The sequence below is a fragment of the Populus alba genome, chromosome 16 (assembly GCF_005239225.2).
Source record: "Populus alba chromosome 16, ASM523922v2, whole genome shotgun sequence".
Lineage (NCBI taxonomy): Eukaryota > Viridiplantae > Streptophyta > Magnoliopsida > Malpighiales > Salicaceae > Populus > Populus alba.
In genome coordinates this window covers 15,247,889-15,319,552 of record NC_133299.1, presented here as the reverse complement: position 1 = coordinate 15,319,552, position 71,664 = coordinate 15,247,889, and the positions used below count along the sequence as shown (strand labels likewise).

At 31.7% G+C, this 71,664-nt stretch overlaps 7 protein-coding genes and 1 pseudogene across 7 annotated transcripts; 1 reads left to right on the top strand and 7 right to left on the bottom strand.

Annotated features, from left to right (window-relative positions):
* The first annotated feature begins 4,849 nt into the window (after window positions 1–4,849).
* On the top strand, window positions 4,850–9,983 carry LOC118035623 (uncharacterized). The gene is made up of 4 exons (XM_035041230.2): window positions 4,850–5,093; window positions 5,276–6,928; window positions 7,618–8,690; window positions 9,442–9,983. The coding sequence occupies exons 2-4, from the start codon at window positions 5,426–5,428 to the stop codon at window positions 9,551–9,553; spliced, it is 2,688 nt and encodes an 895-aa protein (XP_034897121.1). The 5' UTR covers window positions 4,850–5,093; window positions 5,276–5,425; the 3' UTR covers window positions 9,554–9,983.
* A 1,191-nt stretch (window positions 9,984–11,174) lies between these two features.
* Window positions 11,175–14,140, bottom strand: LOC118035624 (CBL-interacting protein kinase 2). The gene is made up of 2 exons (XM_035041231.2): window positions 13,978–14,140; window positions 11,175–13,249 (listed from the first exon to the last, which is right to left on the bottom strand). Exon 2 carries the CDS (start codon window positions 12,804–12,806, stop codon window positions 11,394–11,396), a length of 1,413 nt encoding a protein of 470 aa, XP_034897122.1. The 5' UTR covers window positions 12,807–13,249; window positions 13,978–14,140; the 3' UTR covers window positions 11,175–11,393.
* A 9,393-nt stretch (window positions 14,141–23,533) lies between these two features.
* LOC118035625 (uncharacterized) lies at window positions 23,534–28,458 on the bottom strand. Its single transcript, XM_035041232.2, has 6 exons — window positions 28,301–28,458; window positions 27,250–27,376; window positions 26,199–26,395; window positions 25,266–25,463; window positions 24,591–24,650; window positions 23,534–23,968 (listed from the first exon to the last, which is right to left on the bottom strand). Exons 2-6 carry the CDS (start codon window positions 27,368–27,370, stop codon window positions 23,816–23,818), a joined length of 729 nt encoding a protein of 242 aa, XP_034897123.1. The 5' UTR covers window positions 27,371–27,376; window positions 28,301–28,458; the 3' UTR covers window positions 23,534–23,815.
* A 1,870-nt stretch (window positions 28,459–30,328) lies between these two features.
* LOC118035626 (WEB family protein At2g38370-like) lies at window positions 30,329–33,314 on the bottom strand. Its single transcript, XM_035041233.2, has 2 exons — window positions 32,979–33,314; window positions 30,329–32,205 (listed from the first exon to the last, which is right to left on the bottom strand). The coding sequence occupies exons 1-2, from the start codon at window positions 33,156–33,158 to the stop codon at window positions 30,565–30,567; spliced, it is 1,821 nt and encodes a 606-aa protein (XP_034897124.1). The 5' UTR covers window positions 33,159–33,314; the 3' UTR covers window positions 30,329–30,564.
* An 11,534-nt stretch (window positions 33,315–44,848) lies between these two features.
* Window positions 44,849–50,315, bottom strand: LOC118035627 (uncharacterized; annotated as a pseudogene).
* A 1,627-nt stretch (window positions 50,316–51,942) lies between these two features.
* Window positions 51,943–53,408, bottom strand: LOC118035629 (peroxidase 2). The gene is made up of 3 exons (XM_035041237.2): window positions 53,103–53,408; window positions 52,789–52,983; window positions 51,943–52,669 (listed from the first exon to the last, which is right to left on the bottom strand). The coding sequence occupies exons 1-3, from the start codon at window positions 53,319–53,321 to the stop codon at window positions 52,121–52,123; spliced, it is 963 nt and encodes a 320-aa protein (XP_034897128.1). The 5' UTR covers window positions 53,322–53,408; the 3' UTR covers window positions 51,943–52,120.
* Window positions 53,409–59,937: 6,529 nt separating this feature from the next.
* LOC118035630 (peroxidase RIP1) lies at window positions 59,938–61,393 on the bottom strand. The gene is made up of 3 exons (XM_035041238.2): window positions 61,101–61,393; window positions 60,782–60,976; window positions 59,938–60,677 (listed from the first exon to the last, which is right to left on the bottom strand). The coding sequence occupies exons 1-3, from the start codon at window positions 61,317–61,319 to the stop codon at window positions 60,129–60,131; spliced, it is 963 nt and encodes a 320-aa protein (XP_034897129.1). The 5' UTR covers window positions 61,320–61,393; the 3' UTR covers window positions 59,938–60,128.
* Window positions 61,394–64,207: 2,814 nt separating this feature from the next.
* On the bottom strand, window positions 64,208–66,422 carry LOC118035631 (cationic peroxidase 1). Its single transcript, XM_035041239.2, has 4 exons — window positions 66,138–66,422; window positions 65,246–65,422; window positions 64,949–65,117; window positions 64,208–64,844 (listed from the first exon to the last, which is right to left on the bottom strand). The coding sequence occupies exons 1-4, from the start codon at window positions 66,366–66,368 to the stop codon at window positions 64,468–64,470; spliced, it is 954 nt and encodes a 317-aa protein (XP_034897130.1). The 5' UTR covers window positions 66,369–66,422; the 3' UTR covers window positions 64,208–64,467.
* Window positions 66,423–71,664: the final 5,242 nt, after the last annotated feature.

Here is a 71,664-nt window from a genome sequence, read left to right as displayed (position 1 = left end):
GAGAAAAAAAATATATATAAATCATAAGAACTAATTTATTTATAATATAATTGGATTTTTTTTCCAATAAAAAATTAATTATGTAAGAGAAACTATTTTTATGATATTTTGAAAGATAGCATGAATAGTTGAAAACTTTCGGTTTTTTAGCATGTTATTTTTGGGATTTTTTTGGATTTTTATTTTTCCAATTCAGTTGATTTTTATAGAATATAGAGCAAAGTCAAAATAAATTAATAAAATAGACAAATAATTATAAATACTCAACAATATACATAAATGTAGTTGCAAAAAAAATAAAATAGAAGAAGATATGAACTCCAAACAACATATATATATATATATATATATAATCACAAAATTCTGTTACAAGCAAAATTTATCCAAACACTTACATGTTCTCTTTTATACATTATAGACAACATGAACTTCATGTTAAAACAAAGGATATAAATCTTAGGCCATGTTTGTTTTTTGAAAAGTAGTTTTTGAAAAACCATTTTCCAAATTTTTTTGTGTTTGTTTGTCATTAGGAAAGTTGGTCAATGAAAAACACTTTTCGGTCAACGGAAAACACTTTCCAGTCAATTTCAGTCAAAGAAAAATTTGGTTTGGTTTTCAAGAAAGTGTTTTCCCTTTAGTTATGTTTGTTTTCCGGAAAGTGGTTTCTGGAAAATCACTTTCTAAACTTTCTTGTGTTTGTTTGCCATTAGGAAAGTTGGTCAATGAAAAACATTTTCTAGTAAAAGGAAAATTTGGCTTGTTTTCAGGAAAGTGTTTTCCTGAAAAATTTGGGGGAAAACACTTTCCAGAAGTTGTGAAAAATTTAGAAATGTCATTATTTGCTGATTATATCAAATTTGATCCTCAAACTTTTGATTACTATATATATTTTGTTTTGAAAATTTATTTTTCAATTTCATCTTTTAAAATTTTATTTTTATATTAACTTTGGTTCTTATTTTTATAATTGTTATTTGCTTTTTCCTTATCATTTTTTTTATTGAAATTTTTTATCTATCAAATTTGATCCTTATTCTTTTAATTGTTACTTATTTTATTTGAAATAATTTATGAAATGTTGATTATGATTATTTTAATTTCTTCATTTTTAATTTTTTTTTAATTTTTTAGATTTGATCTCTATTATTTTGATTATTATTTATTTTATTTGAGATAATTGATGAAATTATTTTTTTTTCAATTTCATTCTCATTCAACTTTTTAATTTGTAAGATTTGTTCCTCATTATTTTAATAAACTTGAGAAAAATAAAATATTAATAAGTTATTTTCCAGCTCATTTTCCATTACATAACCAAACACTGGAAAATGTTTTCCAACTTATTTTTCATTACATTACCAAACATCGAAAAATACTTTCTCGAAATTCACTTTCCCCGGAATTCATTTTTCAAAAGGAAACTACTTTCCAGCAAACAAACGGGGCCTAAAAGGATTTGAGAGGGGTAGAAAAGGTATGCCACTATTATGAACTAGAAGATTTTTTTATAAATGGACATTTTTATATTCAAATTTGTGAAACTATGTTGTAAGCAGCATTTTTATATTCATTATTAAATTTTTGGTCCGGTTCGGTTCAATTGATTTTATAAATCTTAAACTAAAACCAAACTAAATTGAGTTTTTTTTTGTTTTTTCAATTTGATTTTTCCATCTATTTTTTTTTTTTTTGTGTTCTAGATATAATTAGTTTTTTTTTTCTTACCCCACTCTGACAAGTTGACATGAGGTTTGGATTGGCCCCCGTTAAAGAAAAAATATAAAAAAAATAAAACATTTATATAACCTAATAAAAAACTCGAGTTGATTGACTTATTCGATCAATTCATAGTTGGCTAAAACAAACTTCAATCCTCAATTCTATTGAATTTTTTTTAAAAAGAAAAATATTCAATACAATATCGTTTTTGTTTTGATACTTTTTTTAAAAAAATAAAGACAATCCAGTTTGACTCTTTCAATTTGTAACCTCGACTTTTCTCTGAGTTGTATTTTACAACAATAGTGATCACCACAACACACACACATACACAAAGAACTCCTATCTTCACCATGTCAAAGCTAAAACTCTAATCTTCGCATCCATAACTTATCAAAAAACCTCAACACGCTACCTATTTTTTTTTTATTATTGACGTGAGTGTCCGGGCCAGCTTGCGTGCATCACGACTAATCCCACGGCCCACTGAACATCCTGCAAGCCCAGTGAGCAGGTAAGGCATCGCGGAGATGACAGGCATACCGCACAGGGAGGACCAACAGGTATGTGGCTCAGTGGTATGGGGAGCAGCTTTCCTTTCCTCAACACGCTACCCATTTTATTTGTACACAAAATTGCTAAATTTGTCTATGAATAGTACTTGATTGCTAAGATTCATCATTCACGTGAACAGAAAGTCACATCTTAACTATATTAGGTAATAAAATTTAATTTGTTATTAAATTCGATTTATAAGTGATCAGATGAAGAGGTATCCATGCCATCAAATCCAAATTAAATGTTCTTAAAATTATTTTGTGCTTTTAATCTTTCTCGAGTTTATTGTTGAAAACCTCTCGTATTTCTATTAAGTATAGAATTAATTACAAAACATATATAATATAATTTTTTTTTTTTTAAGAATTGCTAATATCATCTATAAACCTGTTTTTCATTCACAAATGTATTAAAATAATATTTTTTTAAAAAAATTATTTTTAATATAAACACATAAAAATAATCTAAAAACATCAAAAATATATTAATTTGAAATAAAAAAAATAAAAAAGTTTAAAATTTTTTTTAAAATACAAAAACAATAACACTTGATAATAAAATGTTATACGATGTTGTGAGTAAAATTATTTGATTTTTTAGCAATATGTTGTTATGCTGTTTGAATTAAAATTACCATTAAAGATGAAAATTAAGCTAATCTTCTTTAATTAGCTAAATGAATTCTCTATTTGAGTAACACGTAAATATCACAAAAAGAACATAGATAATTTTTTTTTACTTTAAAATATCTAAGATTATGGATGTGTATATTCGTTAAACTACACCATGTGTTTTTTTTTTTTTAATTTTAATTTTTTTTATAAATAAAATAAGCATTTTTAATGTTATTGCTTTCCATATTTTTCGAAGTATAAGCTAATATACTTTTAATATAATTTTATAAAAAAAATATTCCACTCTCAAAAGTTAAGGTTGCCATTTTAAAATCTTTTCCAAATATTTTTTTTTAGTATTTACAATTGCTTTTCTTTGAAATAAAATAATAAAAGTTTGAAAAATAAAAGGATAAAGAAGCTGCTTTTATCGAACTAAAGTGCTGAACATCCATCATCATGATCAAGATTTGGAAAAAAATATATTTTATTAGAGGATAAGACACTTAATTTCAATGAAAAAAATCACAAAATTAATAAATTCGAATCCTGACCTAATAAAGTAAACATTAATACATCTAGATTTATTTTACGTGCCTAATCAACTTTGAATAATTAGTAATGAAAGTCATTAATCAGCTTCACACCACAATCTCTATCATAAAATCTTGGTATAATTAATATCTATAATAAAAATATAATTATCTCCCATGGCCTCCCTCAATTAAATCCTTAATTAACTGGCTTAATTTTTTCTGTTTAGAAGTAATTACAGTTACTTTTCAAAATACTTTTCATTCATAAATATAATAAAATAATATTTTATTATTATTTTTTAAAAATTATTTTTAATATCAACACATTAAAATAATCTAAATATGCTAAAAAAATATTAATTTAAAAAAAATAAAAAAAAATTTAAACTTTTTATAAATACTTTTAAAATATAAAAATAAACACGACCATGCACTATTTAAAGGATCAAAGAGTAATTATAATAATTACACAAAATGAGCTGAATTATTCAATGCCTTTGAATTTGACCTAAGAGTATTGATTTTGATTGGTCTAAGTCTTTCTTGACCATTGATGAAATACATATTTTACGCACGCATGATACCTAGTCAAAATTTAAGTTAGCAAACACTCAATCCTTAATCCATCCTTGATCTTGATTAAAGAGACGGTTCAATGTTATGGAAGAATAAACGAAACTATGTTTTAACACTTGTTAAAGTAAGCTTCACTTCAGCCCTTACATTCAAATTCTTTTTTATCATCAATCCTACATCTTCTCAAAAGTTTTAATATGGTCCTTTTTTGTTAAGCACATAACAAAATGGATAATCCCTTATTTTTCCATTTTTTTCTCCATCCTCTCTACATTTCTCTTCAAAGACTCATAATTTTATATTATTCCACAAAATATTATTAAAATAAGAAGAAAATATTTAACATGTTTACTGGTTATTTTTACTACTATTACACCCAATTTGGTTGGTTGATCTAAGACCTAGTACAGGTCAGGTTTTCAAAAAAAAAAAAAATTTGATTTAATATAACTTGATCCAAATAATAAGTCAACTCACAACCCAATTAAAATCCAAGTCACCTTTTAATTATTATTTTTTAAAACAATATTGTTTTAACTTAAAAAAATAAAATAATATTATTTTAATTGATTATAGCAAACTTGTTAGCTCGCGATTCTTGACAAGGATATGGGTAGGCCTGAGTTTTATTACTATGGTCATTTTAGCTGTATATGGCAATGAAGGATAAAATTAAAGTATAGTGAAAATTGTGAGATTTAAATGATAAATTTTTAAACTATAGACCTTAAGTGGAACAAATGAGAATCTATAGGGACTAAAATATAACTTTACCTAAAAAGATTGCTTATATCATTTGTTTTCCATAAATTCCCTTAAATTAATTTTCTTTTCTCTCTCTCTACAAAATCTCTCTTTATCTCATTTATAATAATAAAAAAAGAACTAAGTTATTTTTTATATCATTTCTTTTTCTTCCCTTTCTCTTCCCTCTCAAGTTTTCTTCCCTGTTAAACAGAAAAACAAACACAGAAACCACAACGACGACCCGACTGCCAAAATCCGAACCCGCCGCCTGGCCAGATTACAAAATCCAATTTTCATTTGCCGCCTCTCATTTCCATCAATCGCCATGCTCTCGCAATCTGTAAGTCTCCGAATCTCTCGCCCATTGCTTCCAGCTCCATACGTCGCCGTTTTATCAAACCCTGATCACCTAATCTAATCGTTTTTTCTTTCTTAAAATCTTTGTTAATCAACCAATTAATCTTGGATGAGGTTTTTTTTTTCATTTTAAATTTATTTGGGATTTTATGAATTGTTTTTTAGGGTTCTTGAAGTATCGGAGAATCAGAGAAAATTAGGGTTAGGGTTTCGAAATTGAGCGTTGGTAGATTTTGAATTGGGGGTTTTGTTTTCTAGGGTTTGTTTGAATTTTTGGTTGGATCAATTTGCAAAGACGGGGAAAATAGGAGGATAATGTGTATACTGTGTGTGATTCAAAAGTGGTCGCGCCGGGTTGCAACGATGCTACCTTGGTTAGTTATTCCTTTGATAGGATTATGGGCACTGTCGCAGCTATTACCTCCGGCATTTCGATTTGAGATAACGTCGCCAAGATTGGCGTGTGTATCTGTGCTATTGGTTACTTTGTTTTGGTACGAGGTGCTGATGCCACAGCTGTCAGCCTGGAGGGTGCGTAGAAATGCATGGTTGAGGGAGAGGAAGAGGTCTGAAGCAATTGAGTTGCAGAAGCTTAGGAAGACAGCGACAAGGAAGTGTAGGAATTGTTTGACACCATATAAGGATCAGAATCCTGGTGGGGGGAAGTTTATGTGTTCGTATTGTGGGCATATTTCAAAAAGGCCTGTTTTGGATTTGCCTGTACTGCCGGGGATTGGGATTTCAAATCCAGGGATTATTAAGGATTTGGTGGGGAAAAGTGGGAAGATATTGAATGGAAAGGCATGGAGTGATAATGGATGGACGTGTAGTCAGGAGTGGTTAGATAATGGTGGTTGGGCCTGTGGGTCTATTGCTGGGCAGTCTAATTATTTGAGGAAGAATGGGAGTGGTATTTTTGGAGGAGATGAGAATTGTTTGGCTGAGAAGTCGTATTCCAGGGTTGTGATTTTTTCTTGCAAGCTGTTGACGTCTTTTTTCTTGAGCATTAGGTGGCTCTGGAGGAAGGTTTTTAGGATTAGTTCCTCTGAGGATGGTTCTTCTGATGCAGGGCATAGGGCAATGTTGGCTAAGAGGCATGAGAATGGGGAAAATTATCATGAGAGTAGAGGAGATAAAGCACGCAGGAAAGCTGAAGAGAAGAGACAGGCTAGGTTAGAGAAGGAGCTCTTAGAGGAGGAAGAGAAAAAGCAAAGGGAGGAGGTTGCGAGATTGGTGGAGGAACGTAGGAGGCTGAGGGATGAGATTATGGAGGCTGAAAGAGATCGAAGTCAAACGTCACCACTGTCCAGGGAGAAAAATAGTAGGAAGGAAGCAGAAAAGAAACGTCAGGAAAGAAGGAAAGAGAAAGACAAGGGGTCTAGTAAGAGCAACTCTGATGCTGAAGAGTTGGAAAAGAGAGCAGGTAAGGAAAGTGATCGAAGGCGGGATGTTGAAAAGAAGAGTGAATCTGAGCGCCGTGAACATCATAAATCTGGGATGGAAAGTGTGAAAGGTCAGAACATTGAATCAGGACATGGTATAAAGAATACACCTGGAAGCAATTTTAATCGGGGCAATGCTGGATCTAGGTATTTTGATCGAATGAAGGGTACGTTTTTGTCTTCTTCTAGAGCTTTTAGTGGAGGTGGTTTCTTTGGAAAGACTGCTTATACTCCTGCTTCTGTTACTAAAGAAAATAAGCCCAACAGTTCTATAGATCCTGTTCATGCTTCTGCTTATAGGAGAGATATACATCCACTTGATCGTTTTTCTGGGAAAGCAAGTCTGAATGGAGATGACAAGAACATTTATCACCCTGTAAGTTGTCTTGTTGCATGTTCTCTCTTAATTTCTTATAGCATGTTGACAGGTTGGAAAAATTAAGCTATGCAGAATTTGTTGTTTTTATTTGTCTGACATTCATTTTATCATAGCAGGCTTGCTCTTGTTGTCTATTCATTAAAAATTTTGATTGTCTATCCCTTAATTTTGCTACTCTGAATGAACATAATGGTTAGCCAGCTTGATTGTCTGTCATTATAAATTTGTGCACAAATTTGAGCTAGGTTTTAAAATGCTTGTTTTAGCTCTGTTAAAAAATTTCTGTTAATGCTTAGTTTCCCATGCTGCATATAAACTTTGTTTGACGAGCATGCTAGGGTGCCTGATGAAACTTTCTCCTATTAATTTCTTTTTTATTTATGTTTACAAGCAGGCAGGATCAGCAAGTTGTGCAGAAATTGTTGTTTCCTATCATCCTATATTGAGTTTATCATTGTTAGTTTAGTTGTTTGTGCTCATGTTTGATCTAGAAATTTTAAATGCCTGTGTTTGCTTTGCAATGAGATTTGTTTCCTATCACCTGTTATTTGCCTCTGCTTCATGGAAACTTTGATTGAGAAGCATGCTAGGGTCTGTAGTTGAGGTTGATGGTTTATTTTGAATGTTTGTGGATCAACTATGCATTTATAAGAAAAACATTGTTAAGATGTTGCTATTCACAACAGGTGCTCTCTGAAACACAACCAAGGACGGCTCCTAAGAAAACATGGCAGCAATTATTTACACTCTCATCACCTGTTCATCCATCCTCAAATTCAAATGTCATCTGTAGACCAATTTCCAAACAAGCAGAATGTCAAGCACAACAGTTTCCTGCACAATCATCACCAATACAATGCTTTGATAATCCAATCAATTTTGGGCTGCCGTCACCTTTTCCTGTCTCTGCATTTCCAAATGTATCCAGTAGCACTTCTTTAGGTTTCTCACCTCCTATTGAACCTAATTTTCCCCATGCTATGGAAGGGCCTTGTGATTTTATACCCGAAGAACCAGAGCTTTTTGAAGATCCATGTTATATTCCCGATCCAATATCATTGCTGGGACCTGTTTCAGAGTCGCTTGATAATTTTCAGTTAGACCTCGGAAACGGTTTTGCACCAGACATGGGACCGGGATTGGAAAGACTTTATGCTATGAAGAACATGTCTGCATCTCCTGAAGTGACCAAGCCATCTCCAATCGAATCCCCGCTGTCACGACTACGAACTGCTGATGAAAAGAATAATGGTTCTAATTGGTTCCCAACTACTACTCTATCCCAAGATTTTAACACTCTACCTATGAATGATATGCATGTGAATGAGAAGGGAACATGGCAAATGTGGAACAGCTCTCCTCTTGGTCAGGATGGTTTAGGTTTAGTAGGTGGCCCTGGAAGCTGGCTTTTACCCCCGGAACAGAACAGATCAACCAAGGAAGATATTATACTGCCTCCATCTCAGAAAACTATGGCATCACTCTTTACAAAAGATGACCAAATCCTACCTGGTAATTATTCTCCTCGGAAGACTTTTCTAGGCAATGGCCAGAGTGGGGTATTCAGTCCAGTCATTGGTTCAATTGAAAATGAACCATGGTTACAGAATACCTTTTTTCCACCACTATCAGGCAGCAATAGCCATTTTTCTCTGAAATCTCCGGAGGAAAGTACTCAGAATGAAATGATCTATCAGAGTCCTACTGCAGCTGCAACCAACAATGCTTTTGGGCCGTCGCCAGGGCATAGTTGTTCCAAGTGAGTGCATCATCATCTGAATTCTTTTATCAGATCTCTAATCTGGAACTGGAATGTGTATATGAGTCTGAAATGACAAACCATTAGTCTGACTTTTGTCATGGTTGAAACATCTGGATATCAATCTAATATCGATTAAAAGTACAATAACTGAGATGAATAGAACATTGTGTTAGATTGATGCTTGGAAATAATTCCTTTATTTTGGACAATAAATGAATGATGTGACTCAATGCTTTGCCAGCTATTATTTGGATGCCCAAGTTTTTCTCAATTTAATAATTATCAATGCGCAAGTGGTGGTTCTTTTACCTTTGCTGGCTTCACCATTCTCTGTTGTGTCTTTAATCACAATTTGCATGTTTATATATGATGTCTGTAGCTGCCACACCTCTCTTTTCTTGAGCTGAACTCTGATCCCTGCCCTTCAGTTTGTTGGTGGTGGCTTAGGACCAAGAAAAACTTTTATAATGCAAGTTTGTTGCTGCAACTTTCAGTCTCTTATATCATATAATTTGTACTCAGCTAACTGATGAACCCCCTGATTTTATTTTTTTTATATATATATATATATATATAATGGATATAATGAATTAATCCTCTAATTTTGATTGTCCTCTTCCTCTTCATTCTCCCCTCTCCCACTCCCTCTGATTTCTCCAGATTCATACTAGTTTGTCCAGTTGCTTGTTTACTTTGTAGAAACAGATAGTGCTAGTCTGATTTTTATTCATTTCTTTTCCACTGGCAGGAATGAATGGGGCGGGGAAGGCTCAGGAGAAGGTTTTGGGAATTCTTCCGTCACAAGACGCAGTTTTGGTGGTTTGTTCCCCACCTCAGATGTACAGTGGTCATTTGATTAAAAAGAAATGAAAGAGTGGGGAAAAAAAGAGTGACAGTACGAGGGACCTGAACAGATCTCTCCTGTTCTGAAGAGGCCAACTGCCCCCTTCGGAGTAGAGTTTAGAATACTGGACATGATTGTATCTTCCATCGGTTCCTTAAAGGGAGATTCATCTTTACATACTTCAGCATTCATAGAAATTTAGGATTACACTTAACATGCATTCACTTGTGCATGAGGTAACAGCTAGGTTCACCACAATTCTAAATTTTTCAGGTTTCGCCTTGGGGAGGAGGGGGGTGCCCCCTTTTTGAAGAAAATTTGTTTGAGAATGGAGCTATTCCTCCGCTTAGCTGTATATCTCTTGATCTTCATCTGAATGAATGCCAATGAGATGGTACTAACTTATGTTGCTTTTGCTTATGAAAAGCTATTTGGCCTTATTTTCATGTTAGGTTCATTTTTCCATATTCATGGGAGACTCCCCCTCCATCCCAAATGAAAAGGTTACCCGATCAAGGATACCAAATTGCCTTCTTGCCTTTGCCTCCACAAGAAATATCATGGAGCTTTAACATTCCTGTCGTTTCATGTTTGCCCCGAGTGTTGGGATAGGAGGCAAGCAAATGGTGCTGGAATTGGTGTTTGTAGTTATAAAATAATGAATATAAAAAGAATTTAAATATGTTTAGTTGGAGAATGATGGAAATAGAGAAAAATAAATTTGTTTCTCGGATAGGGTATTTTTTTAAAAAAGAGCAATGGGACATGTTTTCTCGGTCTTAATTGTTTTTTCGCTTTTATTCCGAGACAGCAATTAAATATTATCTGTGTAGACAATTTTTGTTTTTAGATATAGACCTTCTCTGGTGATAAGAGCCTTTACTCCTCTAATGGATCAAACTCACTCCTAATTTGCTTAATTGAATGGGCATGGCTTGGTTTAATGGATCAAGTTACTCCTCACTTTTGATAGATATACCCATGGAGATCGAAACAAATATTCCCACTAGTGGCCATGCTTGCCAGCTTTCCGTGGTGATGAATTTAAACCCGTGCCTCTCATTTGCATGATGCACACCACCATCACCGAAAAACAGGAGATTTGACAGTATCAGACCTGGCAGATGGTCTCTACATGTGGAATTTGACTGCTTCTGATGTTGACATGTTATTTTCACAAATTTGAACTGATTCTTTTGCAATCGTGCATCAGCTAGCATGCTGGAGGACAGCTGCATTGGTTTTTTTTATTCATTAAATTCTCCTTTGATTTGCCTTTTGGAATGGTAGCCAATGTCCCTTGTATTGTCCCTGTTACTTGTCAGTCATTTTTATGCAACATATATATTGATTACGAGTCAAGAGGATGCAAAAGGCAGTCTCTTCTGTATGACAATAACTCTAATGGGAGCAGGTACTGTTAGGGGTGGTGGCCATGTTGGAGGTGGGAGAAGCCGGTGGGTGGAGTTGCTGGGTGGGCAAATCATCTTATATCTTGAGCTATCTTATGGATATACTCATCTGCAAGTACTTCTCTAGTTTTAAATAAACTTGGCCAAAAAGAAGCTCTCTTGAGTTTTGATGATGCAAAAACAAACAGAACTGAGGAAATAAGTACCCAAGAAGAGTAAAAGGCATGATAAAAAGGCAGAAAAATATGCATTAGAGCTCATTTGTTGGCTCTGATTCTAATTACATGATGAGAACCTGAAACAGCACCTTAACAGATTGTCAATGCGTACAATTCCACGAAACATTGAAAAATAGAAAATTAAAACATAGTGCTAACCCACAAAGATGATCATCCTCGGCAAAGAGACCGGTTGAAAGTATATTCAACAGCAAGATCATTATAGTCAAGATGAATTCTGAGTTGAGACAACCTGCGTTGTGGATGCATGAGAAGGCTGTAGCTCCTGCTGTTCTTGTAGTTGTAGTTGTTCCCTTTGCAGTTCTCCTTGCCAGCTCCAAACAATGTCCTTGAGTGCGGGTCGAATGTCTTGTTTCACTACCTTCTGATACTCCACGGTATCTCCACTGGACTTTTTCATCTCCACCAAATGGAAAAAAGGAGTGATCTCAAAAATTTCTGCATCGATGCCCATGACTCCTTTCCGGCCTTCCTTTGAACCTTCTATTTTCAGTAAACCTCCATCCTTTTTCTTTATTTTCAGCCTCAAACGCTTAGCGATGTCTTCGAGCTTAGAGATGATGGTGGAGGCAGGCTTGTTTGATGTAAACCTCACTTCTTTCTTCTGCTCTTTCTCCTCAAATAAGCCAGACAAGTCAAAGCCCGAAGAAAAGGAGATAATATCGAAAGCATTTAAGTTGCAAGGCTTCGCCACTTCTTGCTTTGGTTCCACAGCAGCGCAGCTATTCTCATTTATGCCAAATACAGCCTCAGGGTCCAAAGGAACTGGTTCTTTCACTTCGGCTTCAAGAGCACAGGGTCTGGATTGCAAATCCTTCCGAACCCAAGAATTTTCCATTATTTTGGCCATTGATATCCTTATGTTTGGGTTTGGATGCAGTATCTTCGACAGAAGCTTGCGAACTTCGGGTGCAAACCAATTGGGGCATTTAAATTCTCCCTTCGCAATCTTCCTATACATCTCCATCAGATTTGGATCACGGAATGGGAGATAGCCGGCCAGTAGAACATATAAGATCACTCCACATGACCAAATATCAGCTTTAGCTCCATCGTAGCCTTTTCTGTTAATCACTTCTGGAGCAACATATGCAGGGGTTCCACAGGTTGTATGTAGTAAACCATCTTGCCGCTTCGATTCAGCAAGTGCACTTAATCCAAAATCAGAAACCTTTAGATTCTCGTTCTCATCCAACAGCAGGTTTTCTGGTTTCAGATCACGATGAGAGACTCCTCTACTGTGACAGTAATCAACCGCACTGATCAGCTGTTGAAAATATTTCCTGGCAACATCCTCTTTGAGCTTTCCCTTGGCAACCTTGTTGAACAACTCACCACCTTTAACGTATTCCATAACAAAGTAAATCTTAGTTTTGGTGGCCATGACCTCATAAAGTTCCACCACATTGGGATGCCTGATCAGTCTCATGACAGAGATTTCTCGCTTAATCTGGTCCATCAATCCAACCTTGAATACCTTCTCCTTGTCGATCATCTTGATTGCCACACTCATGCCGGTTTTGAGATCCCTTGCATGGTGGACCTTGGCAAAAGTTCCTTGCCCCAACAATCTCCCTATCTCATATTTTTGCATCAACACATTCCCCTTGTTCTCCATTTCAAGCTGCAAGCTTCGAACAAAATAAACAAAAATACACCTTCTACGACAATAGATGCTATATGGTAATTATGAGACAGGAGCTTTCACAAACTGGAATAGCTCAACCATCTTCACAGACATCATGCTTTGACATGATATGCTCTCGGGTATTTCTACACACTCTGTGCATTTGAGCACAGAACTGAGATGGTCCTTGAATTAAATGTTCAGTCTCATCAAGGAAATCCAAGGGTAGCCCAAATGAAGCTACAACCATGCCAACCTCAGCGAAAGAGCTTTCGAGTTTCAAGCACATCTTTCTGCATTCCCTGATTTATTGTGATACACAAGGGGATACAGGTCAAGAAGACTTCGGAAGTGAACCCTTTCGCAGGTGATACAAGCAAAGCAGAAATTCAGTTGATGTCCTCAATCCACCACCAAATGTATGGGTGATTCACCTGAAATGAAGAGGAAAAAAAATGTTAATTATAATCAATAAAAATTGACATAAATCATGCAAAACTATCCCATCAACCAGTAGAACAAAAAACAAGAAAAATTCGGTAACAAGCCATTTATCTCATGAAAAATCTAGCATTAGACAAAGACAGGAACAGAACTCTTGAATAATTATGGCTAGTTTTACCATTACAAAAGAGAGAGAAGAAAATTAAAGAACCTAATAAATTAAATGATTTACAATGATTTAACAATTCTTACGCAACTTAGCAAGCAAAAATTAAATGAGACTAGAAAGAAAAATTATATCAATACTCCAATTCTGCACAAGAAGAAAAAAACATAAACTTGAGAAATAATATAAGCATAAAACATTTTCCATGCAACTTTCACATCTGTACATAAAGAAATGCAAATGTAAATCTTCAAGAATTTTTATTTTTTATGTTTTATGTTTCCCCCCATAAGCTGAAGCGCTAAGCAGCCTCAAATTTTCCATCTTCAACTTCAGGGTCAGGAAAGAAAGAACAATAAACATCACAAGAAGAAAAGACCAATCCATAAAAATTTATAAACAAGGGATTGTAAAAAAATGAAAAAAAAAATTATGTAACCTTGAGATTAACGGAAAAAAAAACCCAGGCAACTAAGAAACTGAAGGGAAAAAAGAAGACAATGTAAACCCAATAAAGATATGAAGAGAAATAAAGAAGAGAAGAGAAGCTACCTTGTAAAACACAAGACTAGAAGAAGAAATCTTCACAGACTAGAACAGAGGAAGCAGTTTCAGGCAGCTGTCTTTGCTCAGAGAGAGAGAGAGAGAGAGAGGTTAAGGAAAGGAAATGAAGAGGAGGATATTTTGGTAAGAAAAAGGCTGAAAACACGGAGGCCTTACGTTTTGCTTTCCTTTTATAAATCCTCCAAGGCCACTTGGCCTTCAATTTGTATGGTTTTCTTTTAAAAAAAATAATAACTAATCTTGATGATTTAATTTAATTCTTTAAATGTCATTTCAACATTCAGTGTCCTCAACATTTTCCATTTCGCCTAATATATAGTAATACAGAAAAGCCCCCCTGTTTTTTTAATCCAGGTAATTATAATCGGTGTTTAGTGAAAATCTTACAAAAACAAGCCCTTAATGATACGAATTTAGTTGCAAAAGTATGTTTAGTAAATCACTGGGTTTATAGTTTAGGTTATAAATTTTTGGGATCAATTAAAAATAAATACCATTTTAAAATTCTTAAAAATTTTAAAATAATATCACCTTAATTTTTTTTTTAAATATCAAACTAGATTTTATTTAAGTTTTAACCCATTTAATTTATTATAGGTTGATGTGACAACTTGATCAAATTAATTTTTACTTAATTTAATATAAAACTCAATACAAGTTAGTATTTGAATAACCAAATTATTAAACACGTTCGAAATCTAAACTTTTAAATACATAGCATAAAACCTTCTTTTGAATAATAAAAAAAAAAGTTTATATATGTTTTTTATTAAAAAAGCCCACTTGTTTAGAGAATTATATATATATATATATATATATATATTTTTTTTTTATGAAAATATTATACATTTTTTTTAAAAAAAAAGGACACGAATTTAAACAGTACAAGATTGCGTTAAAAATAACATAAAATAATTCCATAAAGAAGAAGAAGAGTTTTGTAACAAATTAAGTCTAAAGCGTATTTAAAAAGAAAGTTAAATAAGCGTACTCATAAAAATAGCATTTAACAAAATAATTTCAGAAAAGAAAAAAGAAAAGAAAAGAAGAGTTTATTGTCAAATTAATTAAAGCATTGTCTAAAAAAGTTATGTCAAGAAATCAAATATAAAAGCATTATCTAGGAGCAAGAATAAGTAGTTGCTTCCTTAAACTACTTTGAAGAGATAGATAGATAAATGAATATATAGTGGAAAAAAAAATTCGAGATTCATAAAAAATAATAAAAATATTTGTATTTAAATTGAAATAATTTTTTAACTTCTCTCTCCTACGCCGTGAAATATAAGTAGGTGTGCCATGAAGAACATAAAATTCATCTCTTTCTCTCTCTTTCTTTTTGTTTTTTAGCGTATAACTTTGAAAATTGACAGGCACAAGCATGTGTTTGTGTTACCATGTGTACCATATGTAGCCGTTATTTTTACCTACTTTTTTAAAGTTGGAAATTTGACAAGTTAGTGTTTGATAAAATCAAAATTAAAAATTGCTTTGACGAACTTCGAGGATATCGATGAGTTGATTTTGGCCTAATCTTCAAAAATTGCTTGACGTAATTGTCATTAAAAAGTGTTAACCTAAAGTATTGATCTTATCTTAAAATTCCAAATTAAGATTGGTCAATTAAACTTTGGTCACATGGAAAACAAAGAAAAACAAGTTGGCTTTGATTTTTTATTTCTTAGAATTGAAATGAAGCCAAAGCTTACCAGAGAATTCAATTCCAACGTCTTCTTTAAGTTGAATATGAATTGGGAAGTTTAATGGATCTTGCCTACAAAGCATTTTGAAAAGAAACATATCTATATGTTTTCATCTTATCTTAATCATGTTTTTCTAAGCTGACAAGATTATGAGTTAATTTAGGTCATATTTGATCAATTTTCCCTGTTGTTATTAAAATCCAGCCCAACCTACGACTCAAATCATCTAGTTATAAGAAAGCTTATCGAGTCAAATTGTGTTATCTAGATCACGAGTCAACTCAACTTTCAACTTGGATCACCTAGTCATGGATAAACATAATATGTCGGATTGGTGTTTAAAATAGTGAATACTAGAAAGGATTACATTAAGACTAAATTTGTAGTTTCTCCATGATGTTGTCCTTGATGTGTTATTAACTGAGTTGATTAAATCATGTGATTCTATTATGGTCAAATAAGAATGATTAATCATGTATTTGATGAGGAAACATATGGGCTAGAGGTCATCTGCTTGATATTTGACATGGAAAGAAAAATTTAATAGGAAAATTTATTTTTATTAATTGACATATAACAAAGGTATTTTATAATGTACTTTGCGCAAATCAATACAATAACAACAATAAAATTTAAATCAAAACTATCAACTATTTTTTTATTATTATTTTATTTTATTTAAAGATAAATTTATATGACTTATATGAATTTAGTCAATATCATATGTAATATAAAAAATATATTTAATTAAAAAAATATAAATATCAAGTAGATAGTTACAATCTATATGGTCATTAACAAATCAACCCTGAACATTCAAGGTCTTGTTAATTGGCCCATTCAATCCTACTTTATAATAATTATATAATATATCCATCAATTTAAGCCACGAGATTAAATTGATGTATTGAAGATGCACAAGAGAACTATCGATTTTGCCACTGTATATATATATATATATATATATATTGTAGCAGATTGTCTTAAACTTTTCTTTTCTACCGTTGGTAAGTGTGGTTCTCTACGAGACAATGAAAGAATTAAAATTTAGCTTTTATTCTTACCTAAACCATAGTTAGAAAACCTGATTTCTAGCAAAACTAGATTCATAAAATGAATGAATTAATTCGATTTAATTTTATTTTTTAAAATTAAAATAATATTATTTTAAATTATTTAAAAAAAAAACAATAACAAGATTTTTTTTGATAGAGTTTAAATAGGTCCTCCAAATCACAAGTTAACTTAGCTCATATTATGTATATTTTTCCTTATTTTTGAGAATATCTAAATCGGATCAAGCCCCTAATTCAGATTTTATAAATATGATTATAACTAATAATTGATCTTAGAAGATTAACACTTACTAATATCTTAATTTACATTTTTTTTACATTATTATCTACTAGGTTTTTGAAATTCTAGAATTGAAGGGCTGACCAATGAGAAATTTGTTAGCAAAACCCTATTAATGTCACTTTCTGACTTTTATTTTATTTTATTTTTGGGGGTTAGAAGAATTAGTCAGCCATTTTTTGCCATGAGTTTCTTATTTTTGGCATCACATTGCTGATTGCTTTGAGCAACTCGAAGCTTCTTACTTCTTACCTGGTCATCACTTCAAGCCAATTGGAAAGTGCCACGTGTTGAAGATGGAAATAATGCACGCAGGTGTGACCTTCCTTAGGTACGTCGTGACGACAGTCAATTTGTGGCAGGCGTCAACTGCTTTCATGGACCATACACGTGCCCCCATCATTTTCCATGATGGCTTGCCAGGCAAGTCGATCATTGCTTCTTTTCATAAATGGGGAATTTCTGGGGAGGTACCGTTGCGCCGTCACTAGATTACAGATTAATAACGTATAAGGTTATTGTTGCTGAGGATTGTTTTAAGTTCAATAATAGTACATGTTCTTAAATAAAAAAAGAAAATAAAAATTCATGTACTTTTTATCAACAAAATATTCCGACGAGTTCGATTTGTCAGAAAAATATTTCATAATGTGTGATAATTTGTGATAAATAATAATACAAAGAAAATGGTGATCGGTGAATGATTATAACATGTTATGAAGATAAAATAATAGTGGTAGTAGTTGTTATGGTCACAATATGGATTGACAATAAATCCTAAAAAGTCAAAATATATATTTTATAAGAATATAATATAATGAGAACATATCATAATATATCAGTATTATTAGAATAAAAATTCTGAACCACATGAATATTAATTTACAAACTAGAAATATAAAAAAGATATCATAGAATCAAATAATTTTTTATAAGTCATTTTAGTTCATTAGAAAAAAAAAGAAGAAGAATTACTCTTACACAAGCTAAATAAATTCGACAACAATAATATAATTAAATTTGAATATTTTATCCTTATAGAAAGTATTTAAACTCTTGAAAATAGAACCTAATGGATCTATGTTTACGAGTTAAATTATCATATGTACAAAATTAGCCCAAAACATATACTAATAAACTTGAAAGTATGGATCTAAAAAAATTTAGGATCATAACTGAAAACTAATTAACAATTAAGCCCAAATAAATCTTAAGTTATAGCTAAAAATAATTAATTTATTAAATTTAAATAAGTCCTAGGCTAGAGCTAAAAATAATAAATTTATTAAATTTAAATAAGTCTCAGGCTATGACTAACTAATTAAACTCAAAAGCATAAATTAAGAATAAAACACTAAGTTGTCAAAAATTAAAAAGAATAAAAGAATAAAAAAACAATTAAAATTAAAGTATTTATAAAATCCCTGCCTACCACACATATCCTAGAAAAAAAGAAGAAGTTGCTGCCACTTGTATTTAGGAGAATTTATTGTAGACTTTAATTAATCCCTTTGTTAAAAGGAAAAGTTGTTGTCCATTTATTTTCTATTGATGCTCATGTTAAATGTCATTATAGCCAAGGAAACTACTTTATTTTGCAGCCAGATATTTTTATAATGGAAGGAGAAACTGCCGTCACTTTCAAATTCATGTTGTAGATAAATTAAACTCTTCTTGCAATTGAATTAAATGGACTAGAACATCCTCTTAATGCTTTAATAGATCTCTTAAAATCAGCCCTTCCAAAAATCTTTATAACATGCAATGATTTTTTTATGGTGTTTGCAGATTAATCCATATTAAAAATAATAATAATAATAATAATGATAGTAGCAAAAGTGGTTGAAGTTAATATTACTAATGAATTATTGTCCATCAAATATTTTAAGAAATTGATATGAAAATATTTTTAAATAAGTATAAAGCAGATTATAAAATATTTATGGTGATCAATTTTTTAAAAAATATTTTTTGAAAAGTAAATAAAAAAAATAATTTATATCGCAAGTTTCATTTGGATTCTAGAATAAATTGATAATATTAGTATAAGAAGTGGATGCTTAATATCTAAATTCATTGAACATATATATATCCTACTTGGTATTTTAGTATGTGTTTGATGGCAAAGCATCTTTTAGTTGAGAAATCAAGTTATATAATGTTTTCTTGTACATTTTAAAGTATTTTAGGCTCAATTAATTACAAAGAGACAACTAAGATGTGTGCCTCAAGTTGCACGAAATCTATAATGTTCCTTGTTTACACACATTGTCACGCGGCATTCCCTATTTTATAGCTCAATAATAATAATAATGATTGAGAATATAGGAAAAGAAAACAATTTCTGAAGATCTATCCGTGGAGGTCCCAACAAGTGAAGGGTTGCCTAGCTAAGATCATGCCAAAGTTGATTAGCTTAATTATAAATTAGTGTTTCTCTCCTTCCCTAGTTGGGATTTTGGAATAGTTTTTGTGTAGTACTATGATTAACATAATTGTTTTAGATTATTTTATAATCCGGTCCAACAAGTGAAGGGCTACCTAGCTAAAACTATGCCAAAGTTCATCAACTTAATTATAAATTAGGGCTCGTCTCTTTCCCTAGTTGAGCTTTTGGAATAGTTTTTGGAGAGTAATATGATTAGCACAATTATTTTATTTTTATATACGGAGCCACTCATGTTATCTAGCACAACCTAATCTAATTTATTTTATCGTTTTCTTGCACAGTTAATCTGATTCAATGCTTAAGTTATAGGTTAGATGAGTTAACAAGAGATTTTAATGGTTATAAAACAAATTTGTATATTAGTTAGATAAATAAAAGAGATTTATCTCACGTTGAAAAAGTAAAAAAAATTTCGTGTACCTTATAATACAGAGATCAATTTAATATATTTGAATATTAAAAAAAAATTGAAGATAATATATATATGATGATACTTGACACTTGGACATTTAGTTTTATGTAAAATAAATAATTTTTTATTTTTAGAATTAATTAATTATACATGGCACCTCTTATAAAGTTATTTAGTTAATTTGTCTGAAAAGTTATTTTTAAATTCTACAAACATATTGATATGAAAAAATATAACTTTAAATTTTATAGATATAATAATATAAAAATATATTTTTTTATAAATATCATTTTGATATTTATAAAAATCATTTAGAAAAAATCTTTTCTTTTCCTGTTTTTTATATACAAACTTTTTGATTCTGTTTATTAGAAACAAAACAATAATTTTTAAAAAATTTGTAGAAGTTGGTGTTTATAAACTTAAATCTTTATTATATTTCGAATTTTAACTCTGCAATAATAATAAATATAATAATAATAATAATAATAATAATAATAATAATAATAATACTTTAAAAATAATAACTTTAACGTTTATTTACTATACCCACTAACATAATATTAACTTTATTACAACCCGAGACGGGTGGAGCATTAAGTTTGCTTTCTTGACCAGACATTATCATGCATTTATAACGTGGGGACAGAACATTCTCTTACGCGTCGCACTTTTATTTAGAGTGGAAATAAAGAAAGGTTGCTGCCATGATTTCGGGTGATCTAATTTAGCTACTGTTTGGCGTTGTGTGTCAGGGTGTGTTTAGCCGGACGGTTTAACCTGTTTTTAATTTAAGTTTAATTTTTTTGCTAAAATTATTAAGATTTTTTTATGTTTGGAATCATTTTATTGTGTTAATATAAAAAATTAATTTTTTAAAATAAAAAATAAATATTATTTTTAATGTAATTTTAAGTAAAAAAAGCATTTTCAAAAACAATTATTATTACTCTCAAAGTCTTTAATAAGAGTTGGATAAATTTTGAATTTTTTATATATTTTTAAATTATTTTGATGTGTTGTTATTAATTTTTTTAAAATAAAAATATTATTTAAATATATTTTAAAAAAACACTTTAAAAATCAATAATTACCCAATAACCGAACAGCCCACGGTAGCATGCAATTATGCAGCACAGACATGGCACTTTCATTGTTTCACCGATTGGTATTTCTTTCCCACAATTTGGTGGGTATATGAAGAAATCCAAAGCTTTATTTCAAGATCAATGATTTCCATTTCACCAAATATTATCCATAGTTTGAGAGGATCTTTTTTTTTAAAAAAAGAATATATATTAATGGCTAATTATTAGGATAAAAAAATTACTAGTAAATTGGATCGTTAATCTCTCATACGCACAGGCTTTAAGGGAGACAAGTGCAAGAATATAACCTTTTTTCATTTCAATTTTTTTCTCCACTCTCAAAAAAAAAAAAGAAGAGAAAAAGAAGTTATTTGAGAAGCAAGCTTATGCTCTCACTTGTACCTAAATTAAATATTGTGAATAGCATTTGAAAAGGACTTTGAGCGAAGACCGTTGATAACATGATGCCCTAAGAATGCCTTAAATTAAGAAAAGTAGATGGTTTTTTTTTTTTTTTTTCTCGCATGGCGGCAAAAGACAAAGGACATGGAGTCCAGAATGCCTATGCCCCACGAGATGACGCGCACGCTTCTTCTTCTCCGAGGTGCTTTCCTCGCAAGGCCAAGATGTGCAAAGCAAAGACTTGGGTTAGCATTTTCTGTAAGAGCCCAGCTAAAGCCATTAGTGCATCCATCAATCACATGCATGATGACTGATATGCGCAATGAGCAAGAACTTTGACACAAATCACGAATTCAAAACATTCTACTCTTGTATAGATATAAAACCTGACTTTTAGCACATCATCCAACCTAAAGTCCACTTCATGGATTGAATTGGATTGATTGAACTAGCTCAATTCAAAACAACACATGAGATTTTGGTTGGATTAATCGAGTTATGAGTTAATTTATTTGATTAATTAAGTCTTAAGTTGATAGGTTATCGGATTGATCTGCTATACTAAATTAAGTTTAAGTTTAATGACACTTTGTTTTTTCCTTCATTACTGTAGGAATTCTTCCCTGCCTCATTTGGGATGCGACTAATTTGCTTTAAAGCTACCCTTTTAGATTGTTTTGTGCACAAGTAGCATAAACGTGAATCATTTTGATTTAATAGTAAAGGATATCTTTAGATTGACTTGTGCATTGTGCATCAAGGATCAAGCTTTAATTGGAATGATCTTAGAAGACATCCTTCATACTAACTTGACGTATTTATATAAATAAGTTTATTTAAATGATAATCCCAAAGTTTTAACTTCAAACTCTAAAAGCAGAGGGGGGGAGGGGATGAGAATTTCTTGACCACAACTTCAATTCTTTGTAATTTAGTGAAGCGATATGTGATGACGATGATTAAGAGGATGATCTACAATTCTACATAATGACCTTTATAACAATCGTGAACTTTTTTGCCACAGGTTATTTTTTACTAGCCAGATGACCTTTTGGGCCTGACAATGTAGGCAGTTTTGCATTTATAATACGTTATGGGCTTGAGCAATGACAGAATTCAACAAAGAGAATAAAATCGTGAAAGAAGCGAATATCAACGGTTGGATTTTATGTTTATATATATATATATATATATATATATCTTGGGATGCATGTGGCGAACCCCCTTCACTCTAAATGACTGCTTCCGCTAGAGAAATATGATCAAATTTCGTATGGCCATAACGTGCCCAAGAGAAAAGCAGCAGCTTGCACAAAGAGGCAACAAAACTTCAAGGATAACGAGTCAATTCCACCACCTTAGTCCAAATACATGCCGCACAGGTTAAACGTGCTGGTAGTAGTTCTCGCTCCTTGGAAAATTCCAGGAAGGTGTAGGCTATACTAAAGACACGCCGTTGCATGTAGCTGCACACATGGCTCAGATCAATGACCATATTAGAAACCGTTTACTACGGTGATCATTTCTATTTTTATTTTTTTTAAAAAAAAAAACTATTTTACATATAATTAATAGATAAGCTAAAATATAACATGCTCTTTATCCATTTTATCTATAAAGATTTTATTTATTTATTTATTTTACATGTAAAAATTTAACTCATGTTAAATTTAACAACTAAAAATATTTTTCTTAAATCTATTTTTTTAAAACTTCAATCCCAAAAAATATCATAATACCAGAACACACACTTAGCCTTGTGTTTGTTTTTATAGTAAAAAAAAACACTTTTAAAATTACTATTTTTTTTTTGCTTCAAAGTAGTATATATATATATATATATATATATATATATTATTCAAAATAAATTTTAAAAAATAAAAGATTTTAAAAAAATAAAAAAAAATTTAATGTATTTACAAGCAAAAGCAATAAACAATTTTAGAAAACAACCGCTATTCCAATCTAAAATACTACTTAAGTCATCCATGATGTCTATGCTGCCATGGTTAGAGTTTAATTTATGATTACACTTCTTATTCCAGATTGGGGAATGAAAATCTCCAGAATTGGAATCAACAAATTTAACCGGAGGTGAAAAAGAGTTGCCAAAAACTAAAATGAGTACGAGACAAGGAAAAAACAATAAAGTTACTAAATGGAGTAAGCACACAGTGTCAATGATAAAGCTAACCTACACTAGCAAACAGAAGTTCCGAAACCAAACTAATTCGATTGTACAGAAGTTGTGCTGAGTAAATAAATGAGTTTCCATATCTATGATTTTTATATTACAGATGAAATGATTTCAATCATAAATTGAAATTACAGTGCATTATAATTACAACAGAAGCATAATAATCACACACACCTGGAACATGAGCATTTTGTTTCTGGTTTATCTTTTGCGCCATGATTATGAATCAGCCTTTAGCACCGCCGAAGCCTGCTCAATGCTGTCTTCAGGCTCTTTGCATGCATGTAACACTGTGCATAGATCTGTTGTTTCAAGAAATTGCTCTGCATTGGCAAGGATCACGGGACCATACTCAAAAACCAGCCTTTTGCACTGCCAATATTTCAAACAAGATGTTAGAGAAATAAATTAAATCGAATGTTGAATTTTCATGTTACTTAACCGAGAATTTTAACAGCCAGGCAAAATTCCACTAAAATCTCAATGTAGTGTTTCATTAATTTGCCTAAGAGAGTTCACTGTGTAGTTTTCTTATATATGGTGATTCTAGAATGCAAAAAATTGAGCATGAGTATAGAATGAAATTTCATCAATCAACCAAGATTGCCACAATCATGTACTTAAGAGCGGTGACAAATCAAATAGGTGACCATCTGTTGATAGTCATATTAACAAGATAGAAAAGCTTAATTAAATTGTGGTGCGGGTGGAGCGATCTTCTGAAATATATAATTTAACTGAAGTGTAATACTTTAATGTTTGAAACCGCTTGGAAGTGCCGTAGCTTCCACTTTTAGATGCTTTTCAAAAGTGCATTTTCCTTCAAAAAGAATCAAATTGATGCTTATTTTAGCTTTTTTTTATGATTTTAATACACTTTTATCAAAAATCAGAAAAAAAATTATTTCAATGTATTTTCAAGAGAAAAATATTTTTGAAAAGTACCCTGCATCATAATACTAAATTAGCACAAAAATTCCAATATTGTTCTCACCTTATGAGCATATTTCTCCATGGAGTTACATGCCTTCAAAAGCAACTCAATTATTTCCAGCTGAAAGAAAAAAAAAGCAAGAATAAGCAATAGGTTGACTAACTGGTAAAGAGCTGCAAAACATGCATCATGCATCACACATGATAAATATTAAATCAATAGAGATAAATTATTTTTAAATTTATGTTGTTCAACAACAGTATATGGATGTCTTTTGAGTCCATAATGCCTAATGGCATCACAGCCATCCTCACAGAACTCTTGAGAATTTCAAAATATTGATTTAGAGATGATTTGCTCTATCTACGGCTAAGACTGGTGTAATATAACTCTATATTGCAATGAGGTGACAATTTAACAATCTCACTAAACAGTTTCCAGAAAATATAAAGAGGAAGAGGAAGAAAGTTCCATTTCCAGTTTCTATTTTTCTTCTGGACTGGACAGGTGTATCATAGGGTATGATTTTAACAACTAATCAGCTATTTATTGCTTGCCGGTCAGACAAATGGATTGCCACAATGGTGCCTTCTGGTCTTTGGTAGGTCACTGATCCAGAAAACAAATCTAACACAAGTGATGGATCAATAACTGCATCCACATAATGCAGCAGTAATGACAAAACATCCTTTATAATCATCATTCCTTATGATTAGCCAACAGTCAAATACAAACCTGTGTGTCAGGATCTTTCAACTTGACTAGTACTTCTGAAACAGCACGTTGGCAAATGCTACAGCTATCGTCATTGCGTTTTGCAGATAAAATTTTCATTTCTTGACAGAGATTGAATTTGCGACAGAAATCTTCAGATTGCACTGAGGAAACGTATGAGAAGAAAATAGAAGAATAGTAGTCCACCAAAGTGATGCACTGTGTAAACAAAACATAAAGCATTAGAACTTTTTTAAGTATCATGATTAAGTATTGAACAATTTTAAGATACACGGAATGTTTACAAGCTTCTCCAAGGCCAGAGTTCCACCACTAATCAACCATATTGGGTGGATTTGGTCAATTTAGACACTATCATGCATACAACTAGAAATAGAAATTTGCAGTGCATGCATTTACACTATAATTATTCACATTGCATAACACAAACACTCCCTGCAATCATTAACTATCCAATTAGCATTTGTAGCCAGTTCGTTGACCATTTAAACAGACTATCCAGTAGTCCACTAACGCCTTCTGAACTTATGTCAACGATAAGGTTTTCCATTTTAGGAATCCACTTCATGTAACTACAATTGGTTATCGACTACCATGGACTTAGATAACATGCTCATTTGTATTTATAGCAAATGGGACTAACAATAGCACTCAACCTATCCACTCAGGCCTGCCTGCTTTCAAACAAAAAATCTCCTTGATAAATTTTGCAACAGATGTTAATGAATGCAGCTCCTCGCTGCAGACTAATTCCCACCATAGTGGATGCTCAGAATTATATATTATCAGATGCATAATATAGATCAACATGCAAGAATTATTCAATTGGCAAACCAGAAACAAAATATTGCCATGCTGGAAAGAGGTGAAGGGCCAAACAATTTTCTTCCAATTCAACAACCAATAATTGCCAGCCAAAAAACTAAAGGTTACCTCTTGCTCGAAAGTAGTCAACCGTGAACAGCTTCTGTGAAGCTTTTCAAGAATTTCAGTCTGTGTTTTGTTTTCAGCTAGGTAATCAAGTGCCTGCGAAGCAAACTCCTCACACAACGTGCACACCTCATCTTTCCTGGTAACGTTGTTTGTTGTTTGAATTTCCTTTTCTTGCTCCTGGTTTTCCATTATTTCAACTGAACAAAGAAGTAAAGCATCATTATTTCGAACATTTTTCAGAATTAAACTTCATATCAACAATCCTAGAAAAAGCAAATTTCCTTTCCATTCAGAAAGGACAGCTGATTGGAAGCCACATATTTGAAGCGTGTTTAAATGGGAGAGATCATACAAGGGCATGCTTTGCAAAATATCAGATTGCAAAGATGAGACAATTTTGTTTCTAGATATGAGTGAGAAAAAGGTCCCAAAAAGTTATCACATTTAGATAAAGTAACAGATGATTTTGTGCTTATGTTTAACGAGGGACCTGTCAGCCTCCAGCCAAAACACCTTGTTACACCAAGGAGAATGGCTATAATTACTGCCAGCACCCATCACCCCAAGTTTTCCCCCCCCACTTTGGAGACAGTGAGACAGTAACATTGATCGTGTCTTTCTGAGGCAGTTCAATATACAATCTAAAACTCGCAATATACAATCTAAACCCCACCCCACTAACCCAAACATGAACCAAAAAAAAAAGGAAAAAAAAAGAAGACAGAAAAACACAACATAAGCAGCGAAAATGCAAGTGGATCGGTGACAGGATTGTCAGGACATCACCAAATTAAGTATGCTCCATTGGCGTGCTCTGCAGGGTGTTAACATGAAGCTGCTAAAGGGCTTAACCAGTAAAACTGTTACATAATAAGTTCAGATATCACTGACATCTGACTAAACAGAACATTACTTTAATCAATTTTCCCGGGCAAGCAATACAAGAAGCTGTGTGCACCAGAATAAATTTAAAACATGCAATTGCAATGGCTCTATAGGCCTGAAATTGCAGAGACTGATAATTAGTATACGAAAAGGGTTAATAGATAACCTGATATTTCATAGGTTTCTGCGGTTGTAATAAAAATCTCTGTGGCTGCCATTTGTCTAGCCGCAATGGAGCCAGCAGCACCCAGTGCAAGAAGAAACAACAACCCGATCCTCAAGTCCATAATACCCTGAACTTGCATCAAGTTAAAACCAAACAAATTCTTCCCAGCCATTTACAAACAAATATGCAAACAAAATCGATGACAACAAAACAGAAGAACATAATTACTTAAAATCTGGATTCATGACAATTGCTGAGAAGTGAGTTTTACATGGCAAGTAAATACATCCTATCCATATACATTTACTATTCCGAACTATATCTGTATTAAAATATCCGGTTGCTTTCACAGTTACAAGTTCCCCAGGAAAATGACATTCCTTCTTCCACAATCTAACCATCCAATTAAAACTCATAACTATCTCTATTATCATAGCCCAACATCAAGCATTACATGAACACAGCTCCACATAACCTATTAACTTAACGAAAATCCTCACAACCCCAAGCATTCTCCTTCGCAACAACTTGGAGCATTTAAAGTCACCATCAGACATCTAAACACAACACTTTGACGGAGTCAACAACAACACTACATAGCAATGTCCAAATCAATAAAGTCATTTGCCCCTCACATTGATGCGATTAACAATTAGCTAAAAATCTGTTTCTTCTTTAATACAATTAATTAATTCGCATCTTTTTCTGGCTAATTAACTGTAGATTAGATGCTTCAAAGCTACGGTTAGGTTGGAAATTTAATAATAATCGACTTGTTTTAACCTCACAATAACCGATAATCAGAGCTCAAACAAGAAAATTAAAACTAAAAATATGCATAATTAAGTCAAAAATGGATTGATTCCGATTTTTTATCAAATAAATAAATAAATATTAATTGAAGAAAAAGAAATCGATGAAATCGAAAATTATCTAATAAAAATTAAAGAAATAGACGAAAATTAAACGCAAAAAGATTGTTTGGAAACATAAATACGGATTACCAGGAACCAAACAAGATATATAATAGAAATCGAGAGATTTTATTTACCTTAACAATCAGAGAGGAAACTGATTCCTCCTCTTGGAATTTGATTTGAGTGTGTCAGGTAAGCCAAAGAGGAGGAGGAGAATTGTTGGTTGGTTTCTCAAGCCGCTCGCACGCTTATTTAAATTCAATGTTGAATCACCTGGCTACGTGTTGCTATGGGAATGGAGGGTTAAATGTTACTGACGATGACGTGGCGATATGTGAGTCGATGGTGAACTTTGACTTTTGGTCTATGGTTGGGAAGGGTAGTTGATGCAAGGAAGCAACGTGGAAGAATATTCCAACCTGATGGATTGCTAGTGCTAACAGGGAGAAGGAAGATATTTTTTATACTTCTTTATTTTTTTTTTCAGATAAGCTTGACTAGCAAACAAAACGGGATAAATAAATTTTCAATCCATTTCTTTGTCAAGAAAATAATTGTGTATAAATACTAGTTTATCTGCAATTTGCACACTTAGTATTTAAGGCATGATTATAATAGTGATTTGGTTCCAGAGTATTTATAATAATAATAACAATTATTTTTTAAAGTAATTTTTACTTGAAAATATATTAAAAATATATTTTTTTATATTTTTAAAATTTATTTTTAATATTAGAATATCAAAACATCGAAAAACACAAAACAAATTAATTTAAAAAAAAAAAAGAAATCTAGTTGAAACGCAGGGCTAAAACCCCCTTAATTTTGTCTAAAAATTTAGTTGCGAGTTAGCTACAATTTGTTATTTTTTAAAATACAAGAAGCAAGGTTTAAAATATAGTTTTTATAATGATTGTCATTATAATAACGATTCATTTTTAAAATATTTTTAGCTTGAAAATACATCAAAGTAATTTTTTTAAAAAATTTATTTTTGATATTAACATATCAAATAATTTAAAATTAAACAGAAAAAATTAATTTTTTTTATAAAAATATTTTTTAATTAAAAAAAACTAATGAAATAATAGAGCATATTGCCAAACCACATATTAAAAATTAACCGAACGGGTTGTGGTATGGAAAAAACATAACCCTGACCACAATATGAGCTTTTAATCTAATCCAGATAACCTTTTTTAAGAAAAAGATGTTTTGAAAAAAAAAATCAACAAAAATTTATTTTAATTAAAAATAAATTTAGTTTAAAATGAAACATTATCCGAGTTGAGTTTTATAATTACAGGTTTAAAATAAATTTAGCAAATTCTTAGCATGGGTCGTTATTAAATGTTAATCTCAAAATTAAATTGTCAGTAAGGTTTGAATCTCAAGAGTTCATTTAAGACGACGAGTTGATCTATAAGAACATAGTTTTAATGTAAAAGTAGTTGTGAGGATACTCTTTATCATTAAAAACCAAGAAATTCAAGTCCTCGTACTGGTGCCAATAAGATGTGTTGAATCCTCATGCAATTCACCTCATCCTACAGTAAACTAGGTTCATTTCTTTTGTAAGTGACTGTTTGAAAACGCCATCCAATTTTTATTTTAAAAATTAATATATTTTTTAATATTTTTATATCGTTTTAATATGTTAATATTAAAAATAAATTTTAAAATAAAAAAATATTATTTTAATATATTTTTAAATAAAAAAATACTTTAACCAAAATTAATATCAAAAATAAAAATTTTAGTAATCATGGCGGATAGTAAATCCGAGACACATTGGAGCACATGGAATGGTTAGTGATTTATAGGTCAATTTCATGTTCATTTGTTTTACTTTTGCACCGACAAAATCTAGGCAGCATCTAGGCTTTGCTTTGCTGCTAATTAAACATGATGGAGAAATGTTCGATGTGTAGCAGTTCCTTAGTGATTGCAAGTCTAAAAATTGACGTGCCTTTCGTCCCAATCCATTTGTTTTCAAGCATAAACTCTCTTAGCCTTGGGTGCTCCATTTTAATCTCGAAACAGAGAAGTCATTGCTGAGAAATCAGACAGCATTCCTTGATCAAGAGGCTCCAAGAACATCAGATTGGAGTACGAAGATTATATGAGAGGATTTTGATCACCAGACAGCCATTTTAAGGGGATGGCATCAAATAGCAGGCAGAAACATTAAAGCATAGCAACCGGCTGGCCGCTTTAAAGAAAAGATGCATATCATAATATTACAGCAAACATATTAAGGACAAATACCTAACATAAACAACTGCATGAGAACACCAGGAACACTAAGAAACAGGAGAGTGGAAGAGGGAGTAAAAGCAATATGAGCGAAGAAATTAGAAGTTAGTGTCGTTGCAAACCAAAGAAACTGGCCACTGGATCACCTCAAGTTTGGAGTTGGCTTCTTCTTTTTCTTACTCTGCTTTGTCAATAGAAGCGAGAACCGAGCAAATCCAAACTTCTTCCTCTTTCCAGAAAACTGCTTCTGACAGTTCTCCTTGTCAACCTTCCAGCTTGGGGGTAAATCAACATTTTGTTTACCTAGCATTTGACCCAACGACACCTTTCGCTTCATAGTAACCTTTTCTGCCATTGTCCCTGTCTCAAACTCTTCAGGCAGATGTAGTTTCCTGCTAAGTATTTGCCCAATTGATAGGGTTGGCTTCAAAACAGGTGTCGAGCCATCGCTTACTAGGTTCAGTCCATTCACATCAAGCAAGCGAGAGTCCCTCCTATGATGAGATGGGTGGGGGTTTTTAAACTTAGCAGAGTTGTGAATGGAACGCCTTTTCTGCCCATGCTCAGATCTCCACCTGCGCAGAGCCTCTTCAACCGCCAGCTTTCCCTTATTTGCAGCTTCAACTCTGTTTAGTGCTTCTTCCAAGGCCTTTTTGCTGGTTTTGATTTCTTCTGTAGCTTCCTCCACTTTCTTCAAGACTTCCATCTTTGAAACATTTGCTTCATCAACTTGAAGCATGGCATCTACTACCTTAGTCTTGGAAAGTTCCTCAGCTTCTCTAGCTTTGCAGGTTAGAGACGAGTACTCTTCAAATGTAAGAGTTACTCCTTCAGGTTTTTGTGTGGACTTCGCAGATGAATTCTCATGGCATGACAAAGCCTTGATCTCTGCAAGAGCAACAGCTTCCACTGCTCTAGCTGCTTCCTTCATTTTTCTTGCAGCAATCAACCTGATCTCTGCTGTTTGTATCCTACTTTTTGTTTGTTCAATCTCAGATAATGTTCTCAAAACTTCAGATTTCGCTGCATCACCCATTTTCTTGAACTGCTCTGCTTCAGAACTCAGTCGCTGGAGCTCCCTAGAAATATCCACAGGATTATCAGAACCACCATTCATTTCAGCATCTTTTGCCCGTTGAAGCTTTTCTTTTGTCTGGTTCAGCTCTTCCTCAAGAGATGATATCTTAGAGGAATTCGTGGTCAACCTCTCACGAGTCTTTTCAAGTGAAATTCTTTCCTTCTCTAATTTCTTGTTAAGTAACTCAACAGAAGTTCGAGTGTCTGCAAGATCATTAGTAGTCCTAGAAAGGTTCAACTTGGCCTGTTTGAGTTCCAATAAAATTAAGCCAGGGGCTGAAGAGGGCAATGGGCTCAAACCTCCCATCAAATTCTGATGATTGGGATCCTCAAGGTTATCCTTCTTTTCTTCATCAAAATTAAAAGTCTCATTTCTAGCATCTGCACTTGACTCCAGGGCCGCCTTAACTTCAGCTGCTTGTTGCTGTAGCTTTAACTTAAGCTCTTCCTCCTTGGGATTTTCAAGGTTATCCTTCTCTTCTTCATCAAAATTAGAAGTCTCGTTTCTAGCATCTGCACTTGACTCCAGGGTCGCATTAACTTCAGCTGCTTGTTTCTGTAGCTTTAACTTAAGCTCTTCGACAATCCCTTTTGTCGTTTCTAGTTCTTTTAAAATATCCAGTGTTTCCCTTTCTTTCACAAACAGGTCTTTCTCCAGCAGCTCTGCTTGTTCTTCCACCTTTGCAATGTCAATATTTTCCATGTCCTGCCAATATTGAACAGGAAAAAAACAAGAAGCGTGAATCTCCTTAGAAGGAAATCAAGCACCACAGGAAAAAAAAAAAAAAAAAGCATCCAAACACAAAGTAAGCACACTTAATGTCTCTTGTTGGGTGTTAGTGCACGCATACACAACTAGCAGTTCCAGGCTGAATAATGTATCATAGATATACAAAATCTAAACGCGTGAATGTATTTCTCCATTGATAGATCCCCCATCATGTATCAATGTTGATCTTAATCCCCTTTACTGAACTTCTCAATAACAACCTACAGAACATGAACACTCCTCGGATTTTCTCACCCGCAACTACTAACTACCTCCCTTAAGTATGAGTTGATCCATGACCTGGCAGATTTCATGGTAACTGTAACAACAAAGTGTCTCTAATAAAACTAAAATATAAAAATGTACAGCCTTCCGACGAAAATTCAGAATCCAGCAGATCATCTTTTGTCGCTAAAATTGCCAGTACACAGTCTTCTAAACAACACAAAAATAATAGCAACATTTAAATTTGACCCACAAATTATGCAACTCCAACATAGTCATCCACATTTTTCAAATAACCTCATGATTTCCTAACAACTATGACACAAATAAACGCCTAAATTATCAAAATTCAAACTTTTTACATCCAAAACACACATTTCCTTTAAAAAAAAGTTATAAAAAGAAGACTTTTAAAAGAAATGACGCACAAATTTAGCAAGAACAAACAAAACCCCAATTTCATAGAGAGAGAGAGAGAGGGGAACCTCTGGTTTTTGTTGAGAGGGTTTCCAGTACCCGATTCCACCAAATCGACTCACTGCTTCTCTAACTGACTCAAACGGAGCTGATGTATCAATCTCCGCCCTCATACTCCCAGAACCTGACCCTTTTTCTTGGCCCAGGATTCTCGAGCCCGAACCCGATTCGCTCATTTCGGTCTCCATTACTTCAATTTCGAAAACCCACAAAAAATTGCTCACTGTTTGTTTATCAGTTCTGAAATTCAGATAGAAGCTTAGGAGAAAGTGATGGTGTTTGTAAAGGGACAGTAAACGTACAGAGTTTTAAGACAGTAGAGTAAGAGGGGGAGAGACAGAGAGAGGGAAAGGAACTAAAAAGATAGGCAAGGTATACGTTAGAGTTTCGTAGGTGTCGAATTTACTTAAAAGCCCTTGAGAATAGTAACAGTTTATCATGTTTATTTATAGGGTGATTGGGATTATAATAGAGTTTATTTTTAAAAATGGGGATTGTTTGATATTTTCAAAAATATGTGAACTTTAAATAAATTTAAAAGTTGAGAAATTAAATATTTTTTATAGAATACAATGAGATTGAAAGTGTTTTTCCAAAATCTTTTTAAATAAAAAATTATTAAATATATTATTATTTTATGTTTTTCAAAAGTTTCGATCGTACCATCTCATAAATGTTGTAAAATACAAAGGCCTAAGGGGTTTTTCTGTATTTTACCTCGTTGTGCAGGGAAAGTGGGGAGGGATATTCTTCTGCTATTGGTTTTGTTTTAATTTTATGATGCGGCGGTTCCTGATTTTGAAAATAGTGGGCCCATTACAATATCAACGGATTTCTGTGGCTTTGAAACTTGAACTATCATCATAATCAATGGCTTTAGAATCTGGAGACACTCGTGTACGTTGATTATAAAATTAATCAAGTGGTATGATTAATTAGCACCAAATCCCATGAATTAGCATTATATTCATTTAACTCTACATCAAGCTGCTAAAACTTTGGTTGTAAAAAATATTTTTATTTATTGACGATAAAGGGTATTTAAAAAAAAATTATGTGTGTCGATACTAATTTTTTTCCTAAAAGGTTTTAAATATTAATTATAACTTGATAATTTTTTAAATGTCGATATTAATGCTTTAAATCTAAAAAATTAACGAAGGAAATATACTTTTTAAATGTCTAACAAATCAGTTTGCATTATATTATTATTTTTATCTAATTACTCTTATGTTATTAATCCAACAAAATATAATAAAATGAATATTAGCTAGTATTTCTTATCCTGATAAAAATCATTCTACTATACTTTATACTAGAAGTTAGAGATAGACTCGTTTTCTTCATTGTTTATATGTATAATTAATGAAGTTTTTATTTTTTTTTTCTATGAATTGTTTTCTTAATTTTATTTATAGATTTTTTTTACTAATCATCTAAATATTTAAACTCATGAAGTGAACTAAATCATATAAAAACAACTCTAATATGATTTAACTTAAAATCAGGTCTAGTTAAGTAGTTAGATAATGAAGTTTCAAGGTTATTATACTAATTTGAATTTAATAATAATATCAAATAATGTTTTAAAATTTAAATACCTATTATTATTATTTTAATTATTTTTTGATTTTAGCCACTATATAGAATAATGCTACAGAATGGTACTAAAGAATTTTTAAATCGAAGAAGAACCCCCGCGGTTATTCTAGGTGTTTGTAGTTGCCCAAATTTCTTCTCCATGTATTGGTTGAATTCAAATTTTGACCTACCTTGTTATTTAAATTAATGAATGACACGTCCCACCATGGCACATTTAAGTTTGGCATCGTTATTCATTTCAATAAGCTAAGCTCCCCCGGGGCTAGAGCCAATTTATCTTATTGATTGAATATCATGCCAACAACACACACACACACACACACACATATATATAGCCACGCATGTCTAGATTATGGAGGGAGGGACCCTATGATTTTTACACGGGATTCAAAAATTAATATTTCCGACCACTAGATCAATTGGACACGCATGTATCATCTATTTCAAAAATTAATAAATACGATTTGAATCTAGTGATAATTTAGTTTCATCATAAGCTAAATCACTAAAAAATTTACACATTATTAAAATTATCCATGTAATTTTTATGATTAATTTATTTCATAATTATAATTAAGTTTGAAAAGACTGGTATTCTAAATATATTTTATTAAATTGACGATTTGGACAAATCTAATGATTTATAAATTTTATTATAATTGTGCTATCATTATCTCTCAAGAGGATGTTCTTAGGCATTACTCATCCGTCTGTCACTTTTCATTTGACTTGTATGTATCAAGCATGCCACAAAAGTTCATCTTGAGCTTAAAAAGATTTCTTGTTGACACTCAAAATAACCCTTTAAAAATATAAAAAAAACATGATAAAAATTAATATAAATTATATTTTGTGATTTTATTTAAAAGTTTAAGTTATTAGATTAAGATAGTTTTTTAATATGGTATCAAAACCTTGATGACCAAGCAATCATGAATTGAAATCTTACTATCCTATTTATTTAATAAAATTTAAATACAAGATAATATAGGTTTATACAAGTTTTAAAGTTAAAGCGCTTTTATTTAAGAGAATATATTAAAAAAATATAAATTATATCCTAAAATTTTATTTAAAAATTTAAATTATTAAATTAAGATAATTTTTTTAGCATAAAAATTCTAAAAACAACAATTCATTTGTCTTCAAGCAACCACCACGTAAGAATTTTGTGTGATTTCTTTTCTGCATAACATCATTAATTATAAAACCACATTCACATGCAAATATAATATGTGTTTTGTATTTAATTAAGTTTTTTTTAAAAAAATTAATTTTTTATTTAAATTATTTTTATATTTTTAAATTTTTAAATTTTTTTAATGTATTGATGTAAAAAATATATTTTTTAAAATAAAAAAATTATTTTAATATATTTTTAAATGAAAAATACTTAAAAATAATAATTATTAAAATATTAAATAATCACTTAATTCAGACATGTACTTGATTAACTCAAGGGGTACATAATTGCAGCTAGGAACCTGGTTTTCTTGAATGTCGTGTGGGGTTCCCTTCCCTTTCTTTTTCAGATTTTTTTGTAAGATTATCACTGTATATATATAAAAAACACACTTGTGAATTTACATAATTTAAAAAAGATTAGGTAAAATATACAGTTGCATCGTATCGTGATTCAAAATCATAATTTTTACTAAATATTATTATTATATTTAGTATTTTTAAACATGATAAAATAATTATTGCGTTTTATAATAATGATAATTAGAAAATATTGTTATTCTAAAACGCGATATTGTTTGATAGAACAATATAATTATTGCATTACCCTTATCATTCGAAATTTTTAGCACTGGGTTAGAGGCTTGGTTGTAATTTTATTATGGTTTGTTTGTTATTTTTGTTTAATCCTAAAGGAATTTTTGGTTTTGTACAAAAAAATATAAAAAAATTGTTGATATGTGCCTCGCAGACGTTAGCCACTCAACTGCATTATGGTGGCGCGTATGACTGATTCCAGCGGTTATAACCATGATTACGTCTTATTATTTGATTTGTCTCGACATTATCTTTCTCTTTGAGTAGTGCGTGTATAGTGGTTCAACATGGTTTTAACCTGAAATTACTTTTCTTATCTTTATTACTTTTTCTTCTTTTTCTTTCTCGTATCGTGTGCTGGTCATGCAAAAAATCATATTAGCTATTTAATTTAACTGTGATTTTATTATTTAAAATTAAATTAGATGATATTTAAATTTTTTGATTTAATTTATATCCATGATTTAATAAGTTTATACCTTTTTTTTACTTAAAAAAAAATAATAATAACCCGCGGAAACGCGGCAACATATATAATGACATCTATTAAAGCTCACCTTTGCTTTCCGTTTCACCAGCAAAACACTATGAGGTGACCGTTGAAACTTAGAAAAGTAAACGAAGGGTGATCTTATTAGTAACGTAAAGTTATTCACTTTATTAGCCTAATGAACATTTAAAGGAATTGAGGGTCACCGTAATGATGGCATTGGTTGTTGGTTAGATCATTTATATTTAATAAAATTATTTTTTCATTCAAATTCAATGATCTAATATGACCTCATTGTTATTAAATCATATTTATTAAACTCATTACTCAATTCCTAATTAAGTTGAGTTTTAATATTTACCTATCTACAATTAGTTGGCTTAATAGAATTTAATCCAAAATTTGATCCAATCAAAATAAAATAAAATGATATTATTTTGATAAATTAATAATTTTGTAAATTATAGGTTGAGTTGATTAACAATTTAATTATCTAATTTTTTTATTAAATTATATTTCAAATTATGATTTGATGGATATAATATTTTTTTACTCACTTTAATAGAATTACCAATTTTGTTTCTAAGAATATCACAATGTTGATAGAACTAGAAAAGTACACTCGTGTTGGATAGATAAAAAGCAAGCAAACCTCCAAGCCTACCGTTTGAGAGAGGTGTTTTTTTCCCTTCATGGAAGAACAATAATTTTATTGATAGATAAAAAAAAAAAAAAAAAAACATTATGACGATGCAGGCTTGAAAGCCCTAGCGAACCCATTGTTTACAGAGCCCAAATAGAAGATGTAGGTTTAGAACACTATTCTCCAAGCCCACCCATATTATTCTTCTCTCTCTGGCCCAAAAATCACAAGAACTTAGGGTTTCGATTTTTTTTTTCCCTTGAAAAACAATGAGAACAACAAGCACGGCAAATGGGCAATAAAGAAATCATCTCCACCAATTCCTCCGGCATGAAATCTAACAAGTGTCACAATTGAAGTCCACAGAATGCTGTTTGATGGAAAATGCCACCATTAATGGCTGTTGAAGAGGTCATTTCAAAAGACCTTTTATTATATTATTAATTCGATATAGAGATCTTAATTAGAACAAGTAGAAAGAATAGAAAATTACTCTCCTAGTCCCATACAACTTACAAGTATTCTTCACCTAAGAAAATTATAATTTAATTTTTAAGTAATAAAATAATTAAAATCCTTGAAAATCTTATGATCTGTGTGATGCAAGAGTATTTCTTTACTAATTATAAAAATAAATTTTAGTTTTTTTTTTTATCTTCTGCAACCAAGGGAGTGTGTGTGTGTATATTAATACATCAAGTATATGCATGTTCCACGACTAATCTAGCACTAGCAATATATTAACTTCAAATTAAGATCGATTTGAAGATTTCAAAGATGTAAATTAAAGTCTTAATACGATGAGGACTGTGGGATTGGAAGGCCTTGACAACCTATCAACATCAAGTATTATGCTTATAGAATGATGTTAAGGCCTGAATATATATATATTGATTCTGCAACCGAGGGAGTAATATATATATTGATTCGTACATCAATATATTAATTTCAAATTAAGATCGATTTGAAGATTTCAAAGATGTAAATTAAAGTCCTTGACAATCCTATAAACACACGGAAACAATATTTAAGCGTGGTATTGTGCTTGTTGAAAGACGTCAAGGCCTGAAAATGGGCTGCTAAAATGTGGCATCATGCATGGCATCCTGCTAATTACTCAACCCTAAAAAAAAAGCCAGGATTGGCCTAATTAACGTCATGATCTAGCTCAATCAAGCTTCCAAATCTAACACGCACTTTATCGAAGGGTCACCCTTGCTAGGCCCGCTGCAAAAACAGCCTTCAATCTTCAAAGGAGTTTTGAAGGACCACTGTCAATTCCCACATTAATTAGTTAATGTATTTTGTGTGAACATAAAAGATGAAGATATAAATACCACATATTTTTATGTATTTTATAATAAAAATTCACTACAATTTATTGTTGTACATACAAAATTTTTTTATGTTAGTCTCTTTAGCTTCAATCAAACACATGTTTATATCTCTTTTATATATATATATATATTTTTTTTTTTGTTGAGATACTAATCAAACATAGCTTATATGTTTTCTTAAGTCGATATGGTTGTTCATTGTGAAAAAAACTGTTACCAACAAAATTACTGGTGAATATTTTTTCAATTATAACTTAAAGTTATAAGCTTAATTATAACGTTCGGATCTTTTTGGGAATTTGAGGGAATTGTGTTTAGTATTTTTTTTTAATAATAACTTGAAGTTATAAGCTTAATTATATCCCAAATGAGTAATTTTAAGTTTATAATTTTTTTTTTGTTATGAATTTAGGTTCAATTGGAATTTTGGAAGAATTATATTTAATATGTGTTTTCAATAATAACTTGAATTTATAACTTGAATTGTGTTTAAATTGAAAGATGAATGAGTAATTTTAGGGTTGGGAATATTTAACTTGTTATGAATTTAGGTTTAGTTGGGATTTTAGAAGAAATGTGTTTAGTATTTTTTTTCCAATAATAAATCGAAGTTCTAAGCTTAATTGTGTTTCAATTAATTGATAAATGAATAATCTTAGCTTTACGAGTGAATTTGTTATGAATATAAAGTTTGTTGGATTTAGGGGTAAATAGGTTTAATACTTATTCTTAGAAAAGTATGAATTTTGAATTCGAATTATGGATAATATTGAAGATAAAAGTGATGTAATTTAATTATTTGGTTTGAATACAAATTTTGGATAAAAGTATTTGATATCACAACTAACTCTATTAAAATTAATTATATGTTCCAATGAAATATTTTCATGTTTTTTTTATTTGATAAAGTGGATAGATTGCAGGTGAATTACTATCCGATAAATTCTCAAAATTTGATTTTTTATGAATGAGATTATTTGGTATTTAAATAGTGGCTAATCACATGTTCATATAAATATATCTTTTTTCATATAAATATTTCTTTTTTTTTCATAGCCCAAGAAATATATGATTGATAAAAATTCTAGCAACTATAAAACAATTATTTTGGTAGGTTTTAAAAACAATCAAATGATGAAATTAATGACTTTTAAATAGAAGATTGTAAAAAATAAAAAACAATATTTAAATTCCAATAATAAAGGTGTTTATTCTTATTTTGGTATAATAAATACTCTAAAAATTAAAGTATTGATGCTTGGAGAGTAAAAAAAAAAATATTTTATCTAGATAGTTCATTGAATATTTATAATCCTTGAACTTTTTGTTTTGGTGAAATGAAGGGGCTAAAAAATTATAATTTTTTTTTGATGACATTATTGAGAAATAAAAATTTCTTACACATCATTAATACAAAAAAAAAATCAATTACACATTATTAATGAAATGAAAAAGTGATAGGCCATCGAGAGACTTTTTATACATTTATAAATAAAAAAAAATAATTATTCTTGACATGAATAATTCATATTAAAAATTTTAAGAACGAATAAACGGAACCGTATAATCTTAACTTGAGTCTATAATGACCCTTAGATCAATTGGACTTGGTGTCTATTTAAGGTCAAGAGAGGTTGATTTAGCAAGTTGTTAGATCCACGTTTACTTGAGCTTAGCATATAGCTAAATTTAATCATATTAGGTTTGATAGCTTATTAGATTTATATTTTTTTGAATTGAATTCAAGTATATTAAGTTTAATAATTTGCTATATCATTTATAATTAATTTCTATCCTATATAATAAACCTTTTTAGATAAAGTTTTAGCCTTTTCCACGAAGCTTCAAAAAACTTGATTCATCACTACCGTTAGGACCTAGAATAGAAATTACCTACTGCAACGGTTATTTTAAATGAGTAAATTGAAAGAAATAATAGAGTATTAGTGGATTGTTTTACATATTAAAAGTGATTGTGAAAATAAATAATTAAGTGTGTTCTATATTATTCTAATTCAATGCGATAAAAATTAGTAATAAAACAAAATTTTGAGATATAATTTTTACGGAAATATCTTCAACGAAAAAATACATTTTTTTTAAAAAAAAAATTTATTCACATCTTGTCAATTTTTTTTTCTTTGATAGAATATCTTAATAAAGAAACTAAAACATTACATCGAAGAAAAAGTATTTTTGATTGAATCTTTGACAGAATATGAATATATATATATTTTTTTTATAAAGCGAAGAAAATTCTTTCAATTTTCTATTAACATGTAAACTAAACGTTAAAATACTCTTAATAAAAAAAGGAAAAAAAAATCATCCCACGGCCGTACTGAGTCCACGGCAGCTTTCCATGAATGGTTATGGCTCACATTCATGAAAGATGTCCCTTCAAGGGAGCTATATTTTAATTTATGTACCGTACGTGAAAGCAAATATTATTTTTATTGTGAAAGCATTTACAGGTCCATGTACGCTACTGGAGTGTGAGGGCGTTTAGCATTATATTTAAAAATTATTTTTGAAAAAAATTAAATTTTTTTATTTTAAATTAATATATTTTTGATATTTTTAAAATTATTTTAATATGTTTATCTTAAAGATAATTTTTAAAATATAAAAAAATTATTATTAATATATTTTTTTAAATAAAAAATATTTTAAAAAACAATCACAATTTCAAACACCCATATATAACAGCATTTCAAGTGGTAGTTTGACCATCATTTTACACGGCCCTTGGATTACATGACTGGCTCCTCGAAGCCATAGCTTTTTAGATTCAACATGGCCAAACGGCACTCAAATGTCTAATTTGTGTTCCTACCACTTCCACAGGGGCATATACTAACCTAGTTTTTAAATGAATGTATCATCTAGGGTTTATATTATATAAAGATGGTAAAAATAATAATTAATTGTAAATTGGATATTGATGGGCTGCTTAAAATTTGAATAAAAGAGACTTAGTTTTAGTATATATATAAAAAACTTGTTTGAAAATATTTTTATCATTGAAATAAAAAAAAGAAGAAGAGCATTTAGATGTATTTTTGAGACATTGATCTAAATTATAAGTAAATTTACTTTTGTAGTTATTTTGAGTTTGAACCCATCATTTAAAACAAATTTTTCATAAATATTTTATTAGTTAACATATGGGATATATAGATGAAACTTGATTTTGATGTATGAAAATTAATACGAGAAATTAATCTTTTTGTCATTTTTTTTTCTTTGATAGAATATCTTAATTAAGAAACTAAAACATTACATCGAAGAAAAAGTATTTTTGATAGAATCTTGACAGAATATGAATATATATTTTTTTATAAAGCAAAGAAAATTCTTTCAATTTTCAATTAACATATAAACTAAACGTTAAAATACTCTTAATAAAAAAAGGAAAAAAAATCATCCCACGGCCGTACTGAGTCCACGGCAGCTCTCCATGAATGGTTATGGCTCACATTCATGAAAGATGTCCCTTCAAGGGAGCTATATTTTAATTTATGTACCGTACGTGCAAGCGAATATTATTTTTAATGTGAAAGCATTTACAGTCCACGTACGCTACTGGAGTATGAGGGCGTTTTGCTCTCCATATAAAAAGTATTTTTAAAAAATTTGATTTTTTTTTAATTTTAAATTAATATATTTTTAATATTTTTTAAATTATTTTAATTTTCCGATCTCAAAAATAATTTTTAAAATATAAAAAAATATTATTAACATATTTTTTTTGAGTAAAATTCATTTTAAAAAATAACTACAACCATACTTCTAAACACCCCCATAAACCTAGCGTTTCAAGTAGTACTTTGACTATCATATTATCATGCCCTTGAATTACTTTGACTATCATATTATAAAGCCCTTGGATTACATGACTTGCTCCTCGAAGCCATAGCTTTTTAGAGTCAACATGGCCAAATAGTGCCCGTTTGACATTGTGGTTGAACTTGCTTTTTGGAAAATTTTAATTTTAAATTTTTGCTAAAATTGAGTGCGGTTTGTACTTTTAGGATCGTTTTGATATGCTGATATTAAAAATAATTTTTAAAAAATAAAAATAATATTATTGGCATGCTTTTCGGTACGAAAAACTATTTGAAAAACAACCGCTACCATACTCCCAAACACCCTTACGTATATACAAAAAAAACTTGTTCGAAAATAGTTTTATCATTGAAATAAAAAAAGAGAGCATTTAGATGTATTTTTGAGACATTGATCTAAATTACAAGTAAATTTACTTTTGTAGTTATTTTGAGTTTGAACCAATCATTTAAAACAATTGCTTCATAAATATTTTATTAGTTAACATATGGGATATATAGATGAAACTTGATTTTTCTGTATGAAAATCAATACGAGAAATTAATCTTTTTATGGTAAAAAAGCACTATGTGTTTAAACTATGGTTAAAATGAAAAAAACACCACGTTTTTAACCTCGACATTACGACGTAGATAAAATAACCTTCATGCCTTGCGCAGTCGGGAGAATCTCTATGCTGCGAAGTGCATGAGCATCCTGACCTTCAAATCTGCCACTGTTAAAACAAGCACCGGGAATTATGGTAAAAAAACGGGTAGCTATGATATCCAGGGGGCTCTGTGACGCCATTAAAGCTCTGGTGTGGGACACCATGCACCCTCACTAAAATATTTTAGGTCAAAATAACCATCATGCATGTTATATATGGAGTGCATAGGTACTTGTAAATTCTTAGGTGCTCCCTCCCTCTCTTTCATTTCTGCAACCCTTCTTGTCTAGTCTCTGAAAACCAACAATATTCTCATCAATCCAAGATGCTTAGGAGTGCTACTCCAGACGTGGACCATCCACAAAAAGCCCTCGAAATAAAGCAAGACGACAAGTTTTTCTCCAGGCTTATGTCCAAAGAGAACTCCATGGCTAATCCTTCTTTTAGAGTGTACTATGGCGGAGTATCTGTTGCTGTCCCGTTTGTGTGGGAGTCTCAGCCTGGTACCCCCAAGTACACATTTTGTGAAAAAACACTCCCTCCTCTAACTCCACCTCCCTCTTACTATACAAATTCTAATAAAAAACCCACCAAGAATCACTCAAGATCCAATCTTTTACGCTTCCTGTTCCCAAGGAACAATCTCAGGAAAACCAATGTGTCCTCTTCAGCAACACATCTGTCACCAAACCCATCTTCTGCATCATGGTCATCATTGACTTCATCGAGTACTCTTCTTACTTTGAGCAATCCAAGAAAGTACCATGAGAGGAGCGGGTTTTCTAGCCGTGGATCATCATTTGATTCAACGGTTTCTGATGATTTTGAAGAATCACACAATATGGGATCATCACCTTCTTCAAAATTGTGCTTTGGCATCAGTGGGAGAAGTACTAGTACTGGTGGGCTTCGAGGATGCTATGGTGTGTGGTAATCAATGGTTAGTCAACTGTGTTTGATCTGGCCTAGCTAGGTGCTGCCCAGAAATTCTCCACATCTCCACATGTTTATGCTATATGTTTTTAATCTTTGTTGGTCTTAATTTTTCCATGGTTGTGTGGCATGAACAACCAAAACTAATGAGATGTATCTTGAATGTTGTCAAAAACATAGCTGGTTTATTTTGCTATTGTGATGTATCTACTTAATTCAGCATCTCAGTTATTAGAACTTCATCATCATCCCCTTCTTCTAAATTTAGTGAAACTTCAAGAAAATGAAGTTCTTGAAAGTCTGGCTGTTTTGAGAAAAGAAGAAGATGCGATGCTCCTGTCTGCACTGTTGTTGATCTAATTTCCATTTTGAGGGGCAAGAATTATCAGAGTCATTGTCTTGTAATTCTATCAAGTAACCAAAATACACTTACATGTTGTGCATGAAATTATTAGCTGCCTTACATCTCTAATTGCTTATTAATTTCTATGACAAAACATTGCCTTAAGTGAGCATGGATCTCTACCCCACAAGAACACAACTGGTTGGACACTTGCATTTTTTTCGAAGATACTCTTGTCACATAGTAAGGTGGGGTGCAATTCGTAATTGATTGCTGAAAAACATTTTTGTTAGAGGTTTCTGTCTGTCCCTTTCTCTGCATGTGTGGTTATTTAATGCGAGGAAAGATTGGCGCGGTTTCCTACCAAGATATTTAATTTCACCAGAACATCTCTTGGCTCTGAGTTGTCTCTCTGTCTCGTATAGAAATCTTGTCATGTTCTGTAAGATGATGAAATTGAGCTCCTGCCTGTCTCTAAATAAGATCAATAAATGAGTTGCTCCACCTACCACGCAATTATTCAATCAAATATCGTTGCATGAATGCGTAATCCTTGTTCATCTTGTCTAGTTTATGAATTATTGATCAACTGCTTCAGACATGATCAGATCTTGCTCATGTAATCCCAGAAGATAAGCATAAACAAAGCAAAATCAGATGGAATACAAAGTTCAGGGAAATTTCCTTCATAACCTTGACTCATGGACAGTTCTTTCCTAGAAAAGTTCAATTAGCCAATATTACGGGTCCAAAGCACATGTGCTGTTAAGAACCTAGAGACCAAAAAGAAGAAAGAAAGATGTACTGAAGGTTCTCCTTTTGTTCTTTCTCGTGACCAGCAAAGATAACCACGTGAGCCCGAAGAACCTCGCATAAAGAAGATTCCGAAAAGGAAATCCAATAACTAACAAATACTTATTGCTCAAGCTTTGCCTGTTTCCAACTTGTCGGCATCTTGAGCGTGTTTCACAGGTCCATATTTTCTATGGCATTTGGTCTAGATTTTCCATGCTTCAAACTTTCTGATGCTTTACCCAATTACAGTAGCTAGGCTCTTTTAGTTTTAGTTGCTTCAGAAGCAAACCATGATTCCTTTTCTGTTGTTTCTCAATGAATGCCTGCAATATCGAGCGAGATTCTAATAAATTAAAAGCAACTTTCAGAGTCTTTATATGATAATTCATTGATTAAAAACTAGCAAGAAATCATCACAAGTTCTAATAAAGTAGTTCTGTTAGAACTCAGAAGCTTATATCGGGGAGAGACATGAACAATTACATAGATAGATACTCTGTAAAAGAAGTAGACTCGTATTCACAAGGTCATTAGAACAATTAGAAGACAGATTCAAAGACTGATATTTTTACTCTTTCATGGTTATCATCACTTAACTAGTCTTTAATAACACAAAAATTGAGCATCAATCAGGGCGTAAGCCGATGAAGACGGTTAAAGAGAATCAATGTTTCCTAACCAAATTTAGCTACCACATGAATTGCATTTGCTAAATAATTCACATGACCAATGGTAACGCCAGCCATGCTGCACAGTACAAGGACAGTCGTATCAGACAGCTCATGTTATTTCTATACCTCCTGCAATTGATATAAAGAAAATGAAAAAACAACTCACACTCATTCAATTAATTTGATTTATGTATTTTTCAAAGAAAATTTTACCTCTTACGTCCATTTCAAGTCATGTATATGTGAAATTCCCTTACCAGCCGATCAACCTGTTCAGGGGTTAAGCAAGACAAGCAAAACATCCCAACCTGCAATTTGGTAACTTGTGAGCTGAATGTTTACAGTTAAATGCTCAAGTTTAGGTTTTCTTTCTCTTTATTTCAAGTACTCTCCACTTGAAGCAATATGAATGGAGCTACAACGAAAAGCCACCAACCTGGTTAGTTGCATGTTCCCAGCTGAGTGAAGAGCCCAATTGCTCAAGGCTTTCCCGCAAAGTAGTCCGCAGACTTTGAACGCGATTTGCCATGATCTTCTTCTTCAGGTAAGATCAGAAGAAATATTTGCATTGCCATGCCAATCTGCTGAAGTTGACTTTCAATTGCAACTGCTTGCTTTGCATCATTGCAGAGGACGCTGAAAGAAGCAAAAGTAGCCTATATCGTAACTCAAACCTAAAGAGGAGAAAGGATGGTTAGAGGCAAGGACTGTAAGGTTATCTGAACATCAACCAGATTGAAATATCAGACTATCATTCAAGGCAGTGAAGATAACAAGGGGATGGCTTAGGACTTTGTCAATTACATTCTCTGGTTTTGTTTGCTATTATAGGCTTCTCACTATTCATAATCTATAATTATCTCAACTAGGTGCAAAAGCTAAAGTCTCAATTAGCTACCTGCTCTAATAAATCATGAATAAACCAACTATTCCAACCCTTCAAAACGAAAAATATGCACACAAGTCACAACTACGAAATATAATCCAGAACATGTACATGCTTGAGAGAACCAACTCGGTGTCCATATAATCCCATGTTCTTCACAAAGGATTGAACACAACCTATTAGGTGCCCATCTTCAACAAAAATCCGGATTGATTGGGCATCCCTGCCAATATCCCCACTTGCAAAACCTTGATAAGCCATGTCAAAGAAGGGGGAAGGATTTTTTTACCTAAAAAATAAGCAAGATAGACTCAGGTTGACAATCAGGATATGCAGAAATGTCGGAGACTCGCAGCTCTGGCATAATTAGCTTAAAGTGATATGAAATTCCTCTCCACTGTTCCTCAGTAGAGAACCCCAGCTGGGTTGTGAGCGCAAGAGCGGAGTATGAAAAATGAACAATCTGGGGCATTCTACAGACACAATAAACGGAAAAAACTAATGAAATTTGATACTTTTCCTCTCTCCACATTTTGCAAAGATTAATATGCAGCATGTGTAGTATTCTTCCCAGCAAGTATACATATTCAGAAAGGAAAGAGCTGTTAGGAATGGCAAATGTCAGAGGTAAATTGATGATTAAAAAAGAAGTCATGCAGAGATAGCCTGCTTATTGTTCATTGTTTCATATGCCTCCTTGTCACCGAATGATACAGAGTGTTTCAGAATCATGACACATCTTTTGAATTACCAAAAACAGAATTATTCTAGCGACACAAATTCTAGTAGACTGCTATACCTTGACATCATCCAAAAGGGCGGCAAAGTTTAGTGATAAGTTCTCTCTGGAACTAAGGCATCTCTCCATATTTTATGGTAGCTATGTGATGATGCCATTAGTCCACATCAGTTAGGAGACGAGGGCCTCGGTTGCTTATATAGCACCAAGGACACCTCTCTCATTGTGAGACGTCTTTTAAGGGACAAAACCCACTGGAAGCTATACGGGACAATACCTCGTGGTGGGCCTACCATGCTGCGGATATGAACACACACATCATCAGCTGGCACTGTTTATGGGAATGAGTCTTGTGCTTTACCCAAACCCCTTGTCTGGGGGTCTCCGATGATGCCATTATCCCACATTAGTTAGGAGACGAGGGTCTTGATTGCTTATATGGCACCAAGGACACCTCTCTCATTCCGAGACGCCTTTTAAGGGACAATACCTCGTGGTGGACCTACCATGCTGCGGATATGGACACGCATCATCAGTTGGCGCCATCTGTGGGAACGTGTCATGTGCTCTAGCCAAGCCCCTCGTCTGGGGGGGCTCTGATGATGCAATTATCCCACATCGGTTAGGAGATGAGGACCCTAGTTGCTTATATGGCACCAAGGACACCTCTCTCATTGCGAGGAGTCTTTTAAGGGATAAAAACCACCGGAAGCCATGTGGAACAATACCTCGTGGTGGCACGCCATGCTGCGGATATGTACACACATCATCACCATGCATTGCCAAAGATTGAATGTCAATGACAGAATGGAGCTCATTCACTATCCAATTTAAACAATTGGGTTCATATACCTGAGAAATTACTGAAGATACCAAACAAACTTGCTTGGACCAAGTGGGATCAGGCAAATACATTGGAGATTCAGGACAGCAATGCTTCTGGAACTCAGCAAAGAGACTACAATCACCAGTTCCTGACAGAGCTTGAATTCCAGCATATCTCCCTTTTATAACATCCGAATTCTTTCCATTAACCGATTTGACACTCCCCGCAACTAGTTTTGAACTCACTGCAGAAGAAACCGACTCCCTGCCAGTACCTCTAAAAAGTTGAGACCATAAAAGATTCGGTAGCAGAGAGGAGTTTGTGCAAAGAAGGATAAAATTTGCTTTCAACAAATGGTTTTGGCAATTGAATGAATTTATTTGTAATATGCGGGAAGCATGACTAACCATTTCTCTGTAAACTTGTCTAAAATATATGAGCAGTAAGAACAAATCAAATCCACATTTTGTCTCTTCTTTTTACAATTAACAGTTTACTTGTACAAACAGATTGAAATACAAAATTAGATCAATTCGATGGCACCATAATTACTATAGATAATTCCCATTTCAGAACAGCCATGATCGAGGGCATTAAAATGTTGAAATTGTCATTTTGAAGTTAGATATGTAGTGACCCTAAAATGAACTGTTCATGCTAGAAACAAGAGCAACATTACAAAGAAACAGCAAATTATGAACTTCTAAATTACAGAGAAGCTCTGGACAAAAAGAAAATGTAAGTTAAAAGCCAAGCTCTCTTCTTCCTAATTAGAGCTGGGGTTTCTAAAAGATATCATTGTAAGCAAACACATCAAACATATAGGTAGTATTCTGATGAATACCAAGAAATTACACTAAATAAGTAAATTAAGCAAATGAAACTCACAAGAAGTCACAACCAGTAATCTTGGCCCCAGTCTCTCTAACACATTGAAGGATAACAGGTTTCCCTTCATCATCCCTACAAGCTCCCTAAAAATTGGAACAAGAAGATACTATTCACAACCCACCAAATCAAGACTATAGAAAACACCATCAATAAGTATTGGAAATAGAAAGATATACCACTCCAAGATAGATCTTTGTGGGACTAGTGTCAGCAATAAAAGCCTCCGTGACACTAGTAATGGGATCTTTGGAGCAGGGGCTACATGATCCCACCATTTAAGTGCTCTGTTGCTTGTTGATGTTGAGAAGCATCTTGATGTTATTGTCAAGAAAAGCCTCCACATGATGATAAAATGATCTTCAATCTCAGCTAACCCAAGAAACTCGAAATGTCCTTGTATTCACCATGCATGGAGATGGAGTGGAGCATAAGTGGGCTTTCACATTCCTCTTCCTTCCTTCGTCTCTCAGTTATCTAGCCACTGTTTTCCAGTGGGCTGCTAGTTGGTTCTAAAGCTAGCACCAAGGCTTTTTACTAGTTTGCTCCTAATTTTTCCCACAGGGCAAACAGAAGGTGCTTGACTTCGATGCCTGTCTTTATATATATCTTTTGTTAAATCACAAATCAGCATTCCAAGCTCCAACTATATGTCTGTCTTCACACTTTCTTTTCAGCCCTTTTCCTTCTGCTTCTTCCAAGAGAGAGTGCCACGGTGTCCCAGAGAAGCTGAAAGGCTTTTAAAGCTTTCTCTTGGATCTTTTGAAGTCCCATAACCTTCAATTACTAATTAATTGGATTAGTGTTTTCCCCCCTCCACTTTTTCTTGGATGGTCTCTATGTATATTGATTTAGAAAGGAAAAAAACTTGCGCAGTAAATTAAAATCAAATCCATTATGATTCACACACTTTCACCTGCTTCTTCACAAAGAAAAGTTTACATGAAAAAAGTCAATTGGATATTATAAAAAAAGCACACAGTTCCCAGGTATTTTGGTAGATAAAAAGAGTTAATTATAGTACAAAATTGAAATGAATGTATTAATCATATTATTCACTATTACAGACGTTTAATTTCTCCCAAAGAAGAGGTAAAACCATGCCTTATTTAATTAAATAACGGCACACATTGCTAAAAAAATAATCAAACAAAAATAACAAAACAACTAAACTAATATGGAAGACAAATTCACCATGGCTATAAATATATTTTTCTATTCAACGCTATAATGAATTTTTTGCTATTCTTAAAAAATTAAATGTCTTGGTTTTGAGAGTATTTATATCTTTTGTATTAGTTATTAAAGGATTGACTAGGACGTATATATATTTTCTAATTTTTTTCAAAACATAATAAATGACATAATCACTCTTCAAATAAAAAATTTTAAAAATAGAACACATGGTTTTTCATATCCTTTTATTTTCTTAAATATAGTCAAATAACAAGTTTACCCTTTAAATAAAAAAAACTTAGATTGTACATTCAAGAGTCTTTTGATCTTTTCATTCTGGTTTTTCTGTTATTACCAAATTCATCAAGACCAAGTTCATGTGGGAGGCGTTCACGCATTTCAGGTGGTTTATGAAGTGCCTCCTAGTGGAAAAAATGCTTTTTTGTCGTCTTGTTAGATGTATCGACGTGTCCTTTTCTTGTTGGTATGGCATGTGTTGGTGGTAGTGAGACAATTTATCGTCGGTGAGTTTTTTTTTTCCTCTCTTATCCTTTGAAAATTATAGATTAGTCATCTAATTTGTTCTTGATATTTGAATTTCAGTCTTTAATTTTAATTTTAATTTTTGTTCTTGATGTTTTTGTAAAAACTTTATTTGTTTTCAATTCCATCCTTCAATCCTAATTTTTCATATGCTATTTTTTCTAATTTGGTCCTTATTTTATGCTATATTATTTATTTTCAATTTGGTCCTTATTCTTTTGATTTTTTTTTATCTTTTTATTAAAACTATTTATCTTTTCAATTTCACCATATGTTAACAAAATTATAGTTTTCGTCTAATTTATTTTTTATTTTGATTTTTATCCTTATTTTTTTAATTGCTATTTTTTTTTAAATTTTTGGTCTTTTCTTATTTTGGATACTTTTATGTGGTTATATTTTTTTTCTTCTAATTTCATCCTTCAACATTTGATTTGTTGAGGATTAGGCTTGCATGATTTTTTCATATATGATGCTTTTCATTTAAGGAGGACCCTAATTACTAGTTTGAAAAGTTAACGGGGTGACATTTTTTTTTTTAATTTCATTATTCAATATCATTTTTTTAAAGAAAAAATGGCTTTGTGGTTTTCTTTGATTCATTATCTATTATGTTATTCTAATTTTATGACTTGAGATGCAGGTATGATGGGTTAATCCAGACTAACTTGCTCCTTATTATCTAAGTTATATATCTATTACGCTAACTTGTGTTCACTTGTACTTGTTTTTTTATTCAATTTCATTATTTCATATTTAATTGACTAGAAATTAATTATTATTTTTTTATTTATTTCCATCATTTGATATTAAAATAAAAGGAGACTATAACCACGTTGTTAAATTTTTTTATTAATTTAAAACGTACATGGGATATTTAAACATTGTTTTTTTTTAAATAAAAATACAAACTCACTGTGTAGCACGAGACTACTAACTCACTGTGTAGCACGAGACTACTAATAATATTTTTCTATTTTGAAATCCAAAGTAGGAACATTTTAGTTCACCTTCCTACAATTCAAACGAACTTGTCCTTTCTTTCCAATCAGTGGGTTTATATTCCCCATCTTCACCATAGACTTAGCGAAGTCAGCCCAAAAAGCCTTGGCGTCTGAGCTGTAAGCCTCTACCAAGCTATCAGTGGAGCCTCCATTGAAGAGTTCTTGATCAGAGTGAAGTAACCCTCTTTTCTTCAACAATTTGTTGAAGTATCTAACATCAAAGTTTGCATGTGATGGGTCTAGAGCGGCAAGGTTTGAGTTACCTCCAGTGCGTGGACAGGTTAATCTGCGTTTTCGAGCAAATTTAGGGTCAATGTTAGTTTCGTTGTAGATTCTGTCTCTGAAGGTAAAACACTGTGCAAACCCTATCGTGTGGGCACCAGAGAGAGCTACAAGATCTCTCTCATCTAAACCATGCTTTTTGAAGATGTTGATTAGGTCAGTAAGGTTCATAAGCGGTGTTGGGATGTCTTTCTCCGCCGTGGTTTTGCGAGCTGTGGTAGAGTCTCTCCTCCCTAGCTGCACTGCCCATGTCGGTCCTCCTAGCTGCACATATTTTTACACACGCACGTTACTATAGGATTACATATACATAAAAAAAAAAAAAAAATGCAATTTATCTTCATTGGACATGCAAGAGTAGAAATGGTAAATAAACTACACACCACAACCACGGAATCACGAGCTGCAACAGCTAAAATGTCTGCACAAGAGACCACTGGCCTCCCACAGACTTTGTCCACCTCCGACTTGATTTGGTCAATAACTTCAAATCCTCTAGTTGAGTTTTTGTTAGGACCCGCTTTCTTTTCACTGTCAAAAGCGGATGTGGAGTCCAAGAGAAGTGACGCATCACAACCCTATATCATAAACAGCAAATTAAAGCCAAACCCATTACTATATATAAAACTTGTGATAATTAAGACCTCATAATTATGTGATAAATAAGAATAAATTAGAACACCGGTTAGTGCAATACATGGACAAAACAATCATGGAAGTGGAGACGTAATAAAGAAGCACCCATGCGTCTTTCTTTGTTAATCGCCGCCTCCACAACTCGTTTGATAGCTGGTAAGGCTTTGGGACACGCATTGTCGTAATAATTTGGAGAAAGTTTTGAAGAAGAAGCTGTAGTAGGAACAGCCAACACAAGGAACAAGGTAGAAATTAGACTCAAGATGCCTAATGAAACCATGTTTTTTCTCCAAACCTGCGGTGAAATCTTTAGTAACAAGTGTTTTCTATGCCCATTGGTTGATTTGAAATGGATATTTATAGACAGGAGGAGGGAAATGGTACTGCCATGTTCTTTATTGTTCAGGCCTTGGCGGCCATGTTTGAGACTTACGAGAAGCTTAGAATTGTCAAAACTGCAAATGTCATGGCCATGACTATATAAGTGATAGATGTTGTGCTAAAAAAATTGTTTGATTTAGTCATTGTTTAAGTGTTAGCTAACCCCCCCACTATTTTTTCAACAAAAAAAAAAAAAAAAACCTGCTCCCCCGACGTAATTATTCCAATTGTGATGAAATTTTCAATGCATGCTTTCTCACACCTTATTTTTTACTAGTTTTTGCTAGACTTGAATATATACAAACATTCATTTATCAAATTAAAAGCCAGCTTGTTATATGAAATTTTAATATATAATTTATATTATTTAATATATAAAATTCTTTAAACTTACATTATATTATACTTAATTTTATTAATTACTATAAATATGGTGGAATTCAAACTTATGATTATTTTAGTAATTAAAATTTTAAATATTTTATTAAAGAACAATCTCAATCTAAAAACTTAAACTATCAAAACTCCCATACTATGTCAAATGATATTCTCAAATCTATAAAAACTTAAATTGTTGTTTAAAATTATAAGATATGATTTTATATTATTTTTTAATATAATAATATATTATATAAGTAGATATAGTTTGATGACAGTGTATTTAGTAATTTCTTTTAATAAAATAGATTTCCAACGACTACGTACATTCTATTTGATTATTATATAAATAGAAAGTGATATCCCTTTATGTAACCAAAAATCAACCGAACTTTCCATGGAAAAAAATGATGGCGTTGTTAGCAAGTCTCTTTAGAGATGTATGGTGTGAGGATTTTATCATAACGAAAAAAGTGTGCATTAGGTTTGAAACTCTTGTCATTATTGACTGATATATGCAATGTTTGACCGGCGGGCGAGGCAAAATATCATTGATCATTTAACGATATATATATATATATATATATATATATATGTATATATATATATATATGTATACATACACACCCCAGAGGGAAATTTCCTTTTGAAAGTTACTTTCTTGAAAAGGATCGATGCTGTTGATTTTACCCATACGACTCACCTAATCTATGCTCTAACTGGTTTGAATTTCCGAGCTTTCTCTTGGCAAATGAATCATGTTCGTCAATCATCATACTGTGTTGATTGTGTGAAATACGAGACCATGAAAGTGAAATATTGCATAATCCATATTTCCGTTAGGGGGAGTGTTTTTCAAGTGTCAATTTATAGTTATTTTGTCAAATAAAAAATAAATTTTCTCATACTATATTTTTAATTTTAAATGAAATTTTAAAATATAATTTATATTATTCTTTAAACATATCTCCTTAAATGAAAATTCTTTCAACTTAAAACTTCTTCATGCTTATACTATTTTATATTTATTTTTTATCAAATAAAAACATGAATGGTAAGATTCAAATTTCGTGACTGCTTAATCAATAAGGTTTTAATATCATATTAAAAAAATCATCTCAATTTAATAATTTAAATTTTTAAATGAGAAAGTTCTTTAACATATTGTATATACATTTTTTTTTTTTTATGTACTTATGAAGTGGGAGTTCAGAATATAAATGGTAAAGAAAATGGATATTCATTTGGAGGTATAAAGTTTGAGTCTCATTCAATCGAATTTTTAATTCAATTTCATTAATATATGTGAAAATATCCTAAATTCCAGTCATAACATATAATGAATTATAACTTATAATATAAATCAAAATAGTATTGTAATGATTTAAAATATTATGAATAATTAATGAATTATAACTAATAATATAAATCAAAATAATAATTAAAAATATAATTATAAAAACATTAAATATATCTTTGTGGTCTATAATTAAAGTGAAAAAAAAAAGTTGGTTGAAATTATAAGAAAAGGAAATACATAAAACCTAGAAACTTACCCATCTGAATTTTGTTTTTACCTCCACCCTTCCAAGAAGCTAACGGTATACACTTTCTTGAAACTTTCCCATTCTCCTAAAATTATATTAAACAACAAATATAAATAAAAAAAAGGTATAAAAAAGCTGTATCCCTTGATCATAATACTAAATTCTAAAAAAGCTAAAGGCTTGAAAGTTCAATGGACCTGGACCTTATCACAAAATAAAAATGTTGCAACTCAGAATGTGGCCCAATTATGGAAACATTGGGCAACCCATGTCATTCCTGCATCCACTTGATATATCAATAGTTGAACTGACACTTGAGGGTCTAGCTCAAGCGGTCAACTGCAAGGCTTGCTTTGTGACTGTCCCGAGTTTGATTCTCAAGAGTACCAGTCTGTCACCCCTGCGGTGCCTTACCTGCTCATGGGGCTTGCAGGATGTTCAGTGGATCCGGGGATTAGTCGTGGTGCGCGTAAGCTGGCCCGGACACCCCGGGTTACCAAAAAAAAAAATAGTTGAACTGATTTTTTTATTAAATATTTTTGTAAATTTAATTTTTTTTTAGTGTTTTTAGATTATTTAAATATTTAAAATATTATTTAATGTAATTTTATTTAAAATATTTTTTTTAAAAAAATAATATATTTTAATAAATTTCTAAAGAAAACATTTAAAAAATAATATTAAACAGGAAACCAATTTATCTTCTTACTGTAAAAAAGAGTATATCTCTAAACATAATCTTAATAAATTAAAACTTAATAAATTAATAACATTAATTAAATAATATTTTTATTCAATTTCAAACTTAAAATTTAAATAATATCTTAATTAATTTAACTGAAGCGAAAATCACCTAAATAATAATTTGTTTGTGTTAACAACATAGCTCCATCGTTAACTTTTTCTAACCATTCCCAACACGTTTTCAACAAAAAAGAACATGAACGATGACGTGGAGTTGAATAGAATGACATGTAATGAATTCTTCTCTGCCTCTGCTTTTCTTCGCGTAGTGACAGAAAATCACATCCTTGAGACCTAATTTACAACCTAACATTTCTTTGCACTCCACCTGTTTGATAATATAACTGTGAGAACTGTCCCTGTCCCTGCCCCAACCTCTGCCCTCTCTTTCCCCTCACAATATCAGACTTTTCCATAACATAACATTGCAGTTCTTCTTCTTCTTCCTCCTCCAATAAAGCCTTCTACTCTAAATCACCTGACCTTCTTAACCTTCAATAATCATAAGAGCTAAGACATATCTCTCTCAAAATCCTATCCAATACCAACAAGTAACGACCATATAACCCACTCATGGCTCTCAAATTCTATTTTGAATGATGCCCAACATGGCTGACCTACAGAGAATTAAAGAAGGAATTTAAAGAACATTGCAAGGCTGAATCAAATCTGGCTTGACACCTATAAACTTAGGGCTAATATGGTGCGATTCAGTAAATCTTCGCCTAACTTTCCAGGCCTATCATTGCTGAAAGGTCATCAGGCAGAATTACCTAAGATAAATCAAACCCTGGTGTACTTTAGGGATGAGCGGACTCATGCAATGATGGTTAGAACACCAGGTTGTGCAAAAATTCCAAAGGCACGAATAGTAATATAAAAAAAACATTAAAACTGAAGTAGCCCCTCATATTTTATCATTTAGTCGTTCCCAACAAAAATTGCACATTGGTTATTATTAATTGTTTAGGGTTTTTTTTACCTACTCACCATTTTAATAAATAATAAAAATACCTTTAAGAGTACAGAAAAATAAAATAAAAAGTTTCAGAAAGGGTTGATTAGGTATTTGTATTTTTTATTTACCATAAAGCTACGCATATACTTTTTTGAAAACAAAATTAAGAATTGAGTCAAGACAACACAAATTAAAAGTTTAAAAACTAATAAGAGGAGATTCTAAATTTTAGAGTTAATTTGGTTAAAAATCAAAAGAATTGATAAGTTTATAAACTTAATTAAACTTTGATTTATAATAAATACAATCAAAGGTTTAATTAAAGAAATATCAAAGTTTGGGGCTGATTTGGGTTGCAATTGCAAGAAATTAAGTTCAACGACCACAGTGAATAAAAGGTGATACCAGAGGGGTTAATTGATTTTTGCAGGGGTAATTTTGAAAGAATTAAAAGTTAAAGATCTAATTAAGGACTGAATTGATTAAATTGAAAAGAAAGGACTGTTTTGTTAACTGTGCCGAAAACAAAATTAAAAAAGAAAAGAGATTTTCCATGAATACGGGCCCAATTGCTAAATTAAAGAACTTCAGGCCCAATACGGGCCCAATTGAAATTGATCCAGGGGCAAAATTAAAAAAGAAAAGAGATTTTCCATGAATACGGGCCCAATTGCTAAATTAAAGAACTTCAGGGGGGCAAACTGAAAATAGCCATTTCAGTTGAAAAATGGCGCCGTTTCAAAGAAAACTATTCATCTTCTTCGTCTCACCTGAGTAGGAAGAAAAAAAAAGACGCCCCTGCCAGCCGACCGTTACCATTACTCCTGCAATAAAAGTCCTGCAAGGTCGCTTCATTATCTGGAGGTGACCGCATGGCATAGAGGCCACGAACGGGAGGAGAATAAGATAAAGCAAAAAAATAAAAAAAAGGAGACCAAAAGAGAGAACAAAGGAGAAGTGAACGACAAACAGAAGCAGGGGACATTGGACAGTCATCGCACCGCTGCCATCGTCTTCATCCCTTCGTCTCCAGACCAGGTAAGTTCTTCATTTTCCCGCTTTGCATCTTCGATTCATTTCACATTGTGCGAAAGTATTTAATTATTTATAATTACCTTCGCACTGTAAAGAGCATGCGTGCGTGAATGTGCCTGTTGCCCAACCGGATAATTGGTTTGTGTCCATAACTAGGCTGGGCTGGATGGATCTAGTTCAGCCCGTATATTTAAGTTAGATCCAGCATGAAAATAAAAATAGAAATCAGTTGTGGGCAGGTTCTAGAACTTCACCTATAAAATTATTTGGTAAAATTTGAGTTCAATTTAACAATAAAATCTAAAATTGTACTTGTTTTTATCATGTTGCGTTATCTATAATCATGTCAATCATCATCATTATCACATATAACCTATCATCACTCACTGCCGTCATCTTTACCTCAATTTTCAATTTAATAACTTTTTTTTATATAAAGCTTCCAAATATTACTGACAATTTTTCAATCCATTGCTAATTCCATTTATAATATTTAATTTATTTTTTTAATTTAATCAAAAATTTTTAAAACTCCTTAAAATATCATTGGTGACTTTTCAGTCCGTTGATAATTTTATCTGCGAGTTATTCAAAGTAACCTAAATTGCCTCAATTTATGGATTTAGTGTGTTTTTTTCTAATTGAAATTGACTTTTTTATAGTTTATTTTTTTTTTCTCATATTGTTAAAAGAATAGTTTTAGAGAAAAATTATGTTATTAAACTTTATAAAGTAAAAAAAAATTAAAGGATGTGGGGGGAACTATTGTTCACCCAACACCCATTGCATTGTGAATTATAATAGTAATCTACAATGTTTTACTTTTTTTTTCTTTGTTTTTGAATTTTTGTTTGATTTTTTTTTTTCAAATTTTTTTTATCGATTTCATCTTTTAAAATTGAAATTGTTAAAAATTTGACTTTGTAATTTGCTTCATTTATTTTTCCTTTATATAAGGTTAGCATGATTTATGGGTTTCCCAATATAACCTAGGTTACCCTGGTTTTTCGAGTTTGGTGGGTTTTTTTTAATTGAACTTAACTTTTATTATAGTCTAATTTTTTCTCATATAATTAAAAAAAAAATAATTTTAGAGAAGAATCATATTATTAAACTTTATATAGTAATAAAAATTAAAAAGAGTGAGGAAAACATTGATTCACCACACATATTGCACTGTGAATGACAATAGTAACATATGATGTTTTGCTTTCTTTATATTTTTGAATTTTTGTCATGATTTTTTTATTCAAATTTGTTTTTGTCAATTTTATTCTTTTAATATTGGGATGATTGATAATTTAGCTTTATAATTTATTTCTTTTTATTTTATCTTTTTATAAGGTTAGCATGATTTACGGGTTTGCTAGGGTAATCTGTGTTGCCCTGATTTACGAGTTTGGTGGGGTGTTTATTTTTTAATTGAACTTAACTTTTTTATCGTCTATTTTTTTTTATATAGTTAAAAAATAGTTTTAAAAAAAAGTTATATTATTAAATTTTATAAAGTCCATGAACCTATTCATAACTTTGGTTGGTTGACTTGGTTCACGGATTTGATAAGTTTAACTCTTATGAATAGTATAATAGAATTGAATCCAACTTTTTTTTTTATATATATCTCTTTATGAATGGTTCAATAAATATGTTATTTAAGATAATTAAGAAGTTACAAAACAGATTTAATTAATTACTAGAGTGGATAGAAATAGCCAGCCTGTGAATGCAGGCTTAACACAACCTATTTAAGATACAAACAAGTGAGCCGAACTTGTTTTACTTTAATTCAATAAAATAAAATAATATAAAAAACAGCATATAATGGAATATGCAAATTGAAATTCGGGTTCCACTAAAAAAAATATATAATTTCATTGGAAAATACACCAAAATAACCTTACATTTTTAATACAATCGAAGTCAATATACTATGCAAACAATTAAATCTTTGCAAGTCTTAATTCACTCACAAAGAAGAGAGATGACACAATTACAATGAATAAATTAAAACACACAAAATTATTTTTGCAGTCCAAACAACAATTTAGTTCACCTTCCTACAATTCAAACGAACTTGGCCTTGCTTTCCAGTCAAAATTTTTATATTCCCCATCTTAACCATAGACTTAGCAAAATCAGCCCAAAAAGCCTTGGCATTTGAACCATAAGCCTTCACCAATCCATCAGTGGAGCCACCGTTGAAGAGGGCTTGATCAGAGTGAAGCAACCCTCTTTTCTTCACCAAACTGTTGAAGTATGCAACGTCAAAGCGTGCAGGTGTTGGGTCTAGAGGAGCAAGGTTTGAGTCACCTCCGACGAGCGGACATGTTGATTTGCGCTGTTTAGCAAATTTAGGGTCGATATTTGCGTCATTGTGGGTTCTGTTTCTGAACGTAAAGCACTGTGCTGACCCTAAAGTGTGGCCTCCGGAGAGAGCTACAAGGTCTCTCTCATTTAAACCCTGCCTTTTGAAGTTGTTGATTAGGGCAGGAAGATCCATGAATGGTGATGGGAGGTCATTGTTGGCTTCGTCTCTGCTAGCTGTGGTTGAGTCCTTCCTTCCTAGTTGGACGGCCCATGTTGGCCCTCCTAGCTGCACATATTTTTATATGAGCAAGTATATAGATTGCAATGTTAATTAAAAAATACTGAACCACCAACTATATATACAAAACAACTCTTTAATCGATCACGTACCGCAACGACGGAGTCCCGGGCTGCAACAGCTACGATATCTGCACAAGAGACCACCGGACGTCCACAGATTTTGTCCACCTCCAACTTAACTTGGTCAATAACTTCAAATCCTCTAAGAGAATCGATATTAGGAAGCGCATTCTTTTCACTGTCAATGGTGGATGTTGAATCCAAAAGAATTGATGCATCACAACCCTATATCACATATATACAACCAAAACCAAAACCATTAGTATAAGAACAATATGCATGTAAAACTTAATTATGTGATATTATTATTAAATAATTAGGAGAAATTAGAATGTGATTAGTGTAATACATTGACAAAACAATCATGGAAGTGTAGACGCAACAAAGAAGCACCCATGCGTCTTTCTTTGTAAACTGCAGCCTCCACAACTCGTTTTATAGTTGGTAAAGCTTTGGGACACACATGGTTATAGTAATATGGAGATAGTACTTTTGAAGAAGAAGCAGAAGTAGCAAGAACCAAAAGCACAAGGAAGGCAGAAAGACAGAAGATGGTACGAGAAACCATGTTTAGTTAGTACTAGATCTGTAGTGATCACTCTGGTTAAAGCTCTTGTTTTGCTTTGATGATTTTTTGTGTTTTCCTTGCCTTTCTGCTTGTATTTATAGGGCATGGGGGAGCTAGAGTTGAAGTTCTTCGACATTGTAGGACTTGGCCAAACCTAAGACTTCTGAGAAATTTACAAATGTCAAGGCCATGATTAGGCAGAAAAGTACGTTAATGTGCTCTAAAAAAATCTGTTTGATTTAGTCATTTCACAAGCTAGCCATCTAATTCATGTTTATATATGCATGGAGACCATGTCGTGGGAATTTTTTATTTTCTATTAGACACACCCTGTCTCTTTCTCAAGTAACTTATTTCTAGCTTCTCCCCGAAAATAAAATATCTAGCTATTTCGAGACTGAGTCGGGGAGGTGATCAACAACCAAATCGCTTAATTTGTGCATCCATAGGCCATTAATTAATCAGAGCTAGAGTATTGTTTTATATGTTTGATTTTGTATTTAATTTTTTTATTTTAAATTAATATTTTTTGATATTTTCATATCTTCTTGATGTATTAATATAAAAAAAAATAAAAAAAATATTATTTTAATATATTTATAATTAAAAAATATTTTAAAAAACATTAATTATTACCACACTTCAAAATATTTTCATACTCTTTGAAGAAATTATCAAGCCAATAATGACAACAACCACATTGGAGGTGGGGCATGCCTTGGAGGAGATATTGGTGATAGGAAATCTACTTGACCAAGCAAGGAGTAGAATCAAACTACATAATAATTAAGGAAAAGGAACCTAGGAGAAAGTCTAACTATATTTCTTAAAAACAATTGGAGATTTCAATGAATTAATAACTTTTATTTTTAATTTTTTATTTGCAAATGCCAATTGACATGATAGTTCCCGCGTTAACATAAAAAAAAAAAAAACTTAGCATTAGGCATGCTAACCTTTAGATTCTTGTCTTTGGATTATGCATGCAACTGCATGGTTCACATAAAAAAATAATAATGTAAAGTGTCAACCATATTATAAAGCAACAAATAGGAAAAAACACATGTAATATGATACAAAATCCCCGCGGTTAATTTATTCCAAAAGCTAGGGTGCTCAAGCATGCTATAGCTAATAATGAATTAAAATATCTTCGAAGCAATTTCTTTTCCGACAAGTATAATTGGTCAAATGAATCTCGTACGTGTTGATTTTATCAACAATTCACCTAGTCACTCTAATTAATTATGAAAAAGCTAGGTAGATCCTTGTCGAGATCAAGAAAAGGACGCTTCACCGAACAAAGTTTCTAACCTCTCTTGCTCTGTGGTTTGCCACGTGGCATGTAACTGTTCATCTTTCTTCGATCATTTTATAATCATTTCATTTTTCAACGCTGTATTAATTAAAAATTAAATTTCATATTTCTTTTTTATTTATTTTTTTATATCTTACGACTTCAATTTTTAATTGAAATTTTCTTCGATTGATCATGAATTTTTGTGTTATGGGACCATAATATATTAATGAAAAGCTTATTTAAACTTTCTTCTTGGAATTTGTCAGAGAGATATCTTCAAGTTTTAAATTCCATTATTTTGAAGAATTCCGAGCTGTTTTCAATCATATCGCATTTGAACTTTAAACCACATTGCATTTGAATCCATTATATTTATCTTCATAATCATCTTTGGAAAATCCGATTCTGAACTGCATAAAATATTACACAGCTAGCAGTCAAACTTACTCAAAATTGAATTGTTGAAACTTCCATCCCTTCGGAGGACAATAACGAAAAAATCAACAAATTATTTGTCATAGATATAATATTTTTTATTTGTTATTGATATTTTATTTTCTAATTATTTTATTAAATTATTCGAGCTTATTAAATCTATTCGAGTTAATAACCAGAATATCAAATATTTTTTTAAAAAATATTTACATTATTTTAATATCTTTTTTACATTAAAATAAAATATGAACCAACCCAGCAAGAACTACTTATCTAGTATCTTACTTATTCCACAACATCTTAATGTAATTGAAACTCTACATTTAATAATGACGTTGGGTATGTATCAGTTAGGGTCACTATTGTATCCATGAGATTTTGGGGCAGCTAATGATCATGATAAAGATTAAGAAATATCCTAATTAGCGTGCTAAAAACACTATGCAATCCATTACTCATCCACACACACTTGTAACATTGTGGATTGTGACGACAATGTTTTTTGTTTTTTAAGAGTTTTAAGTCTTTTTCCCCATCTATTTTAATTAAGTTTCATCAAAATTAATTAACGAAAAATATATTAAGGATATTATTTTATTAAATGTCATACAATCAAATTCCAGGCTTCCATGTCCTGTCAAATGATTGAGCTGTCAACTACAGTCCTCATACTTTAATAAAACTAATTATCCAATCTCGAAGTTTCAAAAAACTATCTACAATATAACCTCAGTAAATTATTAACTTGATTAAATAGTGTTTTTTATTCAATTGAGATTTTTATTATTAATTTACAGAGATTTAACTATATAATTATGGTTGGTTGATCCAAGACATGGTTAACTCACCCCATGAATCAAGCCACGTATAAAAAACAATGTTAAACACCAATTGATCTAGTGGATCTTCTAAAAACCCAAAAAAACATGTTCATTTTAAATTTTTTTTAAAAAATAATATTATTTTTATCTTTTTAACTTTTTAAAACTTATTTGAGTTCACTTACCGGATCATCATGAGTCATAATTAATAACTATGTATATAATTAATTATATATCCTTTATGGGCTGGCTCATAACTAGCCTGCACCGATAAAAAGCCCCGTCGAATTCGAAGCCCTTGGGTTTCTATAATCATTCCAATTGCTGTGTGCTTTTGAAAAACAAAACTCCAATTGCATAGATTTCATAAGTCTCATCTCACATCGCTTTACAAATACAGACTACTTGGAAACTTTTTCCCAAGTCTTGCACCCTAGAAGATGGAAATAGGATCGCAGAAACTTTTTCCACAACCTTACAAGAGAGCAAAATAACATGCAGACATGTATGTATTTGCCCTCCTTTATTTTTAGGATCTACTCACACACATAAACGAAGAGCTGCTAGCCATTTGGACCACTGGGCATAGAACTCAGTTGGCTTTCCTGCAATTGGTCCTGATCTGGCCATTTGTGCCAGTGAGTGGGCTAAGGTTTCCCATCTTTTTCATTGCATTTGCAAAGTCTGCCCTGAAAGCACCCTGATTAGAGCTATAAGCCCTAACCTGAGCATCTGTAGAGCCCCCGCTAAAGAGTTGCTGGTCAGAGTGTAAGAGGCCCTTCTGGTTCAGTAAGTTCCTGTAGTAAGCACTGTCGAAAGATGTCGGGCTCGTGACATCCAAAGGGACGAAATTGTTAGTATTCTGACACTGAGCTTGTGTTGATGTTTTGAACGAGGAATCTATGTTGGTTTCACTGTTGATTCTGGTTAGGAATGTGGTACATCTTGCTTGCCCTATTGTGTGAGATCCTGCAACACAAGAAATTCAGAAGACAAAACAATGGTTAATTGCTTTTCCATGCCTAGCTAATTGTTGGCTTTAACTGCCATTAAAGACACAAAATTAAGCATACCAGAAAGAGCCACCATTTCTTTAGCTGTGAAACCTTTGTTGGAGAAGGCAGAGATGAGGCCACTGACATTCAAGGCTGGGGAAGGGATGTTGCTATTAACATCGCTTACACTTCCTGCTGTGGCTGAATCTCTCCTGCCCAATGGAACTTGCCAACTAGGACCACGCAACTGAAACAAAACGATCCAAATATTTTAGAACATGTAATTATACACAGAGAGAGAGAGAGAGAGAGAGAGAGAGAGAGAGAGAGAGAGAGAGAGGAAGAGGAAGCCATGAAAAATGGTATTTTTCTTACAGCAACAACAGAGTCCCGAGCAGCAACAGACAAGATGTCAGCACAGGACACAACACCAGGGCAGGAACTCTCTAATTGAGTTTTAATACTGTCAATAACTTCGAAACCTCTCAGAGAGTTGGCATTTGCTGGTGCTGTCTTTTCTCCACCGTCCAAAAGCACTGATGCATCACACCCCTGCTTTACAATATTGTTCCACCAATTAAAAGCAAATTCAACAGTATGACATAGACAGAAAAAACTCTGCATGCCAAGTAAACATGACATGATGAATCCATGCAAAAATACAAAGGGACAAGACAAGACCAGCTAGCTTTAGGTGGAAAGGTCAGCAATACGGGCTGAATTATTTCTTTTACTTTTGAAGGGAGGAATTAGAAATAAAAGTAAAGGTGCTTTTATTTTTTAATTTTTAATCTTACTAACTAATCATGTGCACCATATAAAAATCACGAGATTTTTTATTTTTATTTTTTTTGTAATTGATCTTGGATTAAGTTCGTCAAAAAAAGAAAGAAAGATTAAGTTCATCAAAAATTTTATCATTTTCAATCCCATAAATCACAAAGTACCACCATGATCTAGTAGAATGTTCAATTTCTCGAGTTTATATAGTGTTGGGGTGTACACATTTCTAAATAAATTAATTATGAATATATTTTTAGCATAAAAATTCGAATTAGCAAAAGAGAAAAAAAACAGAAGGAAGATTTAAGTAAAAAAAACTTGAAATTTCTAGCAGCTAACTGGCTAGCATGTAGTTGTGTTACGTGCCATACATATGCAAAATAGAAAGGGAAAGATTTCTTAAAGAAAGTTTAATAAAGTATAGAAAAATAAGATTAATAGGGAAGTGATGATTAAAAAAAAGAGAGAGAGGCAGACAACTTGCATTAACAAAGCAATCATGGAAATGAAGACGGAGCAAGGATGCCCCCATGCGAGCGTCATTTGACACTGCTGAGTTAACAGCTGATTTAATGACAGAAAGGACACTGGGGCATGATGTTCCATAGAAGTTTGAAGCTAATTGAGCAGAAGCAACACCAACAAGAAGCAGAAATGCCCCTAAATGGAATTTGAAGGTAGTGATGGTTGACGAGGAAGACTTGAAAGAAGCCATGAGTAGTGATCTTTACTAGAGAAACAAGAAGTTCAAATAGGGTTGAGGCTTGTGCTCGATGCTGTGTTAAGCGTCTGAAGGATGTATATATAGTAAATTGGAGCGCACGAGTCAACCTTGCACTTGGTACAAATAATTTGAGTCAATGTTGAAAAAGAAAGGATATAAAATATATAGTAAAAATATTATCTAAGGAAGGCAGTTGGTTTTATATAATTATATTACATAGTTATATGGAAAAGTAAACAATATATATAATTTAACATACATTCTCCGTTTTAATGGGGCAGGCTTTAATTAAACTTAATTTGTATAGATTGTCGATCATAATAAAGGCTAAATTATTTGCATAAAAAGGAAATAGTTATAGTTTAGGGAGAATGTATATAATTTACATTCTATATAAATTAACAGAAAGGAGCATTGATACCATATGCATAGGGTGCTGATCTCTGTAGATTTTCCTGTTCCTTGTAGCTGAAGTAGGTGACTTGTAGTGCTGGTCATTTTCAATGCATTATAAGCCACTGTTATTCTGTCATATTCGTCGAGCATTATCTTCCAGCACTTCTATCTTTTTAGCAAAACGCGTATGGGCCAAAGAACCCAGTCTTGAACAACTACAAGTTAAATTTTTGTAATTCTAATTTCATGATAAAAAAATAATAATTCCATTCTGCATATAAATTGAAATTCATCTATTATATATATATATATATATATATATATATATATATACGTACCAAGCATACAATTACCATGAATGCCGCGTTATTAATTACAAAAGACTCTGTTTTCTTTCTTATATCAGCAATGGAGTTTTTGTTCGATTATTCATGATTTGTTTGTGTCATGGGGTTCATAAGATATTAATGAAAAGCTTATTTAAAGTTTTATAATATGCTTCTTCTTGGAATTTGTCAGAGATATCTTCAAATGTCAAATTCCATTATTTTGACATATTCCGAGCTATTTTCAATCAAAGGAAACTATTCTAGTGCATTGATGCTTGTCTTGAATATATTTCGCATGGGGTTGATTTTAGGAAGGTGAACTAAATTGTTGTTTGGACTGCAAAATTAATTTTTTTATTTATTTTATCTTTTGATCAATATGCAGGGAATCGTCTTCTTTAATTATAATGCTACAGTAAATTGTGTGTTTTAATTTATTCATTGTAATTGTGTCATCTCTCTCTTCTTTGTGAGTGAGTTTAGACTTGCAAGGAAGATTTAATTGTTTGCGTAGTATATTGATTTCAATTGTATTAAAAATGTAAGGTTATTTTGTTGTATTTTCCAATGAAATTATATAATGGACCATTATATGTTGTTTTTTATATTATTTTATTTTATTGAATTAAAGTAAAACAAGTTCGGCTCACTTGTTTGTATCTTAAATAGGTTGTGTTAAGCCTACATTCACAGGCTGGCTATTTCTATCCATTCTAGTAATTAATTAAATCTGTTTTGTAACTTCTTAATTATCTTAAATAACATATTTATTGAACTATTCATAAGAGAGATAAAAAAAAAAAAAGCTGAGTTCAATTCTATTAGACTAATAAAAAAAAGTTAGATGAATATGGTGCTTTTCTATAACCATAACTATGATCAAGGTTCATTAATTCTTTATTCATTTAATTTTTGTTTTTGGCAGTGATTAAAGGATATTTTGGGATTGAAAATGAGTTTATTGAAATAAAGGTTAAAATTATTTTTAAATAAAAACAAGTTGAAATGACTTTTTGAGAGTTAAGATAATTGGTGGTTGATTTTCCGGCCATTTGAAATTTGAATGTAACGAAAACTATCCAACAAGCGAAAGCTCTTCTGCCATAAAAGACAACCTACCCTCAATTTCTTATAGGCCTGCTCTAGAAAAAAAAAAAAAAAAATAGAGTTTGGCTGCTTCTTCTTCTTCTTTTTTTTTTTTTTTTTTTTCATTTATATTAATTTTTTAAAACTGTTTGGTTTAACTTTATTCATTTTTATCATGTTTTTTTTTTTTAGTTTCATAATACTTCAAAGAGATTAATATAATTTATCTTAAAAATATTTTCTCTTATATTTTATATAAATTAGTTGTATTTGTATTATGTATTTTTAAAAATAGAAGTCATTTGTTGTTAGCAATGACAATTAGTCTTTATAATAAAATAAATAAAAAACATATAAAATAAAAACAACAACGGGTGTAAAAATTTCTGCATGTGTATTTATCTTTTACTTTTATTTAGAAAAATAACTTTCCATGCTTTAATTTATAATTAGAGATAACAACTCAATTTTTGGTTTATCAATTTTTTTATTTTATATTATTTTTCATTTATTTTATGAAGCATATGAAACATCTTTTTGTTTCTCAATCAAAACAATATAATACATAAAAACATGTTTATAGCATAATTGTTTCTTTTTCTTGTGTTTAAAACTAACTTGAAATTTCTGTGTTTAAATCATGTTTATACCGTAGCGCTAGCATAAAACTATTAATTAACTAAAGAAATGTCCCCCACCAACAAATAAGCATAAATGGATAATACATATATTTATGCCTATTCCTTAACCTCCAATATCTTCAAGTTTTGAGGTTCGTCAGAGCATAAATTTCTTCTTGGAATTTGTCAGAGAGACATCTTCAAGCTTCAAATTCCATTATTTTGACGAATTCCGAGCAGTTTTCATCCATTTTGCATTTGAACTTTAAACCACATTGCATTTGATTCCATTATATTTATCTTCATAATCAGTAATAGTGCTAAGATATCAGCTTTGGAAAATCCGATTCTGAACCGCATAAAATATTAAATATAAAATATTTACAGCTAGCAGTCAAACTTACTCAAAATTGAATTGTTGAAAGCATATTTTAAACAACAGCCAATCTATGAACGCTACTTTAATTGAAAAAAAAACGCTTCGGAGTATAGTCAACTGGGGACGCATCCATCCCTCAAGGTTGGTTTATTTAACTGGGGGCAGAGGACAATAACGAAAAAATCAACAATTGTTTGCTAGATGCAATGTTTTTATATGTTAATTTGTTGGGGGGGTGGCTGCTATACGGCGACCAGGAGGTGTTAGTCACCATCGCCATGCATATAATTTCCAAAAGCACTTCCATAAAAAAATAGATTTGTTTGAAAGTTAAGCAAGGTTAGGTCATTTTGATGCTCCAACATTTCTAACGAAACGCATTACTTGCCCGTGGACTCGTCTGGGAAAGTAGACATCTAGTGTATATGACTAAACGAACCAAGTGCAGACATCATTTAAGAAATATATACTAGCATGATTTAATGTTTTAATCATAGCTATCATTTCGGAGAAGGAAAAAGTCTGAAGATCGTTCCAAAAAGTCATTTTTGGATAACAAGATGTCTCGAGGATGAGAAGTTTTAGTAGCAGTCTTACCCGTGTGCTGCCGCTAGCTGTAATTTTTTTTTTAAATAGTTTAGAAATGCAAGTTAATTTTTTTAAATTCAAAATATAAATAAAAAATTCACAAAAGAATCTAGTTAAATAAATTAATAATTATTTATATAAGTAAAAAAATTTATTAACAATAACTAAAAGAGAAACTAAAAACATTAAAAGATGAATATAAGCTAAGATATTTGATATCTGTAAAATGAGATATTTATTTGTTTGTATCTACTGAATTTGCTTATTAAAATCAATAAAAATAAAAATAAATACGGAACTGAAAACATTATGCAAGGCCAAATATAAGAGAAATATTATTTAAAAATAATTATTTTTATAAAATAAAACTCACCTGTATAAAATAAAAGGAATTATTCAAAAATTAAATGCAAAAAAATTATTTTTTTAAAAATATTTTATTCAAAAAATATCTACAAAAGGCACAACTTAAACCATGAGACCTAGGGTAAGCCGATAAAGAAGAAATTTAAGATAACTACAAAATCAATGTTTTTTTTTTTTTAATAATGTTAAATGTTAACATCATAAAAGAAACTGAGAAAAAAGGGATCCTGGACCTCATGAACTTGTTACCCATTTCAATATATTGGAAGCATCACAAATGAAAAAGCTCTAAAGTTTATTCCCCATCAAATCAAAGACTGAAAGATGAAACAAGAGAAAAAAAGCCACACAAAAATTATAATTAAAAAAATGAGGAAGAAAATTAAAAAAAAAATAAAAATTAGAGGGTATCAAAATTTTTTAAATTGGAGGGTTAATTCAACAATAATTAAAATTTAACAAAAGGGAATAAAATAGCATTGAGAACATAAAACAAAAAAGAGGTTACAGGGAGTGTGGAAAACTTCTTGTGTTAAACCATCTATTTAAAGTCTATCTTCATTTGGATCCGTCTTGGTCTCTCTTTTTCCCGAGGCATTAATAGATTTGGTATATCGGTATACCTCGTCGAAGATAGAGTAAAGATGTTGTGCAATTGATGGAGAAGTTGGCAACACCCTATTAGTTATAGCGCCATGAATCTTTGGTCATTAGGGATGGTGCTTCCGATGCCATTAGCTAGGGAAATATGGTGGTGCTAGCACCGTGACCATTGTCTATAAGAATGGAGGTAGCCTTATAAAAACATGCACTTGCATAAAATTTATCAATATCAAAAACTAAAAAAGCATGTGTGCTAGTACAAAAAGGGAGAGAAAGAAGAAAGAGGGTGAGAACATGGTAAAATTTCATCAATATCATTTAACACTTGTGGCAAGCAAGTGGGTCACACTGCCGGGAGATATAATTGCATTTATTTTTTTAAGATTTAGTTTTTATAATATTAAAGATATTAGGTATCATAGCCAGAAATCCCGACATTTTTCTTTTTCTCCCTTTCCTACTTTGGTTTTTTTTTTGCCGACTCATTCTATTGAATTGCTTGGCCTTTTATTTCTCAACGCGTTGGATCTATATTTAAGTTGGGTTAGGTTGACTTTGTACATTGAAGATGCATGCATAGGAGGTGAATTATTTTGCATGACATGCATAGCTGGAGAAGAGAGAAAAAGGCAGGCATGCTGAGGCTCTTTTTAAAAAAAATTCATGCACCGTCATTAGGTTGATTAAAATCCAACGTGTTTCTTAAGAAGGGACCCCGACGCCAATGATTAATAAAATTAGGCATAAGAAGATAGCCCATAGAATTTAAAACTAAGACCTTTGTGTGGTTTAATGGATTTGCTATACTCTTTTAGCATATTCTTCGAGCAACATCAATCATGATATCAACTAGAAAGAGATGATATTTCTAGTTCAAATTTTGTAAGTTATATTTTTTAATTCATATGTAAGTGTATACT

Excerpts from the sequence above, each read along its gene's own strand:
- LOC118035623 (XM_035041230.2), top strand. The coding sequence starts at position 5,426 with ATGTGTATACTGTGTGTGATTCAAAAGTGGTCGCGCCGGGTTGCAACG. Across the intron at positions 6,929-7,617 it reads ACAAGAACATTTATCACCCT|GTGCTCTCTGAAACACAACC; the intron begins GTAAGTTGTCTT and ends TATTCACAACAG. Across the intron at positions 8,691-9,441 it reads CCAGGGCATAGTTGTTCCAA|GAATGAATGGGGCGGGGAAG; the intron begins GTGAGTGCATCA and ends TTCCACTGGCAG.
- LOC118035624 (XM_035041231.2), bottom strand. The coding sequence starts at position 12,806 with ATGGAGAACAAGGGGAATGTGTTGATGCAAAAATATGAGATAGGGAGA.
- LOC118035625 (XM_035041232.2), bottom strand. The coding sequence starts at position 27,370 with ATGGACTTGAGGATCGGGTTGTTGTTTCTTCTTGCACTGGGTGCTGCT. Across the intron at positions 26,396-27,249 it reads AGAAACCTATGAAATATCAG|TTGAAATAATGGAAAACCAG; the intron begins GTTATCTATTAA and ends TTCTTTGTTCAG. Across the intron at positions 23,969-24,590 it reads TGGAGAAATATGCTCATAAG|TGCAAAAGGCTGGTTTTTGA; the intron begins GTGAGAACAATA and ends AAATATTGGCAG.
- LOC118035626 (XM_035041233.2), bottom strand. The coding sequence starts at position 33,158 with ATGGAGACCGAAATGAGCGAATCGGGTTCGGGCTCGAGAATCCTGGGC. Across the intron at positions 32,206-32,978 it reads CCTCTCAACAAAAACCAGAG|GACATGGAAAATATTGACAT; the intron begins GTTCCCCTCTCT and ends CAATATTGGCAG.
- LOC118035629 (XM_035041237.2), bottom strand. The coding sequence starts at position 53,321 with ATGGTTTCATTAGGCATCTTGAGTCTAATTTCTACCTTGTTCCTTGTG. Across the intron at positions 52,984-53,102 it reads TCCATGATTGTTTTGTCCAT|GGTTGTGATGCGTCACTTCT; the intron begins GTATTGCACTAA and ends TTTATGATATAG. Across the intron at positions 52,670-52,788 it reads CTCGTGATTCCGTGGTTGTG|CTAGGAGGACCGACATGGGC; the intron begins GTGTGTAGTTTA and ends AAATATGTGCAG.
- LOC118035630 (XM_035041238.2), bottom strand. The coding sequence starts at position 61,319 with ATGGTTTCTCGTACCATCTTCTGTCTTTCTGCCTTCCTTGTGCTTTTG. Across the intron at positions 60,977-61,100 it reads TCCATGATTGTTTTGTCAAT|GGTTGTGATGCATCAATTCT; the intron begins GTATTACACTAA and ends TATGTGATATAG. Across the intron at positions 60,678-60,781 it reads CCCGGGACTCCGTCGTTGCG|CTAGGAGGGCCAACATGGGC; the intron begins GTACGTGATCGA and ends AAATATGTGCAG.
- LOC118035631 (XM_035041239.2), bottom strand. The coding sequence starts at position 66,368 with ATGGCTTCTTTCAAGTCTTCCTCGTCAACCATCACTACCTTCAAATTC. Across the intron at positions 65,118-65,245 it reads CTCGGGACTCTGTTGTTGCT|TTGCGTGGTCCTAGTTGGCA; the intron begins GTAAGAAAAATA and ends GTTTTGTTTCAG. Across the intron at positions 64,845-64,948 it reads AGAAATGGTGGCTCTTTCTG|GATCTCACACAATAGGGCAA; the intron begins GTATGCTTAATT and ends CTTGTGTTGCAG.